Genomic DNA, 72,089 nt, shown 5'->3' with positions numbered 1-72,089 from the left:
CGAGGGGTGAAAAATGGGAGAAAAGGTCGGAGTGAGGAAAAGGCACGAAGATCGAGGTATAACTTGAGGGAAGCAAACCCCAAGTGGTGGAAACCAAGAAAGGGACACTGAAAACGATTTTCGATCGGTTCAAAGTGTGCGAAACGGGAAGGGTTTCGTGAATCGAACGATGGAAAAGGCTCGAAAACAAGAGAAAAACACGAGTCGAAGCAAAGAAAATCACCTAGAGAGAAAGAGGAAGGATTTTCGAGCTTGGTGAAGTGAGGATATAAGGTTTGGAACCCCATATTTAAAGACCCGTGGCTAAAAGACAAAATTGCCTCGAAATTGCCATTTTTTGGCCGATCGGCCAAATTGTTAGCTGATCGGCTAAATGTTTGGCCGATGAGCTTATTTTGTGGTCGATGGATGGCCGATGGACTCTCCTTGTGGTCGATGCATCTCCAGCACCCTTGTTTGGGTCAGTTATGTTGTTTGGAACCTTCATCTCTCAAGAAAGTCTAAGAAAACACACTTTTGAAGCTCAACCGGCCTTCGTGTTGACCTCGAATCATGCCTTCCGAGTGCGACACTTGATACGTACGAGGTGTATCCTTTTTCGTATCCTTTTGTCTCTTGCAAGTTTCGTAAATTTCTTTAAATACGTTGCATTACAACGTTTTGTCGTGTTTATAATGAGCGCGCGTTGGTTATGCGTCATTTCGCTGTTGCATTGTTATGCACATCTCTTATGCGTTGTAGCGCACATCGCTCTTACATTGTTATGCACATCTCTTATGTGTTGTAGCGCACATCACGCTTACATTGTTATGCACATCCCTTATGCGTTGTAGCGCACACCACGCTTGCATTGTTATGCACATCTCTTATGCGTTGTCGCGCACGCCATGCTTGCATTGTCATGCACATTCCTTAGGTCGCATTGTCTTGCGCCCCTCCATCTGCGTTGTTTCGCATATCTCATTTGCACCATCATACATCTTATTATGTTACATGCATTATCATGCATTTCAGTACATGCATTGTCATGCACGCGTCATTTGCGTTGTCATGCATTCCATTACATGCATTGCCATGCACGTTTCATTTGCATTGTCATGCATTTTCCTACTTTGCATTGTCATGCACGTTTGATTTGCATTGTCATGCATTTTCTCACCTTGCATTGTCATGCACATCATTTGCATTGTCATGCACATCATTTGCATTGTCATGCATTACCTTACATGCTTGCATTGTCATGCATTCCTAACATGCGTAGTCTTGCGCGTCATGTGCATTGTCATGCATTACCTTACATACTTGCATTGTCATGCATACTTTATTTGCATTGTCATGCACGTTTCATTTTCATTGTCATGCATTTCGATATTTGCATTGTCATGCACGTTTCATTTGCATTGTCATGCATTTTCCTACTTTGCATTATCTTGCACGTTTCATTTGCATTGTCATGCATTTCCATACTTGCATTGTCATGCATGTCATTTGCATTGTCATGCCTTCCTCACCTTGTGTCGTCTCGCATATTTCATTTGCATTGTCATGCATTTTCTAACTTTTGCATTGTCTTGCACCCCTACTAATTTGTGCATTGTCTTGCACCCCTACTAACTTTTGCATTGTCTTGCACCCCTACTAATTCGTGCATTGTCTTGCACCCCTACTAATTCGTGGATTGTCTTGCACCCCTACTAAATTGTGCATTGTCTTGCACCCCTACTAACTTGTGCATTGTTTTGCACCCCCTATAACTGGCATTGTCTTGCTCGTTATGTGCATTGTTTTGCACCCCCTATAACTGGCATTGTCTTGTTCGTTATGTGCATTGTTTTGCACCCCCTATAACTGACATTGTCTTGCTCGTTATGTGCATTGTCTTGCACTCCCACTAACATGTGCATTGTCTTGCACCCCCTCTAACTTGCATTGTTTTGCAACTTATCTAACTTGTGCATTGTCTTGCACACTTATCTAGCTTGCATTGTTTTGCAACCTATCTGACATGCATTGTTTCGCACATAGCTATAACATGCATTGTTTTGCACGTTCTACTTGCATTGTTATGCATACTTCACTTGCGTTGTTTTGCACTTCTCTTACTTACATTGTTATGTACATCTTTAACTTGCGTTGTCTCGCACGTTACTTGCATTGTTATGCACACTTCACTCGCGTTGTCACGCACTTTTAAATTGCATTGTTATGCATGTTTCTAACGATATTGTACCTGTTAAGTTTCTTTCTTTTGTAGGCACGATATTGTATGTATGGTTCATTTGAAGCTGGCGTGACCAGACGAACCGGACGGTATTGTATTCTCCGTGTGAGGCATAACGAGAATTGTATAACTCTCTTACATACTTTTTGCATGTAATGTAGTTTGATTTGTATTCACTTGCTTAAAACTGTCGCATGTTATGCTTCGTTATAACTTTCTTTGCATGATCATAAGTTATGCTCGGCGTCGTGCATGTCCTTTGCATCTTGCCCCTGCCTACGGGCACATATCTTCGTTGTTTTGTATGCTTGTCTAAGTCTTCAGCCTTGTTAAAAATGGGTCATCTCTGGGCTTTGACACTCACTCTCGTCATTTTTATGACTTTCGAGTTCTGTCAAAGAGGGGCAACTGTAGACACCCCATTTTTGACCGTCCTCAAGACCTAGACGTCATCGTTTGAACACTCGATGATCATCCATGTTCGTGTTCGTTTTGAGTTCCCGGAGGTTTCGGCCGCGCGCCTTGCCTCAAGATATCTCAACTTGTCTGTTTTGTGCTTGGTTGTGGACCAAGGACTTGTGTTTTTGCTTTTGAGGGAAGAGGGTGGCTTGTAAGCCACCCCCTCAACCCATCGGCCTAGGCTTGAAGCCATCAGCCTTGTTTTCTTGCCATCGACCTAAAGTGTTGGCCGATCGACACTCTTTTTAGTCAATCGACCCTTGTGTTGGTCGATCTGCCATATTTTCTGGCCAAACCCTGTTCATCTGCTTCATGCAGATATTTTATACAAGCTGGCATAGTTGGCATCCACAATTCACACCTTCCATACACGTGTATGGAGGGATTTGCACCTTGTTCTAAGCTTCTCCAAGAAGCTTTGGAATTGGAATTCTATAAGAAGGGAGTTCTGAAAATCTGAGATATAAGATATCTCTCTCTATATATATATATATTTGACCTCTCTCACTTGTTTAGTGCTTGTTCTTGCTCTAAAGTGTAATATTGTCTTACTATTGCACACAAACACCTACTAAAACACCATCCTTGGTTGCTGAGGTGCTAGGGAGTTGGTGTTAGAGTTCTTGAGGTGGTTTTGATTAGATAAAGGTGCCAGAGCCTTGTTCTTGAAGGTGTTCTTCAAGGGTGAGCATTCTTGCTTTGGATACCCCATTTTGGCTTAAGCTTTTAGCCCTTCTTGCTTATTGTTTTAAGATTAACTATAAACTACATTAAGTTCCGTTTTTGCATGCTTTAGATCTTTGATTAAGGTCATTTTTGTGTTTGGGTTTGTTTACTCCCTCTTAGGCCTTGTTTGGCCTTGTTCTTGTGCTCTTTTTTTAAGCTTTGAGATCACCTTGTTTTGGCCTTCTCAAGGTATTTCAGTGGTGGGGATGGTGTTTTAAGGTCTCAAAAAGGAGAGGGTCATCCCCTCTCCTTGTTATCATGAATGCTAGTATAAAGGGCTAATATTGGTAACATGTTTGCTTAGCTTGTTTTAGCTCCATTTCAGCAAGTATTTGGTGTTATTTTTCCATGATATACCTCTGTTTCAAGTTGGTTTAATGGCCTCTTACATGCTTCATGTACTTGCCTTGCAGTCCTTTCATTAGCCTTAACATGCATCATGCTTTAAGCCATGTTTCTAGCATGGTTTTGGCTCGACTCCATGAAGCTTTTAGCCTTGTTGTAACATGCTTAAGCTCTGATTTGAGTTGTTTTGACCATATATGCCATGCTTTGTATAGCCATAAGGCATTCTAGCTAGTTAGCTTTGAGTGTTCAAGTCACTAGCATGCATTACGTGGGCCATTTCAGTGATTTGGCATCACTTGTTATGTTATTTCAGTCCATATAGTATGCTCATATACTTGCACTTATCATTCCTTTAGTGTTTTAAAGAGTTGATGTTTTATGCCTCTTGAATGGATCATTGTGTATGCTTCCATGCTTAGGTCATTTGGATTTCATCTAAGTGGGTTTTTGGTTTTGTTTTACAATACCATAACTCTGTTTTTATTGGTTTATGTCATGCCATGTTTGGTTTTGATAGGTGTAGTGTAACACCCCTTTTATAGCCTTGCATGCCTCATGCTTTTGGCCCTTCATTCTAGCTTATTTTGGCTTTGGTCCTTGCATGTTTTAGGTTCATTTTGACATGACCTAGGACTATTTTGGATTATACTTGCCATTTGCTTCATGTTTTGCATGGCTATGGTTTGAGCTCCTTGGCTAGCCTTAAGCTTTGGGCTTTCTTGCATGCTATACTTGTGTAGTTTGGTTGGTTTGGCACCTTTCCATGCATATTTTCAGAGCTTGTAGTATTGTCATACTTGCATGCTTTGTCCCCTTTTAAGTGTTCTTGAAAGTTGTCCTCCCATGCCTAGGTGATAGGCCATTATATATGCATGTTTGTATGTACTTTTGTCCATCATTTCTTAGCATTTGGCCACTGATTTGGGCATGTTTAAGAATTGCCCATTTTGGTTTAAGTTCATCTTTGCATGTTGTTGCATGCTTGTCTTGCATGTTGTTGCATGGTTGCTTCATTTTGCATGATTGTTGCATGCTATGCATGTGTGCATATCTAGGTTGTATGCCTATTGCATGTTAGTTGCATTGCATAATCTTGTTACATGCTTGAGTGGCTTGCATGCTTAGGTTACATAGCATTGTGTGTGCATTCCCTTGCCTCTTGATTAAGCATGATAGAGGTTGGGGCCTCTTATGTGTTTTATGCATTTCATTTGATATTGAATTGCACACTTGGCTCATTTGGCCATCATGCATTGAAATGCGCGATTGGTGGTCCGAGGGTCGAGAACTACACACCTTTGAGTCTTAAACATGATAAGGGGTGTAGTTGTGCAGACATTGTCTTGTAAATGTATTGCCATGCTCTGTTTGTCCTCTGCTACAGCAACAGGAGCTTTTCACAAGAAGAGATGGTCAATCGACCATTTTCAGTGCCGATCGGCAACAAATATTTGGCCGATAGCCCTATTTTTGGGTGATGACCAGTTTACCTTGGTCGATGGCCTCACAACATGCCTACAAGGTGGTTCAGAAGTGCCACAGAAGTTGGCACAAATTTCAGAGGTACAGAGCAGTACAAACAGAGGCAACATAAAGCATGGTGATGGATTTCCGAGCGAAGCCGTCTGAGCATGCATTCACCACTCGTCTCGAGGTCATTTCAGTGTTTTAATAACTTATAATAGTTATTTATTTCGATTTGGTTGTGTAATTAATTAATTAGCTTGTTAGTTAGTTAATTAGTTGATTTGTATTATTTTTTCGGTCCCTCCGTCGAGAGGGCACAATTTTGTAATAAGCGTGTGTGTGTGTGATGCATGTCTTCCAACCCCCATTTTTTTCTCCCTTTTACTTAACCGTTTACGATGGTTAGTTTTAGGTCATTTTCAATTGGCATCCTTATGCTATGCATGTTTGCATCATTCATTTGTATTGCATGGACTGGGCTTGGCGCATCATACTAACTGCATCGTATTTCAATTCCAACTTGAATACATGTATCGAATTGTCACATCTCATATGCCATCTTAGAATAGCCGAGCCTATTTCCAGTTGCATCTTCGCATGTGTTGCATTAGCCATCTTAACATGAACTAGGATCACGCATGATTTCTAACTAGTTCTTTGTTTTGACTCGGAGTACACTGCGAGTGTTTGTGCTTTAGCATCTTGCATATGTGCGAATGTTAACATGACAACATGCTTGGCATGAGGCTAATTGCTTATATGATATAACTGCCTGAATGCCTATGGGTGAAGGTTGGATTGCCTGAATTGGAACGATTCATTGAAATTTGTGTATTAGCCTATTTGCGAGTAGCAAACTTCAAACCATTTCCGAAACAAACAGATATGCAATGCTTTGTTCTAAATTAGGCTGTCTAGTGTATACTTGTGTGTTGTGCACATCACATAGTAATTCTAGCTAATTAACCGAAATAAGAACACATGTGTGTTCAAAAACAAAATATCATGCTTAGTACAGGCCAATATTTGATCGGGAGAGCGGGGGTGCTCATAGATGACCTTCCTCAATCGTACCCAAGTTCCCGAGCTGAGACAACTTTGGTGATGACGGACACGTGGCCTTAGGCATGAGTCAGGGTTTCCTAAATTCCCCCAAAATAAAATATTTAGGTGGCGACTCTGTATCTGCAAAGCAGTCCATGTTTGACACTTCTTTACAAAAATCAGTTTTCCAAAACGATTTGCCAGATTTGGATTCTTTGGTGATTTATCAATCTCACATTGCACATTGTTAGATCAGATTAAGAACTATGACATTTGAGTCCGAACTGTAGCACTGAAGCCCTCGGGGCGCGTCTACAGCTAGCCCATTGGTTGCTTTTTCTCTCTAAATTTGATCTAAAATATGTGACTCGCAAGTCTATCAAGGGGAGAGCAGTAGCAGAGTTTTTGGCAGATCAACCAGTGGAAGGGGACGAAGCAGTAGAATACCTATTCCCAGATGAAGCTATTCTGCAAGTCGAAGAAGAGATTTGGACAATGTACTTTGACGGAGCGTCTAACTAGTACGGTTATGGGATAAGGGTGTTGCTGATAGCACTCGACAATTCCCATATACCTTTAGTGTTCAAACGCCGGTTCAAAGTATCTAACAACGAAGCAGAATACGAAGTGTGTATCGTTGGATTGGAAGCCACCCTGGAACTAGGTGTAAAAAGAGTAGACGTCATCGGGGACTCGAACCTGGTTGTGTCTCAAGCAAAGGAAACTGGAAGGTTAAGGAAGAAAGGATGAAAATCTATCACCAAACCCTGGATGTTCTGATTCCTAGGTTTGAGAAGCTAACCTTCACGCATCTATTAAGAGTGAACAACAGGTTCGCTGACGCCTTATCAACTCTATCTTCTATGATAGACATCCCTTTGGGAGTCCGGATGCGTCCGATCATCATTGAACAGAGATATTCACCGGCCTATGAGTTGATCGCCGCAATAGATAAAGTACAAGATCAGAACCCTTGGTATTATGATATTTTGAACTTCTTGGAAAAGGAGGTTTATCCACTATGGGTAAATGCCAAAGATAAAAGGGTAATATGGCGAATGGCTGCTCAGTTTATCATCTGCAGGGATAAGTTGTACAAACGGAGTCATCTGGGAATGCACAAGCTGTGTGTTAATATAGAATAATCGAAGTGCCTAATGGAGGCCATCCATGGAGGGGAGTGCGGATCGCACATGAGCGGAGTAATGCTAGCCCAGAAGATTCTCAGGCAGGGCTATTACTGGTCAACCATGGAGGAGGATTGTATCGGTTTTGTTCGGCAATGCCACAAATGTCAAATTCATGCAAATCGCATGAATATTCCGCCGTTGAAGCTGTACAACATGACTTCACCATGGCCTTTTTCAGTCTAGGGAATTGATGTTATTGGGGAAGTTACGCTGAAAGGCTCGAATGGGCATGAGTATATCTTGGTGGCGATAGACTATTTTACAAAGTGGATTGAAGCCCAATCCTATGCAGTGCTGAAAGCGTCGCATGTAGCCAAGTTCATCAGGAATAACATTATTTGTCGTTATGGGGTCTCGAATGAGATCATTTCAGACAATGGCTCCTATTTTAAGAAAGAAGTGATCGACTTGTTAGAGAAATACAACGTGGCTTTTCATAAGTCATCCATATATCAACCGCAAACCAACGGAGCTGTTGAGGCCGCCAACAAGAACATCAAACACATTTTGCGGAAAATGGTTGAGACTTACAGGGACTGGCCAGACAAATTGCCATTTGCACTCTAGGGCTACAGGACTTCAATTCGAATAGCTACTGGGGCAACTCCGTATTCTCTGGTTTATGGGATAGAAGTTGTTCTGCTGATTGAAATAGAGGTTCTGTCGCTGTGGGTTATGGCTGAGTGCCAGATAGCAGAAGTGGATTGGCAGTAGAGCAGGTTCGAGGAACTAATGCTGTTTGATCAACGGAGGCTGGAAGCACTGTACCATGTTCAAGGATATCAACAAAGGATTACCAGGGCTTTAACAAGAAAGTTAAGTCTCAGAATCTCAAGAAGGGGGATTTGGTGCTGAAAGACAACCGAGCTCCCATCTATGACCCTAGGGGCAAGTTTAGATCCAATTGGACTGGCCCTTATATCATCAAAACCATTTGGTCTGGTGGAGCCGTTATTCTTATGGACCTATGTGACACCCCGATTCTACACTTGGTTGCAGTCAAGGGAGAGTCACTAATGAGCCCTATGGTCAATAATCAAGTAAGATCCCAGATCGCTGGAGGAGTCAAAATAGCCTCCCTTCTAAGTCCAGCTTTCTTAGGCAACGCACTACCCTTTTGACAGATCTTAAAAGGTATTGACAAAAGGTCTCATAAGTAACGGTAAGGTTCATACATATATGTAGAATACAAATACATAACAACCATAATATACTTAATTCAAAAAAAACTTGTTACATTACATTACATCCCAAAAGAAAGCTTAAATCTTCACATGAGCCTTACAAAATATCCAAAAAGAAACTTCTAATTTTTTTTCTAAGATAGCCAAAAGTCTTTGAAGGTTTCAGGCTCGTCATCTCCAGCTATGAGTTCCTCTTCGTCACCTGGCATGATACGCCGTGAGCTTTGAATGCCCAGTAAACACACACACACCCCATCCCTTTTTCCCAGTCTAATACACAATCACAATTATAACATCAAGTAGTAAAGCATGATACTCAAATAAATAAATAAGGGGTTAAGTTAGATATTAGTAAACTAGAAATCCCCCAAAGAGATTTCGTCCTCCCAATCACAAGAATCGGACGCAGATTATTTGGTATGCCCCATCTTTTGTTGCTTTGTTGCAGAACTAACCTCGGATGCCTACCAATGGTTATGTACCATGTAGCGCCAACCGTAGGGCCTCAAAAGAGACGGTAAAATAGGGCCATGCCCGAATCCCTCCTTACACCAAACCACCTAGGGTCCGAATACAACTGCTCCGTTCAAGGGTTCCGAAAACCACTTGCGCAAGACTTTAACTTCCAAATAGGGAACGCATCCCAACAAACTGTATATCACATAATCTCATCTTTTCATTACTCAAGTGCTCGAGAACCCAATATCCTCCCAATTTGGTTTCCCGTTGTGTTAAATATTTTACATCAAGGTTAGACAACTTAACAAGATAAAAATATCCACACAAGCATGCATCAATAAGGTGAAGAAGATGAAGAACATAACATAACACATACAATACCATGCCAAGATATGATCATAAGCTAATAAACATCTTCATGAATACAAGGGCATAAAACATCCATACATAATAAAATTTCCAGATTTAACATCACATAAAGATTAAAATGAAAGGACTATTTTAGATCCTTCACTAGACTTGGCCTTTCTATGGTTCATAGAGAATTTTATCTAATTTCTAGAACATTTTTTGGAAATGGGATTGCTTTTCCAGATTCTAAGTTATTTAGTAAATATTCCAGCGCTGTCCAGACTCTGTCCAGATCCGTCGACCGTTACGAAAATTTGATTTTCTTGCAAAGCGCTTAATGTTTTTCGATGAAACCAATTTTAGTTGAAATATAACACCTTAAGGAAGGTTTTGACATAAAATAGTGGTCCAGAATAATTTTGTACATTTTTCTAGAATTTCTGGAAGTGGGCTGCAAAAACAAATTTTAAGGTGCTATGCCCCAAACAAGAAGATTTATGAGAAAAGGGTTCCACCAAGGGAAAGTTTTCGTTTCTTTTGTGAAGCAAACATGCTAACTAAAATATATTTAACTCAGAAAATTTGTTTGAAAGTGTGCCCTTGGAAAGTTGAGAGATTGGTATAAAAAAAGATGGTTTTGTGCCAAAATGGGAAAAATACAAGAGAGATGGAATCAAAACTCAACCCTTAGCATTTTTAACATAAGAACTTATTACTAACAGATCTGAAAACATCATTTAGAACCCTTAGAAACATGTATTTGAAAAAGGAAAACGAAAGAAAAGGTTGTGTTGTAGCTTACCTACTAAGCTTTGCACAAGAAGGCTCTCTTCTTCCTCCCTCTTCTTCTCTAGACTTCTCTCTCTTGCTCTCCTCCCTCTCTCTATCCAAAAGTGTGTGTGCGGGTGTGGTGTTTGTGCTTGCCAAGCTAGGGGAGGTTGGCATTTATAGACAATTTGATGTAAAAAGTCCTAAAAGCCCTTTAGTGGGGGTGGGTGGGGGGGCTTACTTAAGGATTAGGCAACACTTAGTTAAAATGGAACTAGCATTGAGATTAGCATCCTAGGTCTAGGGTACTAGGTTTGTGAGTTTCTAGATTTTCATGATGATAGACTTAGAAAATTGTATCCTCACTTCCTCCTAGAAAGGCCGGCCATAGGGAAGGGTGAAGGGGCCATTTTTTTATTAATTTAGGTCCTAGGGCACACTCCTCAAGGTGTATATATATATATATATATATATATATATATATCTTACATGATTGATGGTACTCATGGTACAAAGGTACAAGTACTAGTTTTTGGGATAAGTTTTGAATTTAAATAAAGAGTGAGGGATTGGAGTAAAATACATGTATTGGGACCTTACTCTTGTAGAATTAAATTAAATTAGGTTAGGGAACCTAATCTGGCTAGAAAAATTCTAGTTTTGATGAAAATAAAATAAAATGCTAGCCGACAAGATCTGAAATAATCAAGTAGCCGAGGGGCGTTAAGAAAATAATTCAAACATTAGGGTCCTTAAAGCGAATACATATTTCAGGGGCTTCACAACATAGATGGCCTCGAATTCTCTCAACCAATCAACATGGACAAGTTGAAGAAATACTATCTCTAAGTGGCTCGCTAGGTTGAAAACCAAGAAGGGAGACCTAGGCAAAAGTTAGAGCACAAAAAATTAGAAAAAAAAAATTGAGCTTGCAAGGTTGAAAACCCAGAAAGGGCCTTGGAAAAAGTTAGAGTGCAAAAGGAGAGCGTTAATACCCGAGCGAACCCAAACCGAAATACGTAAGGCCTGATTCCCATCTTCGAAATACGTAGGTGTAGCTCGACTTTTTCGCTCCCCCTTTCGGAGAGCTCGAATTGGTCCTATAGTTCAGACTCCTGTCACGGTTCTGAATCAAATCTCACAAAGTGCAATGTGAAACTGATAAACACCAAAGCGTCCAATCTGACAAATCATTTTGAAAAATTGATTTTAGATCAAATAATGCCAAAACTAGACTGTTTTTCCAGATTACAGAGTCGCCACCTAAATATTTTGTTTTTGGAAAATTTAGGAAACCCTGACTCTGCCAAAGGCCACGCGTCCGTCATCACCAAAGTTGCCTCGACTCAGGAACTTGGGTACGAGAGGAGAAGGTCTTGAAATGAGTACCCCCACTCGCTCGATCAAAGATCAACCTCTACTAAGCATGATATGATGTTTTATAAACCTCATGTGTTCTTATTTCAGTTATTAGCTAACTTTACTATGTGACGCAAAAGCAAGTATAGACTAAGTCACAAGAATTGAAACGAATTCAACTCATGTTTGTTTTTGAAAATTGTTTGAATTTGCCACCCTCAGGTGGGCTAAAGCGTGGATTTTCCATCAAACATGATGGGCATAAAAAAACATGATTTGCCACTTCGCAAAGTGGGCTTAAAATTCACACTCGTTGAATTGTTCCAATTCAAACAATCAAGCCTTCATCCACAGGCATTCATGCAGTTTAGCATTTAAGCACATAGCCTCATGGCAAGCATGTAAAACATGGCAACATGGCATTTACACTCATGCAATATGCTAAAGCGTAAAAGTTTACCGAGTACTCCAAGCCAAAACAAAAGCTAGTTAGAAACAATGCCTGATCCTAACTATACACGATGCCTAAGCCAACACATGTAATAATGCAATTAATAGGCTTGGCCACTAATATGGCATTTGATACAATTTGATAACATGCTTTGAAACACGTATTCAAGTAAGTATTGAATTTGCAATGCAGTTTGAATGATGCACCAAGCCTCGGTGCATGCAAGACAAATGAATAATGCAAACATGCAAGCATATGGTATGCTAATCGAAACATGATCCCTAATCTAACCATCAAAAGCAGATAAATAAAAGGGGAAAAGATGTGGGGTTGGAAGATATGCACACACGCACGCACACTTATTACAACATTACGCCCTCTTGAAGGAGGGTCTGAATGAATAAGCTAACCGGCTACGCTAATTAAGCTAACTATTACAACACAATTGAAACTAAATAACTATTCTAGTTAACTAATTATTACAAACCGAAATTGAGTAACTAGCTACACTAAGCTAATTAAGTACAACACTTGAATGGAATAATTAGCTACGCTAACTAATTAAAGCAATTAAATGGACTCTAGGGCGAGGGATGCATGAGTGCTCGGTTGATCCCCCTGAAAATGCCATTGCCTTGCCATTGGATGCCTATGTTTGCACTTGTTTTGATCACTGAAAATTGTACCAGTGCCTAGAATGCATCTGCTCCAACTCATGAGCACATTTGTGTAAAAATTGACTGGTGGCCGGTCGGCTACAAAAAGTGGCCGTCGGCCACTCCAACTGGCCGGTCGGCCACCACTTCCTGGACTTCTCCTTTTACTGCAACAGAGAGCAAACAGAGGCAAAACAATGTATTTTCAAGGAATGTATGTACTACTACCCTCCTTATCATCTCTCAAGCCCAAGGAACTGTAGCCCTTGACTCTCAAGCCACCAACCAAGCATTTTCAATGCATGATGGCTAGAGAACCAAGCTTGTACAAGGCCAATGAATACACAAACAAGACCGAAATAACCACCACCCTATCATGCGTGATCAAGGATGACGGTGACCAAGAAAGTGGCACGTTTCATCACTTTGAGTATGAAACGTCCCATTTTTCATGTGTTTGGATTAACGTCCGATCCGAACACATACAATGCAACACAAAGATGCTTAATCTTACCTCTTTTACTTTGTTCATTTTGTTTACACATTTTTACATTACTAATTAGTCCTTTAATCGATTAAGTCCAAGGTGATTGTCCTCTACTGGAAATAGGGCTTAAACCATAAGTACCTTGAGCATGAAAGAGGCCTCATGCTGTTGGTAATGAACTCCCGAAGGAATTAAACCATTAGGCATGAGGGTCTCGATTCCACACTCAAGCCAACAAGAGGTTCAAAGTCACTTTCAAAACAAATGAAAGAGTCAAGAATGGAGAGAGGTTGCAGAGATTTCGGTGCTGAAATGGAGTGCAAAAAGACACTAAAACATGCAAGCAACTCATGCAATTCATGTTTAAAAGCCTAACTCACTAAGCTAGTTAAATAGATTGCACTACAACCACCCAATACAAGCCTCAAAGGGCCAAACCAACTCAAAACAGAGTTAAAAATAGTCAAAGCAGTGACTAAATTATGCTGAGATTGAGGTACAAAATGCTAGAAAAACATGCTCACATGCTAGCTTGCAAACAAGACTCAAGACACAACCCTCAAAAGCAATGAAAGAGCTATATACACTGAAATTACATGTAAAAAAAACACTACAACATGCAATCATTCCAAGCAAAACATGTTTAGAGGCCTAAAATGCCAAGCTAGTGAAGCCATTTGAACTACAACTATGCAAAACAAAGCCCACATGACCAAAGCAGCCCAAAACAGAGTTAAACCATGCCAAATCAGAGGCAAACACATGCTGGAAATATGCTAAGTTAAGCCACAAAAACATGCTACAATGTGATGCTAACTGGGCATGGAAGTGAGACACAAGGAGGGGGGGCTACCCCTCAATTTTTGGACTTCAAAACATTCTTTCCACCACTGAAATAACTCTAAATTTTAGTGGTTTAAAGGCCCAAAAAGTTTGACTTTAATATGCTAAAAGATGGTGCAAAGGCTCACACAAATAAGCAACAAGAAGGGTAGACAACCCCTTAGCACAAAATGGCTTCAAACCAACATGTTAAAGCCCAAAAATTAGAGCTTTTTGTAGTTGAAAACTAGGCCCAAAACAGTATAAAAAGATGGCCAAGCAAGTGATTAAAAACTAAGCCTACAAGGTAAGTAATGTACCTCTTGAAGCTCAGCACAAAATAGGCCCTCGTCTGAGCTTAAACAGCCTTCCAACAACCCAAAATAGGTTCCAAGGGACCTCAGCTCCAAGGTGGTCCAATTTGGTTAAGGGCTAGTGTGCAAAGGTGTAGAAAAATCAACTATCAAGCACAAAACAAGAAGAGAGAGAGAGAGAGAGAGAGAGAGAGAGAGAGAGAGAGAATTCTAGAGAGAGAGAGAGAATTCTAGAGAGAGGGTGAATTTTGATCCAAAGTTTTTTTAACCCTCAAAAATGGGGGAGAGCATCCCCTATATATAGAAAATCAAGCTAAAGGCTTGTATTCATCCCTCCATACACGTGTATGGAGATGGCCTTTAGTGAACAACAGCTGGCACAACTGGCAAACAAATATCTGAAAAAAGGAGAAAAATGGACGGCGACCATCATCATTAGATGATCGGCCATCAATGTAGCCGACCGGCCACCACTGGTGGCCGACAGGAACAAGTCATGGCTGGCAGGCTAGGGGGATGGCCGACAGGCCACCCTCTTCTCCAGAATTGAAGCAATAAGCTCTTGGTCCACAACCAAGCACAAAACAAACAATATTGGAGGTTGCATGGCAAGGCGCTCAGCCAAGACCTTCAGGGACTCAAAATGAACACGAGCAAGTACAATCATTGGGTGTTCAAGCGATGGCGTCCAAGTCTTGAGGATGGTCAAAAATGGGGTGTCTACAGTTGCCCCTCTTTGACAGAACTCGGAAGTCATGAAATGACGAGAGTAAATGTCAAAGCCAGAGACGACCCATTTTTGACAAAGCTGAAGACACAGACAAACAACCAAATAAAACAAAGAACGGTTGCGCCCGCAGGCTGTCTACGTATCCCTTTGTAAGGATTCAAACCAGCGTAGTTCAGGGGCAAGATGCAAATGACATGCACGATACAAGAACATAACTTATGATCATGCAATGAGGGCTGTAACGAAACATCTAGATACAAATGTTATGCAAAGAAACACTACAACAAACTCATATATAAGCAAGTAAACATGATCCAAACCAAATTTCATGCAGAAAGGATGTAAGTGTAACAACCCTCATTTTGACTTAGTCATACTTGCATACATTTATGTATGACCTTGTTTTGTTATGTGCATTTGCATATCTTGTCTTGTTTTGCTCGAGTGTTACTTGCAAGCTTTGTTCTTGCCTGGTGTGTTGCCGAGGTCGTCTTAAGCCTAGGCACCTTCGAGACCTTCGTCACTTAGAACTATCTTAGAACCCCGTTGGTTGACCTCCATCTTCGCTCCGGCATATTGGCCGAGATGTCACCATCTAGGCCGAGGTGCGCGTTGCCTAGGCCGAGATGTGAACCATCTGGGCCGAGATGTTCATATCTAGGCGTTCTAGATCCTTGATCTTTGCTTGAGTGATTTTGTTCCTGGGAGGTTATGACCTAGATCGAGGTGTGGCACACCTAGGCTAGGGTGTGGCACAGTTTAGTCAAGTGTTGTCCTCCCAAGCCAATGTCCTTGCCTCTTGATTGCCAGAGTCTTGCTGTTAGCTGATGTCGTTACTTGCCGGTGTGTTCGTGCCGCCTAGCTTGCTGAGTACGCTTTGTCTTGGTCTTGTCTTGTCTAGTTAGTCACCTTTTTGAGTTGAGCGAATCAGCCGATGCCACGTGTCCCGACAGAGGGATTAAGTCAGTGTTTGTCGTGTGAGGCATTGGATTTGGTATCAATCTTGCCTTTTTAGAGAGAGAAGCTCAAGTTAGAAGGAGGAGGAGTTTGAGCTAGAGAAGGAGGCTTCCAAGCTTGATCGTTGAAACTTGAACCGTTAGATTCGAGTTCTAAGGACTTGGACTTGCCTTGACCCCGATGTTTGAAGAACTAGGTGAGTGGTATTTCTAATAAAGCTATGTTATAACGTTTTGTTAAAGCTTCGCTTTGCTTGTTTTGAAAAGTATTTGTTAAGCATGAATGATATCCCTATTTTATGTATCAAGTATAAGCTTCATTTTGAATGGCAATGTATCAAGTAAGCTTTGTTTTGACGACATTCACCAAGTACCCAAGTGTTAAAGGGCTATGGGCCCTTGTAACATAGGTCCCTTGTGCTGGAGGACTCTAAAGTTGAGCAGCACCCAAGTGTTAAAGGGCTACGGGCTCTTGTAACATAGGTCCCTTGTGCTGGAGGACTCTAAACTTGAGCAGCACCCAAGTGTTAAAGGGCTACGAGCTCTTGTAACATAGGTCCCTTGTGCTGGAGGACTCTAAACTTGAGCAGCACCCAAGTGATAAAGGGCTACGGGCCTTTGTAACATAGGTCCCTCGTGCTGGAGGACCCTAAACTTTCGCAGCACATCTTTTCTTGAAAGTCCCTTGTGCTAGAGGACTCTAAACTTTCGTAGCACCCTTGTTTGAGATGTCTATCTTGCTTTGTCTTGTTTTGCCACGGACGGTCTACCGCGTGGATATGTTTGCCGAAATGTTATTATTTGTAATATGTGATGCTAGTACGTATCCCTCGAAATTGTGAAGATTTGTTAAATGGACGAGGTCCATTCCTTGTTATATATATGTGGAGTTTTGTCTTGTATTGTTTTGAAAGGATTCCGGCTATTATTCATGCAAACCACTTTATTATTTATGCCATTCACTGAGTATCCAAGCTCACCTTCTCTATATATATATGTAGGTGATGAACAAGAAGGCGGTGATGCCTAGATGTGATTTCTGGAGCTTGTTTTTGGGTCTTATTTATGTTGGCTTAACCTGAAGCTATGCTAGCAGTCTTGAAAATCATGCTTCTCGACTTGTAATATTTGTATTTTGAACACGTCGGCTAAGAAGCCTTTTGATCAAGATGTATGTTTTTGCGTGATTGTTATGTCGGCAAAGAAGATGTCGGCAACCTGGCAAACTGTGTACTTAAATCTGTAATTTGTACAATTTGTTTATGTCGGCTTGTGGAGCCCTTTGCTAAATACGAAAAATGTAACTTGCACTTTGCTTGTTTGTTATTAAGTTATAACCCATTTGTGAATGGTTACTATCTCATGTGACTTAGCACTGCTCTTGTGGACCACTTGTATTTTAGATTATTGCTTCCGCACTTGTGAGCCCCATATATTTATACTCTGATTGTGGGTGACTTTTGAAAGTTGGCCTTCGGTAATCTTAGATTACTGGCCATCACGGCACCAAACTACTAGGGGCAGTTTGGGGTCGTGACAGAATGGTATCAGAGCACAAGTTCCTTAGAATACGTTCTTCACACACTTTGAGTCCTAAAGAGCATAGGATTTTCCCTTAGAAGGAAGTTAGAATTGTATCATATTGCTTGCTATGTGAACAAGGTGTACATTGTCTCGGCATGCTTAACTGTTATTTGCCTATGTGGTTACTTGCTCATTTTGTTTTAAAGCCACATTTTGCATACTCATAGTATCATGAGGAGAGGAAGACCTCCAGTTGGCCGAGATCAGTCGGAGGATAGAATAGACAGGCTAGAAAGGCTGGTTGAAGGTTTGGCCCGCGAATTAAGGCAGACAAGACATCAGTACGCTAGTGCTACATCGACTCAGGTCGAGCAGACGAACGGCCGGAATGCAGTTCCACCTCCACCCCCTTCAGTACTGCAAGTGCCCCCACAGCTAGCTTTATATGGGGACAGCACGATAGCTTTGATTAGAGAGTTTAAGGAAATGAAACCGCCGAGATTTCAAGGAGGCATAGAGCCGACGAAAGCCGAAGCCTGGGTCATGGAAATGGACAAGCTATTCGAGATCTTTCCCAGCACCGACACCCAGAATGTGACATTAGCAGCTTTTACATTAGATGATGACGCCTGCAAATGGTGGATGATGGTTCGAGACAGCAATCCAGACTTGACCTGGACCCGATTTTTAGAGTTGTTCTACACCAAGCATTTTCCTTTAAGTGTTCGGAATCACAAGGCTACCGAGTTTCAGACTTTGACGCAAGGCAGTAGAACCGTGGCTGAATATGACCGTGCCTTTACCGAATTGGCAAGGTACGCACCCCACATTGTTAATGATGAATATATGAAGGCCAGGAAGTTCGAAAGTGGACTCCGTTGACCGATACAAGACCGGGTTAACATGCTCAACATGCCAACTTATGCTGAAGTGCTGGACAAAGCTATTCTGGCCGAAGCTAACTTGAACAGATACCAGGGTTCAGGAGAAAGCCAGAGGAAGAGGCAGAGTTATGACAACCGCCGAGCATAGTTTGGTACCAAGAAGAAAGCGAACGTCGACAGTTCAAGCGACCCAAGGCAGGAGAGTGGTAGGAGGCTGATATGTTCTAGTTGCGGGAAGCCACATTTCGGGGTCTGTCGTCGAGCGTCTGGGGCTTGTTACGAATGTGGTGAAGTAGGCCGTTTTGTGAGGGACTGTCCAAAAATGAAGGCTGGGGAAGGTAAGAAAGATGAGAATACTTCAGGCTCTGTGCAGAAAGGTAACGCTGGAAAGGGACCGATGAGACAGGGCAGAGTTTTTGTGCTGGTACCAGGGGACACGCAAAACGCCGAGACAGTGGTGTCAGGTATGCTTTCAATTTGCTCTCAAAGTGCATATGTATTGATTGATTCGGGTTCTACGCATTCATTCATTTCTGCTAAGTTTGCCGAGAAGATTAATAGGAAACTATAACCCCTTGATTACGTATTATCTGTATCCACTCCTTCTGGGAGATCTATGAATGTTGCATCCATCTATCGAGCATGTGTTGTTGTGATTGGGAATGTTGAACTGTTAGCCGACTTAATGCTGTTGGACATAATCCATTTTGATGTTATTTTGGGAATGGATTGGTTAGTGACGAATCGCGCGTCCATAAATTGTGTTTCAAAGAGTGTCACGTTACAACCCTCGAACCTAGCCGAGGTCACGTTTCAAGGAAAAGGGGTAGTGTCCCCACCATACTTAATTTCATCCATGAAAGCCTATAGATTGATCCAAAAGGGGTGTCGGGGTTATTTGTGTAGCATAATAAGTAATTTGAATGGAAGTGTTGAGATAGCCGACGTCCCAGTAGTTAATGAATTCCCCGACGTCTTTCCAAATGATTTTCCTGGTCACCTAGTTGATAGAGAGGTAGAGTTTACGGTTGACATCATGCCGGGGACCCAGCCCATCTCTAAAACACCCTATAGGATGGCCCCCGCCGAGCTTAAGGAATTGAAACTTCAACTATAGGAGTTGCTAGATAAAGGTTTTATTAGGCCGAGCACTTCACCCTGGGGAGCACCCGTCTTGTTTGTAAAGAAGAAGGATGGCACACTTCGTCTTTGTATTGATTACCGGGAACTGAATAAGGTAACCATTAAGAATAAGTACCCGTTGCCGAGGATAGACGATTTGTTCGACCAGTTGCAAGGAGCACGAGTCTTTTCCAAAATTGACCTTAGGTCAGGTTATCATCAGCTTAAGGTCAAAGCCGAGGATGCTGAGAAGACCGCTTTTCGGACAAGGTATGGCCACTACGAGTTTTTAGTAATGCCTTTTGGAGTGACCAATGCCCCTGCAGCATTTATGGATTTGATGAATAGAGTCTTTAAGCTATATCTAGATGAGTTTGTGGTTGTCTTCATCGATGACATATTGATCTACTCTAAGAGTAAAGCCGAACACGAGGAGCATTTGAGACTTACCTTGCAGAACTTGAGGGATCGGAAACTGTATGCTAAATTTAACAAGTGTGAGTTTTGGCTTTCCACTGTTTCATTTTTAGGTCATGTAATTGATGAAGAGGGTATTTCGGTCGATCCTAGTAAAATTGAAGCCATGGTGAATTGGCCGAGGCCGACTAATGTGTCCGAGGTTCGTAGTTTTCTGGGATTGGCCGGTTATTACAGAAAATTCATAAAAGATTGCTCAAGGATTGCAATTCCGTTAACACAACTGATCAAGAAGGGAGTGGCTTACGATTGGACTAAGGATAGAGAAGCAGCCTTCCAGGAGTTGAAGACGAGGTTAATCGCAGCACCAATCCTTGTACTACCATCAGGTAATGAAGAGTTCCATGTCTACAGTGATGCCTCGCATAAAGGTCTGGGTTGTGTATTAATGCAAAAAGATAGGGTTATAGCATACGCCTCTCGCCAATTGAAGCCACATGAAAAGAATTATCCCACCCATGATTTGGAATTAGCAGCCGTAGTGTTTGCTTTGAAGATTTGGCGCCATTATTTGTATGGGGCTTCTTGTCAGGTTTTCACAGATCATAAAAGCTTGAAGTATTTGTTCACTCAGAAGGAATTGAATATGAGGCAGAGAAGATGGCTTGAGTTGTTGAAAGATTACGATATGCAGATTCAATATCATCCAGGTAAAGCTAGCACCGTGGCCGACGCTTTGAGTAGAAAGATGGTTGGAAATTTGGCATGTCTAACCGCAGTCTTAGTGGAGCCGACTATTGTTGAGGAAGTAAAGACAAGACAGATGGAGGATGAATTCTTGAAGAAGGTAGCCGATGAGATTATCACAAAGCCGAGATCAGGGTACACCATAGAAAATCGAGTGCTCAAGTTTGAAGGAAGATTGTGTGTAGCTGACATCCCAGATTTAAAAAGGAAAATTTTGCAGGGAGCTCATGGTTCTAAGTTTGCTGTTCACCCCGGAAACACCAAGATGTATCAGGATGTGAAGCAGACGTTTTGGTGGCCGAACATGAAAGGAGAGATAGCCGAGTTCGTGTCGCAGTGCCTGTATTGTCAACAAGTGAAAGCAGAACATCAAAGGCCAGCAGGACTTTTTCAACCTTTGTCAATTCCTGAGTGGAAATGGGAGCACATCTCCATGGACTTTGTGGTTGGTTTGCCAAAGACACAAAAGGGTATGGATTCGATTTGGGTTATCGTGGATAGACTAACTAAGTCAGCGCACTTCTTGCCGGTTAAGACCACTGTAGACACCCCATTTTTGACCGTCCTCAAGACTGGGACGTCACCGTTTGAACACTCGGTGATCATCCATGTTTGTGTTCATTTGGAGTTCCCGGAGGTCTCGGCTATGCGCCTTGCCTCAGGATCTCTAAACTCGACTGTTTAGTGTCTGGTTTTGCACCAAACACCTGTGTTTTGCCTTGGAGGGGTAGGGAATGCCTTGTGAGGCATCCCCACACATCACTGGCCATGGCCAGAGGCCACCGGCTGGTGTTTTGTTGCCATCGGCAATGTATATTGCCGGTCGGCATTCTTTGTTGCCGGTCGGCAGTACATTTTGTCAAAATGGCAATTTTGAGCAGCCGACTACTGTTCATTTACTTTTGCAGATATTTTAATACAGCTGTATGGCATTTTGTTCCCCTCCATACACGTGTATGGAGGGATGGCCTTCTTGTTAGCTTACCTTGTAAGCTTTACAAGATTGGCTCCTCTATAAGAGGAGCCCTCCCCTCTTGGCTTTAGGGTTAGACATTTTAGAGAGTTAGACATTTTAGACAGCCATTTTAGGGTTTTGAGTTCTAGGGTTAGGGTTTCATACATATCCTATCTCTATATCTCTCTCTTGTGTGTGTATAAGTGTGTTTGTGTCTTACTATTGCACACAAACACATAGTGTTACACCTTTTCTTGGTTCTTGAAGGGCCAGAGGTTTGTTCTTGAAGCTTGGGAGCTGTTTTGAGCTCAAAGAAGCTGCTGGAGCTTCATTTGTGAAAGAGGTCTTCAAGGGTAACAATCTTCCCCTTTTATTCCCCATTCTTGCATACTATTTTTGCCTATTTTAGAACTATTTTTGAGCTTAGTGTATAATATAAAAAAATTCTGTTTTTGGGCCCTCTAAATAGTTTGTTTAGAGTGTTTTGTGGTTTGGGGGTGTTTGACCCCTCTTAAGCCTTGAGAGGCTCCATTTTGTGCCATTTTGAGTGAGCTCCGGGACTTTGGTGTTTGGGCCTCCTCACCACTGAAATCTTGAGGGATTTTAGTGGTAAGGATGGTGCCTTGAAGTCTCAAGAAGGAGAGGGTCACCCCCTCTCCTTGTTGTCCTTGAAAAGGGCCATTTTTGCCTCTTTAATGAGCACCTAGCTAAGCCTCATGTTGACCATGCCTCGGCTGTCATTTATGCTTATTTTGCCATGAAATAGCATTATTGTATGTTGGTTTTGGTACACCATGCATGCTTAGCATACCTACCTTGTAATGCCATGTTTAGGCCTTAACATGCCTTAGGTTGTAAACCATTGTTCAAGCATGTTTTAGGTCAATCTTTGTGAAGCTTTTGTGCTTATTTTGCCATGCTAAAGGTCTGTCCTTAGTCATTTTGGTCGGCCATGATGTGTTTGGCATAGCCCCTTTGCATTCCGTCTTGTTGGCCTTAAGCATGCGAGTGTGTAGCATGCATTACTTGCTTTGTTTTAATGATTTGGCACCATTTATAGCATCATTTCAGTCCCCTTAGCATGCTTGTATGCTTTCCTTGGATGCCTCTTTAATGACTTATGAGCTTGTGTGGTATGCTCCTTGAAAGTGCATTTGTGCATACTTTTGAATTCAAGCCATTTAGATGCCATCTAAGTGGTCTTTTAGGCTTTGTTTTATGTGCTAAAACTCTGTTTTTGGTCATTAAATTCATGCCATGTTTGGTCTTGCTAAGTGTAGTTCAATACTTCATTAGCTTGCCTTGAATGCTTGGGCCATTTGTTGCATGTTTGGCCTATCTTGTTTGCTTGGTTTGACACCATGTTCTTGCATGATTTTCAATGCTTACCTTGCATGCCACTAGTCCATGTTATGCCTCTTTCAAGTGTGCTTGAGAGTTGCCCTTTTGTGCTTGAGTGTTAGCCCTTTAACATGTGCATGTGTGTATGTGTGTTTAGTCCTCATTTCATAGCACTCATGGCCACTATTTTGGGCCTAATTAGAGCTGCCTAAATCATGCATAAGTCCATCCTTTGCTTGCTTGCATGCTTACCTTGCATGTTTGTTTGCATGCTTGCATGTACATCTTGCATTTCCATGTTGCATCCTTAGCTTGCATGCCTAAGTTGCATTGCATCTAGCATGCACGTCTTGTTCCTTGATCTAGTGATAGGAATTGGGCTTTGGTTTGTTGGTTTGCATTGCATTTGACATCAAAATGTGCACACTTGGTCCCTTGGGCCATCACGCATGGAAATGCGCGATTGATGGTCTGAGAACCAAGGAGCATGTCCCTTTGACTCACTCACATGATAAGGGACATGATTGGTGCATATATGGCTTGAATTGCATTGCCATGCAAAGTTCTGTCCTTTGCTGCTGTCAAACAGGTTCTGCAGGAACTTTTTGCCGATCGACTGCATAGAATGCCGACCGGAAATAAATCGGTGGCCGATGGATTCATTGTGTGCCGATGGACACCAAATCACAGCCGGTGATGATTCCCTCCAGTCGGTGGCACTCCTCAATATCCAGTAAGCACATCCTGAGACTTTGGCAGTCTTCAGAGGAGTATAGCAAGGAAAACAGAGGCAGCTTGCGCATGGCAGTGTACTTCCGAGCTGGACCGAGCATGCATTGCATTGGGCTCTCTTCCCGAGGCGGTTTATCTGTTTTCCCTAGATTAGTTAATTTGCTTAGCAAATTAGATGGCCTGTAATATTTACTTAGCTTGTAGGTTAATTATCTATAATATTTATTTGGTCCCTCCGGGCGAGGGCAAATCTGTAATAAGTGTGGGTGCATGTGTGTGCAGGTCTTCCAATCCCCACTTCTTTCTTCTCTTTTATTTACCTGCTTATGAAGGTAGATTAGGGCATGTTTAAATTAGCATACCCTATGTTATGCATGCGTGCATCCATACATTTGTCTTGCATGCACCGGGCTCGGTACATCATGCTAACTGCATTTGTACTTCAATTCCAAATTGAATACGTGCATCAATTGATTGCATTTCACATGCCATGTTTAGGTTAGCCGAGCCTACTCTAATTGCATCCTGTATGTGTTGCATTAGTCAATTTGACATAAACTAGGACCATGCATGTTGGCTAACTAGTTTATTGTTTTGGCACGGAGTACGGTGTAAGTATTTTCATGCTTTAGCATCCTCGCATGCGTGTGAATGCTATCATGACAGCATGTTTACCATGTGGCTAGATGCTTATGTGATAAACTGTTTGGATGCCTGTGGGTGAAGGTTGGATTGTCTGAGTTGGAAAAACTCGTTGAAATCCGTATTTTAGCCTACTTGCGAGTAGAAAATTCCAAAGTGTTTTTCAAGACAAACGGATATGCAATGCTTATTTCCAAATTAGGCAATCTAGTCTATACTTGTGTACTGTGCGCATAACATAGTAATTCTAGGCTAATAAATGGAATAAGAACACAGAACGTTCTCAAAAACGGATATCATGGTTAGTAGAGGTCGATCTTCGGGTCAGGCGAGAGGGGGTGCTCATAGCTGACCTTCCCCAATCGTACCCAAGTTCCCGAGCCGAGGCAACTTTGGTGATAACGGACACGTGGCCTTTGGCACCGAGTCAGGGTTTCCTAAATTCTCCCATTTTAAAATATTTAGGTGGCGACTCTGTATCTGGCAAAGCAGTCCATGTTTGGCACTTCTTTTCAAAAAATCTGTTTTCTCAAAACGATTTGCCAGATTTGGATTCTTTGGTTCAGATTTAGGACCACAAACAAAATCGAGTCCGAACTGTAGCGTGTAGCGAGGGCCCCCCACGCGGGCGCGTCTACAGTTTCTGGCGACTCTGCTGGGGATTTTAGAGAGCTTGACTCGAACTCGTGATATCCTGTTTTGATTTCATTTATGTGTCTCTTTGCATTGCATGTGCATTGGTGCGCCTAGGACACCGTGTTTGCCATCTGCCATTCCTGAACGGTTTGCCGGAGGCTTGTCTTGTCAAGGCATGACCATAAGGCTGACCGGTTATGGGCTCTGACAGTATGGGAGCACAAACCCCGGTTTTACCGGGGCACCCTTTCCAACCATTCGACCTAGTGCATATTCGGATCTATAGTGACCATTCCAAGTTAGGACAGGTTGCTTACCCGATTTTAGGTTGTTTGAAACTGCTGCGTGCATAGTGGAACCCTAGCTCCTGACAAAATAGGACAGGGAAACCCTACCCCAACATAGGGGTGTTTTGGTTCTCTTTACTTGCTATGTGCTTTTAGAGTGTATCTCTACAGGAACGTACACGACAGTTTGCAAGATTGAGTATTAGACCTGAGGGCATCAGTATCAGTTTATGAGAATCAGTTATCTGCGGGTATCAGATTCAGTTTTGGGAACAGTGATTATGGGAAACAGGGATCAGCAATAGAGTGCAGTTGTTCGGTTACACCTGTGGTTGATCTGTTTGGGCTGAAATGCTGTTTGTTTTTCCTTTCAGTTCAGAGTATCCGGAGGATTGGTACAAAATAGCTAGTGTTCCCCTTTGATTGAGGCAGGACTTATGATGACGTAGAATTCAGAAGAGACTGCGGTTATGACAGCCGCATTAGATCAAGGGATCACTCTGCAAAGTGAGACCAACATTGATATGTCACATCCACCCAGGTCGCCTATTGCGCACCCGGTCTGGGCCCCCCAACTATACCAGGCTCGTGAGCCCACCACCTTTGAATTGATGGGGATGATTGGTGACCTCCAGAGATCCGTGGCCGATCTGGCCTATGGAATGTCGATTTCGCCGCCAGTGGCACCATATGCCGGGAGTTTTGTACCCCAGGAGCCCTCGCTGTTGGGGGGAATTGTGATTGAACTTAGCCAACCGGAGATGGCCTCCAGCTATGGTAATGACATATCAACATCAACCCAGACCCTCGATCAGGCTGAGGCTAGAGGAAAAGACAAAGTGAAGGCAAATGCCGATCCTATTGAACAACTATTGCGAGCAGTCGAGGCTTTGAAAGCCGGGGGGATGAATAAGCAACAGATATCCGCAGTTGTGGCAAAAACTGTAGAGGATGCCTTCCCCACTCCACCTGAGGGTAGCTCAAGCCAGTCAGAAAATCGGGAAAGATCAGAAAGCCAAGGTGGCGCCTGCCGACCCTTTCGCTTGCGCGTCTAGTAAGAACGCTCAGACTTCAAAATACCTGCCCCGAGGGCGCAGGGTCTTTCCTCCTCTATACATGCCTCTGTCTAAGGCACTTCAGATCCTTACTGAGAGGGGGCACCTTAAACCCTTGGAGCCTCGGCCTCTCCCAAAGAATCTCCCTGCCACGCATGATGCTGTCCAGTACTGCGCGTACCACCAGCAAACAGGCCATGCAACCGACAATTGTTTCCGCCTCCATCATGAGGTGCAAGATTTGATTGATAATGAGGTTATCCTCCCGCCCACCTCAGCCAAGTCCGTTACCACCTAGTTATTGGATTTTGAGGACACATATACTGTAAGTATGTAATCAGAAAGTGAACTACCTGCGGGCGACACTCGGTATATTTTGGATGTGGCGTCTGGCACGCATTTTTGAGCATCTATGAATGCTAGTTTTGTAAATTCTGGCTTAGGTATCGAGTTAGTCTTTTGTTTTGAGTCTGTCTCTTTGTCTTGAGTCAGTCTTTTTGCTTAAGGGTCTGTCTTGTTGTAGCGAGTCAGTCCCCTTTGTATAGAATACCAGGTGATTCCGAGGTTGTTGCCTCGAACACCGTTTTGTCTTGTAATTACCCGTTGTTGTTTTTGAGTCTGTTTCTACTGAGGGGCCAGTTATACCAACAAATCTGAATGAAACAGCGGTGGCTATCTCATTTTCATGCTTGCTTCCAGTGTAAGTTAGTTGTGCCAGAGGATTTGAATGGACTGACAGTACATCTCACCTACTCTCCTGCGTGCCAAACTCATTGCATTAGCCTAAGTTTTTCAAAAACCCCTTTTAAACACTGCGGTGATAAAAACGAAGAGGAAGGAATTCCTCGGGTTTTGCAAAATTTTGATCATTTTGAGAGAAAGAGAAGCATGCTAAGCCCTTAATGAATGAAATCATGCTTGTCAGCGTGAGTACTGGGAAAGACCCTGGCTTGATTCAAATTGGTTTCACACTATCTTCGGCACGAGTGATTCGTCGCTTTCTTAAAAACTTTCAAAAACAAATGTTTTACACGGCCCTGTGAAGACCTGTGTGGAACCGCTCTTGAGATTGTGCAGCCTAGGATCGCTCTCAGCCTCAAGATTCGACCTATTTGTTTTGAACCACGAACTCATCCGGAACATTCAACGGTCAACTGTCGGAGGAGGCCCGCGTAGCCAGTTTTGAAGCAGCCCTCGAGCAAGAGGCACCGAAGCCGAATCAAAAAGATTAGATCTCACTAGAAGAAGCTCGTGGAGCAGCCATGATGGATTCTCCTACAAATCACTGCAACAGCCGTTCTCCTAGATACAGAGAGGCTTCAACTTCAAAAATCATTTGGTATGGACTTGTTACACTTCTACCCTTGGAGAGGCTCGCTGGGCCGAAAACCCGGAAGAGCGACCCAGACAAAAGTTAGAGCAAGAGAAAAATACAAAAAAGCAAAAAATACAAAAAAGAAAAGAAAAGAAAAAAAATGCGAAAAAGAAAAGAAAAAGAAATGAACAGAAAAAGGAAAATAAAAAGAAGCTTGCAAGGTCGAAAACCCGCATCGGGCACCTTGGCAAAAGTTAGAGCCTGAGAAAGTGAAGGTTAAAATACCCGAGTGTACCTTAACCGGAACTACGTAAGGCTTGATTCCCATGTTTGGGATACGTAGGCAACTTCATTCTGAAGTCCAGCCCCCAACGCTTTCATAGCGTCTCGGTCCATACAATGGTTTCGAATTTATCCCAAAGTCTAGTCGCCAACACCTTCCAAGGTGATTGTGTCCATATATTTGTTATAACCGTCTTCGTCATCTCTGTGTCCAAGAGTTCGACCATCACCAATGAAAACTGTTTGCGAACTGCTGCGGCACCATCCAAACAAGGGGCAACTTTCCGTTGCCACGAGTCGTCGTGAGCCGCCATTCAAACCAGGGGCAACTTTCCGTTGCCATCCACCCCTTTAAGCCAGGGGCAATTTTCCATTGCCTCCGATCCGAGGATGCGCATCTCAAAGAGTAAGTTCCATGCTCGGTGAGCATTGACTGTTTGCAAAATAGTTTTTGAAAATTTTTACTGAGGTTGACTATTTTCTCGAAAACTATTCCATTTTCCAAAACTAGACCATTTTTTTGGACCCAAAAAGGAAAATTTTCAGTGCTTACAGCCTGACTTGCATGGCTTTCAAATCAAAAATCGAACAAGTACGTTAATCCGACTCTCATCTTGATCAAAATTGTTTTAGTAGAAAACCAAAACGAAAAATGGTCAAACTAATGAACTAGGGGCACAGTTGAGTCAGGTGTTCTGTCTTTCCCCGGTCGTCAACATACTTGCCAGGAGAGCACTCTACCCACCAGAAGAAATAGCTGTGAGCTAACGGCATCGGGCATGAACCCGTAACTTCCTATTCATTCATTAATCACCTTGGGGAGGGACGAAAAATGAGAGAATAAAAAATAGAGAGGTGTAAGTTGAGAGAAAAAGCGAGCCAAAGGGTTTTTAGAGAAAAACCGAGCTTGAGTGCCAGAGTGATGTGAGAATCACAAATGAGAAAAGGGTGGGAAACAATACCCAGAGAAACTGGCTCCTCGTGATCTGAGGTACCCCGTCGTCATTAACGCGTCTGTATGTCTTGTCTTTTGTTTTGTTTACCTCAACCTTTGTTTTAGATCTCTTCCGAGCGTGTCTCGTTGTGTTTAGGTCGTGTACCCTTTTTTTTGAGTCCTCCTCGCTGTGTTCAGTTGTAGGCTCGATACCCCGGTTGAAAACCCTTATTTAATTTCGAAAATTAGTCGTTTATGCTCAGAGTGCTGTGCCATTCTCTACATCTGTGCGAAGCCAAAGAAATTTTTTTTTCGGGGCATCTGAGTGTGCTTCAACTTCAACTAGTTCCATCTTTGTGTTCCGTCTCGTCAGATTGGGCCGTTTGTTCAGGATTTGTTGTGTGCAGAATGAACCAAGTGTGGTGTTAGGGGCTGTATGCAGACTAATCCCCAACAGAGTATGGGTTGTACGTTCAGTTTGAGCAGTGTGTTGCCTGGGCTGTTTTGCTGTGAGGCCGTTTGGTTATCCGATTATTACAATGCAAGTGTTCAATTTTTCAGACAACAGGTCAATTCCATTTGCATTGAGGTGTAACATGATGTGATGCGATACAATACATGAGATATGTAAATGTAACACTTTTTAAGCAAAAAGTTTGTTCATTTCATTATCTTTTTCAAGTACATAGCTTTGAAAACAAAAATCTGCCTGCGGCAGTACAAGGTAATCTAACTACCAGCAAAAAAAAAACAAAAAACAAAACAAAAAAAAGAAAAGAAGAAAAGCAGCAATCTGGTTCATCATCAGTAGTCTCAGGCCCGGGGATCTGCCCTCGCCCTCTTCCTGGACGAAGGTCCAGGGGCATCGTCATCAGCATCACCGTCTGAGCCTGAGTCTGAGTCATCTCCAGCCTCCTCAGATGACCCGGCCTCTGCCTCTGCCTCGGACTCATCATCGTCATCATCATCATCATCAGGGGTCGGCGCTTGAGAACTACTCCCGACATGAGTACGGCCTCCCCTGGTACGGGGACGTGTAGTGTCTCCACGCCCTCCTTGAGCAGGAATAGAAGGCCCAACTGGAGCACCACCCACCGGAGGGATCTAGAAGGGAGGCTGAAAATCACAAAGGGCAAATACATCAGAATAATGTGAGCAGTGTATCAGTGCAGAATGCAGTGTATAGGTACAGTGTGAATGCCGTGAGCAGTTTATCAGTGCAGAATGCAGTGTATGAGTGCGGTGTGTGAACGCCGTGAGCAGTTTATCAGTGCAGAATGCAGTATATGGGTATGGTGTGTGGACGCTGTAAGCAGTTTATCAAGTGCAGAATGCAGTGTATAAATATAGTGTATGCAGTGTATCAGATGCTGTGAGATCAGTGTGTCAGGTGTTGTGTCATGAATCAGATTACGCGAATCAGCTTATGAATGGTTTGAGACTATCGTCAGAAGGGCATACCGGAATGCTATAGAGAGCCAGGAGGTCAAAGGTCCGCTGTAGCATCCCCATCATGGAGGCATTCAACTCCACGGACTGCCGGGTGTACTCGGAGGACGCCTGCAAAAGTATAAGATACATCAGTGTTCTGCGGAATATCAAATAAACTGAAATGAAATGCCAATGCAAGATGCAAAATGAAGTAATACATACCGGAGGCAAGTCGGGGATACCAGCTAACTCATGATCAGCCGGGGGAGGAGCAAAGGGGATCTGGTAGGTCACCCCATCCTGCCCTCTATATGACAGTACAGTGGGCAGGGCGGGCCAGCCAGTCCCCCGTCCTCCCCGAGCTCCGCTCTTGCCATGCACTCGAGCCCTCCTCGATGTGCCTGCTCCAGCCCCAGCTCCCGCTCCAACTACTGGCGTCGCTGGCCTCTCCTCCTCAGCTCGGCGACCACCGCTCAAGGGTCGCATAATGTAGGTCCGGACGTACTCTGCGTAGTCGCCCTCGCCTCTGTGATACTCTGCTCTCCAGCCGACGGTGTAGTCCCTCATCTCCTGGGCGGCGAACCTCTCGGTATCTCTCATATGGGCAGGAGGTGGACCCGGCACTATCTGCTCCGGTAAACCTAGGGTCTGACGCAAGAAATGCTCGCCCAGGTACCAAGCCCGACAGACCGGGCCCTCCAACAGAATCCGACAACGGGCAGTCTCCCCTGCGCCCTCATAGTGATCCCTCACCACGGCCGGCAACGGAGCCCAGGGCTGCCAGGTGATCTAAAAATAATATGCAGTTTGTTATCTATCTGTTATTGAAAACATACGGTGCGAAGCAAAGCCAAAAAATAAACTCTAAAGTTGAACATACCTCCGCGGCGGTGATGGTGTCGAAGTATCGACGAAAGAAAATAAGAGACTCCCGTGGTCTCCGCACGCATCGCACATCGAAGTGATGAGAGAAGGGGACGCCGAGTGGGATCTCCTCATCGGGTACTGGAGCAAGCCTAGGAAAGTAGGCATACACCCACAACTGCAGAACAGATATCAGTATGACTATCAGATAAGGCAGAATACAGAATAAAGCAGAAATAGCAGAACCGTGTGTTGTGCAGTGTATTGTGCAGAGTGTACAGTGTGCGCAGTATACAGTCAGTGTAAAGCAGAGTATATGTGTGCCGGGTGTGCAGTGTACAGTCAGTGTGGGGCAGTGTACAGTATATGTGCAGTGTACAGAATACAGAAAGCAGAAGGCAGGAATGTAAAATGGGAAGAAGACGTACCTCCCAAGCTCGCCAGTAGCCACCGAGGAGCTGTCCGCTGAGGCGGGAAGAAGAGCTCATATAACCATACAATGTGGCCAAGCCTACGCCACCCCAGTCATAATGGCAGATCCGCCTAACATCCACCAGTGCGCTCAACAAGCATAAAGGCACGGTGTTCGCCCGATCAACGAAAAGGGTCGTCCCAAAAAAGAACATGATGAAGCCCTGCGCGTACTGGTCCACCTCTTCCGGGGACATTTGCGCCTCCTCTGCCAAGGCCGGCTGGACCCGAAAATGGCTCTCGAACCAGGAATACCTGACGAACCCCGCTCTAGCGAGGGGAGGCTGAGTGCCGAGTAGGTACAGCTGGGCAGCGTCCCACTCGTCCATATCCGTGTCGAAGGGGATTGGATCACCCCCTACCCCAATGCTAGTAAGCATCGAGAAGTCGTAAGGGGTCATCGTCATGTCCCCTGCGATGGAGAAATGGAAGGAGTTGGTGGTATCCCACCACCTCTCCACTAGAGCAGCAAGCAAGGGCCTGCAGGTAGTCAGTCGAGAGAGCCCCCTGCAGAAGATGCCGAAGCCAGCCTCGTCGACGATGTCGCGAACCGCGTCTGGCAGCTCTAGGTACCATTCCCGCGCAACGGTGTTCCCATACCCGCGGATGGTATGGGAATCCCCCTGTAATAAAAAAACAACAATTGCAAGGCAATATTCAAAATGCAGTTCTAAGAAGCATATAGGTATACAGCATGTGTGCATGTTTTCAGATTCCAACAGATACCGGGTGCCGGTGTGCTCGCCAGTGAACTACAACGTGTGATGCGTCAGCGTGTTTGAGTGGTTCAGGGCAAATACAGCATGCGTGCATATTTTCAGACTCAAGCCAATATCGGGTACCAGAGTGTACGCAGTGAAATACAGTGTGCACCGTGTGTTTGGGTGATTCAAAGCCAGTGCAGTGTGTGTGCATGTGTCAGTCTCAAACAGATATCAGTTGCACGTATGTTTACAATCAACTACAATATATAGTATATCAGAATTAAGCAGTTAAAGAGCATAACCAGCTACGGCAGTTTTGCATCCTACATTGCAGAAAGTAAAGCAGAGAAGGAAAGTTACCTCGGAAGCGCCGAAAGACAGGTGGGAGGTAGGCTCACACAGTAGTAGCTCGGGTGGCACGTGCCTATCAAAGCTCCTGAACTGGCGTAGTCCGTCAGGAAGCATCACGTGAACTGCAGGCCTGTAGGTCTCAGGATCGAACGACCGGATATGAAGTGGCAAGGGCTCGGCCTCGGGATCTATCTCGAACTCTGGAGGGATCCCGCCCTGTGGAAGGTCGTCCGCCATCTCGAAGAAAATGTGAAAATGGCTGGAAGACGGAAAACCGGGCAAGAATGCGAAAAGTCAACAAAAAGTCAAACCCCGAGAGGGTCGAAAAGGGCCGGAAAAGCCGGAGTGTGGAAAAGGTATAGAGATCGAGAGGAACTCGAGGGAAACAAGCCCCGAGTGGAAAAAATCAAAAAACAAACACCGAAATGAAGTTTCGTTCGGTTGAAAATGTCCGAAACGCGAAGGAGATCGCGAATCAAACAACGAAATGGGAGCTAGAACGCAAGAAAACGAGGAGATCGAAGGATGAAAACACTCTAGAGAGAGAGAAAGGCAATTTTCGAGCAAGGGGATGTGAGAAATATAGGGCTAGAGGCCCTATATTTAAAGATCCACGACCGAAATGTCAAAACTGCCCCGAACAGGGAGTTTTTGCCGGTCGGCCACACTCTTTGCCAGTCGGCAATATACTGTGCCGATGGAATTTTATGATGGCCAATGGACGGCCGGTGATACATTCTGATGGCCGGTGGGCATCCGATGGCCTCCTACAATGGTTTTTGATCCTTCTACATCCTTGTTTGGGTTATATCTGTGGTTCAGGGCCTTCATTGCTCAAAACAGTGCAAAACAGTGCATCTCCGACGCTTAGCCGGCCTCCGTTGTGACCTCGGATCGTGTCTTCTGTGCGTAGCACTCGAATTCATGCAAGGTGTATCCTTTTCGTATCCTTTTGGCTTTTACAAAGCTCAAAAGTTGCCCCATGCGTATCGCATATCAATCGCACTATCTTGCGCGCTCGCGTTGTCTGAAACGCATCGCGTGGCTTCGCGCGTCTCATTGCATTTTACATGCATTCAATCAATTTCTTTGCTTGCGTTGACCGCATGTTCGTAATCATTTCATTACTTGCGTAGACCGCATGTTTTGCTTGCGTAGACCGCATGTTCGTAATCATTTCATTACTTGCGTAGACCGCATGTTTTGCTTGCGTAGACTGCATGTTCGTAATCATTTCATTACCTGCGTAGACCGCATATTTTACTTGCGTAGACCGCATGTTTGTTCAATTTCATTACCTGCGTAGACCGCATGTTTTGCTTGCGTAGACCGCATGATTGTTCAATTTCATTACTTGCGTAGATCGCATGTTTTGCTTGCGTAGACCGCATGTTTGTTCAAATTCATTACTTGCGTAGACCGCATGTTTTGCTTGCGTAGACCGCATTTTGTTTAAATTCATTACTTGCGTAGACCGCATGTTTTGCTTGCGTAGACCGCATGTTTGTTCAAATTCGTTACTTGCGTAGACCACATGTTTTGCTTGCGTAGACCGCATGTTTGTTCAAATTCGTTACTTGCGTAGACCGCGTGTTTATAATTAATCACGTTACTTGCGTAGACCTCATGTTTGCATTCAATTTCATTACTTGCGTAGACCGCATGTTTTACTTGCGTAGACCGCATATTTGTAATTAATTCCATTACTTGCGTAGACCGCATGTTCTGCTTGCGTAGACCATGCTTATGTTCGATCTCATCCCTTGCGTAGACCGCATGTTTATGATCAATTTCGTTGCCTGCATAGACCGCATGCTCCACTTACATGTCTGTGCTTTCACAGCATTGTTATGCTTCCCACTTGCTTTGCGTTGTCATGCATTTTCAAATACAATAATGTGCATATTGTTAATAACATCGTACCTGTTAAGTTTGTTTTCTTTGCAGGCACGATATTGTATGTACGGTTTATTTAAGGCTGGTGCAACCAGATGAACCGCACAGGTATATACGGTCTAGGAGACCTTAAATCCTTAGAAGGTGCAAGACCTTTGGCGCATTGATGTGCACAGTTCGCTTGCATTGTCATGCATATCCTAAGCCGCACGTTGTTGCGCACTTCAAGATCACTTGCATTGTTATGCATTTCTTGTGCGATATATACGGTCTAGGAGACCTTAAATCCTTGGAAGGTGCAAGACCTTTGGTGCATTGATGTGCACAGTTCGTTTGCATTGTCGTGCATCTTAAAAGCCGCGTGTTGTCGCGCATTCCATGCAACATGCATTTCATACATCATTTGCATTTCAAAAAAAAAAAACAATCAAAAAAAATATAAAACATGCATTGTCATGCATCATCGTAAATAGTTGCATTGTCATGGATCATTAGAACATAGTGCATATTGCATTGTTATTTGCATGCATTCATTGCATCATCTCCATCTATGGCTTGCGCCTTTCCCTGTTAAGCTTGGTTTGATATGTGCCCATACTTCTCGTGTCAAAGCATAGTTCAGTGGACCGTTCTATGTTAGCCGCGGCTTGTTTGTGTACGTGCCTTTCCTAGGTAAGATTTGGTTTGGCCCGCGTGCCATATCCATTGCATTGTAGATCGCATGCATTCACTGCATCACTCTCCATCTATGGCTTGCGCCTTTCCATGTTGAGCTTGGTCTGGTATGTGCCCATACTTCTCATGTCGGAGCATAGTTCAGTAGACCGTTCTATGTTAAACATGGCTTGTATGCGTACATGCCTTGCCTAGGCAAGATTTGGTTTGGCCCGCGTGCCATGTCCATTGCCGTCTCCCCAGCATATCCATATATATATATTGCATTGTAGTGTGATTGTTGCATCCGGCATTAGGATCGTAGCCCTTTGCCCAGCGGGTCGTTTCCCCACCTTTGTCATCCCCCCCAATGCTTGTTCTTGTGTCCGTCTACATTACTCATAGTTCAGTTGACCGTTCTATGGTAGACAGACTTGTTACCTCCATCAATCTATTTGACATAGGTGTGGTTTCGAACCGCTCATGATTGGATCATGATTCAATTGCTTTGCATATAGTTTGCATTGTTTCAATTACATTGCATCTTTATTTGCATTGTTTATACATTGTTTTGTATATATTGTATATCAATTTGCATCCATTTTTGCGTTGTCATGCATGTTGCTAATAACATCGTACCTGTTGAGTTGTTTTCTTTACAGGCACGATATTGTATGTACGGTTCATTTGAGGCTGGTGCAACCAGACGAGCCGCACAGGTATTGTATCCTCCGAGTGAGACGTATCAAGAATTGCACAATTCTCTTACATCCTTTCTACATTTGTAATGTAGTTGCATCGGTGTATGCTAGCTTAAAATTGTCGCATGTATGCTTCATTACAGCTTTCTTTGCATGATCATAAGTTATGTCCGGCTCTGTGCATTGTCTTGCATTTTGCCCCTGCCTTCGGGCGCATATCTTGATTGTCTTGCATGTTTGTCTGAGTCTTCGGCCTTGTCAAAAATGGGTCGTCTCTGGGCTTTGACATTCACTCCCGTCATTGTTATGACTTTCGAGTTCTGTCAAAGAGGGGCAACTGTAGACACCCCATTTTTGACCGTCCTCAAGACTGGGACGTCACCGTTTGAACACTCGGTGATCATCCATGTTTGTGTTCATTTGGAGTTCCCGGAGGTCTCGGCTACGTGCCTTGCCTCAGGATCTCCGAACTTGACTGTTTAGTGTCTGGTTTTGCACCAAACACCTGTGTTTTTCCTTGGAGGGGCAGGGAATGCCTTGTGAGGCATCTCCACACATCACCGGCCATGGCTAGAGGCCACCGGCTGGTGTTTTGTTGCCATCGGCAATGTATATTGCCGGTCGGCAGTACATTTTGTCAAAATGGCAATTTTGAGCAGGCAACTACTGTTCATCTGCTTTTGCAGATATTTTAATACAGCTGTATGGCATGTTGTTCCCCTCCATACACGTGTATGGAGGGATGGCCTTCTTGTTAGCTTACCTTGTAAGCTTTACAAGATTGGCTCCTCTATAAGAGGAGCCCTCCCCTCTTGGCTTTAGGGTTAGACATTTTAGAGAGTTAGACATTTTAGACAGCCATTTTAGGGTTTTGAGTTCTAGGGTTAGGGTTTCATACATATCCTATCTCTATATCTCTCTCTTGTGTGTGTATAAGTGTGGTTGTGTCTTACTATTGCACACAAACACATAGTATTACATCTTTTCTTGGTTCTTGAAGGGCCAGAGGTTCGTTCTTGAAGCTTGGGAGCTATTTTGAGCTCAAAGAAGCTGCTGGAGCTTCATTTGTGAAAGAGGTCTTCAAGGGTAACAATCTTCTCCTTTTATTCTCTATTCTTGCATACTATTTTTTCCTATTTTAGATCTATTTTTGAGCTTAGTGTATAATATAAAAAAGTTCTGTTTTTGGGCCCTCTAAATAGTTTGTTTAGAGTGTTTTGTGGTTTGGGGGTGTTTGACCCCTCTTAAGCCTTGAGAGGCTCCATTTTGTGCCATTTTTAGTGAGCTCCGGGACTTTGGTGTTTGGGCCTCCTTACCACTGAAATCTTGAAGGATTTCAGGGGTAAGGATGGTGCCTTGAAGTCTCAAGAAGAAGAGGGTCACCCCCTATCCTTGTTGTCCTTGAAAAGGGCCATTTTTGCCTCTTTAATGAGCACCTAGCTAAGCCTCACGTTGACCATGCCTCGGCTGTCATTTATGCTTATTTTGCCATGAAATAGCATTGTTGTATGTTGGTTTTGGTACACCATGCATGCTTAGCATACCTACCTTGTAATGCCATGTTTAGGCCTTAATATGCCTTAGGTTGTAAACCATTGTTCAAGCATGTTTTAGGTCGAGCTTTGTGAAGCTTTTGTGGTTATTTTGCCATGCTAAAGGTCTGTCCTTAGTCATTTCAGTCGGCCATGATGTGTTTGGCATAGCCCCTTTGCATTCTGGCTTGTTGGCCTTAAGCATGCGAGTGTGTAGCATGCATTACTTGCTTTGTTTTAATGATTTAGCACCATTTATAGCATCATTTCAGTCCCCTTAGCATGCTTGTATGCTTGCCTTGGATGCCTCTTTAATGATTTATGAGCTTATGTGGTATGCTCCTTGAAAGTGCATTTGTGCATACTTTTGAATTCAAGCCATTTAGATGCCATCTAAGTGGTCTTTTAGGCTTTGTTTTATGTGCTAAAACTATGTTTTTGGTCATTAAATTCATGCCATGTTTGGTCTTGCTAAATGTAGTTCAATACTTCATTAGCTTGCCTTGAATGCTTGGGCCATTTGTTGCATGTTTGGCCTATCTTGTTTGCTTGGTTTGACACCATGTTCTTGCATGATTTTCAATCCTTACCTTGCATGCCATTAGTCCATGTTATGCCTCTTTCAAGTGTGCTTGAGAGTTGCCCTTTTGTGCTTGAGTGTTAGCCCTTTAACATGTGCATGTGTGTATGTGTGTTTAGTCCTCATTTCATAGCACTCATGGCCACTGTTTTGGGCCTAATTAGAGCTGCCTAAATCATGCTTAAGTCCATCCTTTGCTTGCTTGCATGCTTACCTTGCATGTTTGTTTGCATGCTTACATGTACATCTTGCATTTCCATGTTGCATCCTTAGCTTGCATGCCTAAGTTGCATTTGCATCTAGCATGCACGTCTTGTTCCTTGATCTAGTGATAGGAATTGGGCTTTGGTTTGTTGGTTTGCATTGCATTTGACATCAAAATGTGCACACTTGGTCCCTTGGGCCATCACGCATGGAAATGCACGATTGATGGTCCGAGAACCAAGGAGCATGTCCCTTTGACTCACTCACATGATAAGGGACATGATTGGTGCATATATGGCTTGAATTGCATTGCCATGCAAAGTTCTGTCCTCTGCTGCTGTCAAACAAGTTCTGCAGGAACTTTTTGCCGATCGACTGCATAGAATGCCGATCGGCAATAAATCGGTGGCCGATGGATTCATTGTGTGCCGATGGACACCAAATCATAGCCGGTGATGATTCCCTCCAGCCGGTGGCACTCCTCCACATCCAGTAAGCACATCTTGAGACTTTGGCAGTCTTCAGAGGAGTATAGTAGGGAAAACAGAGGCAGCTTGCGCATGGCAGTGTACTTCCGAGCAGGACAGAGCATGCATTGCATTGGGCTCTCTTCCCGAGGCGGTTTATCTGTTTTCCTTAGATTAGTTCATTTGCTTAGCTAATTAGATGGCCTGTAATATTTAATTAGCTTGTAGGTTAATTATCTGTAATATTTATTTGGTCCCTTCGGGCGAGGGCAAATCTGTAATAAGTGTGGGTGCGTGTGTGTGCGTGTGTGTGCATGTCTTCCAATCCCCACTTCTTTCTTCCCTTTTATTTACCTGCTTATGAAGGTAGATTAGGGCATGTTTAAATTAGCATACCCTATGCTATGCATGCGTGCATCCATACATTTGTCTTGCATGCACCGGGTTCGATACATCATGCTAACTGCATTTGTACTTCAATTCCAAATTGAATACGTGCATCAATTGATTGCATTTCACATGCCATGTTTAGGTTAGCCGAGCCTACTCTAATTGCATCCTGTATGTGTTGCATTAGTCAATTTGACATAAACTAGGACCATGCATGTTGGCTAACTAGTTTATTGTTTTGGCACGGAGTACGATGTAAGTATTTTCATGCTTTAGAATCCTCGCATGCGTGTGAATGCTATCATGACAGTATGCTTGCCATGTGGCTAGATGCTTATGTGATAAACTGTTTGGATGCCTATGGGTGAAGGTTGGATTGTCTGAGTTGGAAAAACTCGTTGAAATCCGTATTTTAGCCTACTTGCGAGTAGCAAATTCCAAAGTGTTTTTCAAGACAAACGGATATGCAATGCTTATTTCCAAATTAGGCAATCTAGTCTATACTTGTGTGCTGTGCGTATAACATAGTAATTCTAGGCTAATAAATGGAATAAGAACACATAACGTTCTCAAAAACAGATATCATGGTTAGTAGAGGCCGATCTTCGGGTCGGGCAAGAGGGGGTGCTCATAGCTGACCTTCCCCAATCGTACCCAAGTTCCCGAGCCGAGGCAACTTTGGTGATGACGGACACGTGGCCTTTGGCACCGAGTCAAGGTTTCCTAAATTCTCCCATTTTAAAATATTTAGGTGGCGACTCTGTATCTGGCAAAGCAGTCCATGTTTGGCACTTCTTTTCAAAAAATCTGTTTTCTCAAAACGATTTGCCGGATTTGGACTCTTTGGTTCAGATTTAGGACCACAAACAAAATCGAGTCCAAACTGTAGCGTGTAGCGAGGGCCGCCACGCGGGCATGTCTACAACCACCTTCAACGCCGATAAGTTTGCTCTGTTGTATGTGAATGAGATTGTTAAACTTCATGGAGTGCCGATGTCAATTGTGTCAGACCGAGATCCGAAGTTGGTTTCCAGATTTTGGCAGAGCCTACAAAGAGCTTTCGGAGCCGAGTTGCGGTTTAGCACAACTTTCCATCCCCAGACTGATGGACAAACAGAGAGGACGATTCAGACACTTGAAGATATGCTTAGACTATGTGTATTGGACCTCCAAGGAAGTTGGGGAGCACATTTGCCTTTGGTGGAATTTACCTACAACAACAACTATCAAGCTAGCATTGGCATGGCACCATATGAGGCACTGTACGGCAGAAAGTGAAGGTCACCGATATGTTGGACCGAGACGAGAGACAAAGCTCTGCTTGGTCCCGAGTTAATTTAAGCAACAACCGAGAAGATTAAGCTCATTCAGCAAAGGATCAAAACCGCTCAGAGTCGACAGAAGAGTTATGCCGACCAAAGAAGAAGGGAGTTAGAATTTGAAGTCGGGGACCACGCGTTCCTAAAGATTTCGCCGATAAAAGGGGTTAATAGATTTGGGAAGAAAGGTAAATTAGCACCCCGTTACATCGGACGTTTTGAAATCCTTGGAAAGATTAACCTCGCAGCCTACAGACTTGCTTTGCCGCCAGGATTGAGCCAAGTCCATAATGTATTTCATGTTTCGATGCTGAGGAAATATATTCGAGATCCGCTACTTGTGAATGACTATTTCAGAATTGTAATTAATGAAGATTTAGGCTGCGAAGAGAAGCCGATACGGATTGTCGATAGGAAGGTGAGGTAGTTGAGAAACAAGTCGATACCAATGGTGAAAATTGAATGGAAGGAGCATTACGGGGAGGATGCTACATGGGAAATGGAAGAGGAAATGAAAGTCCGACATCCAGAATTGTTCATGGATCAAGGTAACTTAAGTTTGGGGACCAAACTTCTTTAAGGGGGGTAGAATGTAACAACCCTCATTTTGACTTAGTCATACTTGCATACATTTATGTATGACCTTGTTTTGTTATGTGCATTTGCATATCTTGTCTTGTTTTGCTCGAGTGTTACTTGCATGCTTTGTTCTTGCCTGGTGTGTTGCCGAGGTCATCTTAAGCCTAGGCACCTTCGAGACCTTCGTCACTTAGAACTATCTTAGAACCCCGTTGGTTGACCTCCATCTTCGCTCTGGCATATTGGCCGAGATGTCACCATCTAGGCCAAGGTGCGCGTTGCCTAGGCCGAGATGTGAACCATCTGGGCCGAGATGTTCATATCTAGGCGTTCTAGATCCTTGATCTTTGCTTGAGTGATTTTGTTCCTGGGAGGTTATGACCTAGACCGAGGTGTGGCACACCTAGGCCAGGGTGTGTCACAGTTTAGTCAAGTGTTGTCCTCCCAAGCCGATGTCCTTGCCTCTTGATTGCCGGAGTCTTGCTGTTAGCCGATGTCGTTACTTGCCGGTGTGTTCGTGCCACCTAGCTTGCTGAGTATGCTTTGTCTTGGTCTTGTCTTGTCTAGTCAGTCACCTTTTTGAGTTGAGCGAATCAGCCGATGCCACGTGTCCCGACAGAGGGATTAAGTTAGTGTTTGTCGTGTGAGGCATTGGATTTGGTATCAATCTTGCCTTTTTAGAGAGAGAAGCTCTAGTTAGAAGGACGAGGAGTTTGAGCTAGAGAAGGAGGCTTCCAAGCTTGATCGTTGAAGCTTGAACCGTTAGATTCGTGTTCCAAGGACTTGGACTTGCCTTGACCCCGACGTTTGAAGAACTAGGTGAGTGGTATTTCTAATAAAGCTATATTATAACGTTTTGTTAAAGCTTCGCTTTGCTTGTTTTGAAAAGTATTTGTTAAGCATGAATGATATCCCTATTTTATGTATCAAGTATAAGCTTCATTTTGAATGGCAATGTGTCAAGTAAGCTTTGTTTTAACGACATTCACCAAGTACCCAAGTGTTAAAGGGCTACGGGCCCTTGTAACATAGGTCCCTTGTGCTGGAGGACTCTAAACTTGGGCAGCACCCAAGTGTTAAAGGGCTATGGGCTCTTGTAACATAGGTCCCTTGTGCTGGAGGACTCTAAACTTGAGCAGCACCCAAGTGTTAAAGGGCTACGGGCCTTTGTAACATAGGTCCCTCGTGCTGGAGGACCCTAAACTTTCGCAGCACATTTTTTCTTGAAAGTCCCTTGTGCTAGAGGACTCTAAACTTTCGTAGCACCCTTGTTTGAGATGTCTATCTTGCTTTGTCTTGTTTTGCCACAGACGGTCTACCGCGTGGATATGTTTGCCGAAATGTTATTATTTGTAAAATGTGATGCTAGTACGTATCCCTCGAAACTATGAAGATTTGTTAAATGGACGAGGTCCATTCCTTGTTATATATGTATGGAGTTTTGTCTTGTATTGTTTTGAAAGGATTCCGGCTATTATTCATGCAAACCCCTTTATTATTTATGCCATTCACTATGTATCGAAGCTCACCTTCTCTATATATATATGTAGGTGATGAACAAGAAGGCAGTGAGGCCTAGATGTGATTTCTGGAGCTTGTTTTTGGGTCTTATTTATGTTGGCTTAACCTACACCTATGCTAGCAGTCTTGAAAATCATGCTTCTCGACTTGTAATATTTGTATTTTGAACACGTCGGCTGAGAAGCCTTTTGATCAAGATGTATGTTTTTGCGTGATTGTTATGTCGGCAAAGAAGATGTCGGCAACCTGGCAAACTGTGTACTTAAATCTGTAATTTGTACAATTTGTTTATGTCGGCTTGTGGAGCCCTTTGCTAAATACGAAAAATGTAACTTGCACTTTGCTTGTTTGTTATTAAGTTATAACCCATTTGTGAATGGTTACTATCTCATGTGACTTATGCACTGCTCTTGTGGACCACTTGTATTTTAGATTATTGCTTCCACACTTGTGAGCCCCATATATTTATGCTCTGATTGTGTGTGACTTTTGAAAGTTGGCCTTCGATAATCTCGGATTACTGGCCATCACGGCACCAAACTACTAGGGGCGGTTTGGGGTCGTGACAGTAAGAAAATTATGCAGGCTTCACGTAGGAAAGGTAAAGAACCACAAACGTCGGGCGCATCCGAGGAGAGAAATGGTGTGAACTTAGGGACACACCCTAAGGTTACGAACTACAGAAAAGGGTGATAACAAGTGAAACACATCCAACTAATATGCAACCAAAACAAAGACCGGTATAAGCATTGGAGTCCGTCCAAATGCTTTTTAACCGAAGAGTCCTATTGCGTCACGCGTGAGAAGGAAAAAAGAGCGGTGCAAACACCAGAGGGTGATATAAACATCGAAGCATGTCCCAATGTTTCTAACCAAAACAGAGTGGTATAAGCATCGAAACACGTTCTAAATGCTTCTAATCGGAAGGGCGGTATAAACATCGGGCACACGTCCCAATGTTTCTAACCAAAACAAGGCATAAGCATCGGAACACGTTCCAAACGCTTCTAACTGGGAGGATGGTATAAACATCGGGCACACGTCCCAATGTTTATAACCAAAGCAAGGTATAAGTGTCGGAACATGTTCCAAACGCTTCTAACTGGGAGGGTGGTATAAACATCGGGCACACGTTCTAATGTTTCTAACCAAAGCAAGGTATAAGTGTCGGAACACGTTCCAAATGCTTCTAACTAGGAGGGTGGTATAAACATCGGGTACACGCCCCAATGTTTCTAACCAAAGCATGGTATATGCGTCGGAACACGTTCCAAACGCTTCTAACGAGGGGGTGGTATAAACATCGGGTATACGTCCCAATGTTTCTAACCAAAGCACAGTATAAGCATCGGAACATGTTCCAAACGCTTCTAACCAGGGGGTGGTATAAACATCGGGCATACGTCCCAATGTTTCTAAGAAAAGCAAAGTATAAGTGTCGGAGCACGTTGCAAACGCTTCGAACTAGGGAGTGGTATAAACATCAAGCACACATCCAAATGTTTCTAACCAAAACAAGGTATAAGCATTGGAACACATTCCAAACGCTTCTAACTAGGAGGGTGGTATAAACATTGGGCATATGTCCCAATGTTTCTAACCAAAGAAAGGTATAAGCGTCGGAACACGTTCCAAATGCTTCTAACCAGGAGGGTGGTATAAACATCGGGCACACGTCCCAATGTTTCTAACCAAAGCAAGGTATACAAGGGACAAGAATGATCTTACCTGGAGTTCCTCTGAATAAACCATACATACAATATCATCCGGTTGCACCAGCTTTGATTGAACTGTACATACAATATCGTCTGGTTGTACCAGTTTTGAATGAACCCTACATACAATATTGTTTGGTTACACCAGCTTTGAATGAACTGTATATACAATATTGTCTGGTTGCACCAGCTTTGAATGAACCGTACATACAATATCATCTGGTTGCACTAGCTTTGAATGGACCGTACATACAATATCGTTTACATAAGAAAGAGACTTAACAGATACAACAAGATAAGAATGCATGCTCCATGCAAGATTAACAGTATGTTCTATGCTAAATACCAAATGCATGTTCTATGCGAATGTGAGAACTGCATATTCTATGCAACCGTGAAAAGTGCATATTCTATGCAAACGTGGCAAATGCATGCACCATGCTCGACTAACAGATGCATGTTTCATGCAAGTGAGAAGTGCATATTCATGCAAGTGTGAGAAATGCAAATTCCATGCAAACGTACATATTCTATGCAAACATACAAAATGCGCAACTCATGCTCAAATAACAAATGCATGTTCTAGGCAAGTGAGAAGTGCATATTCTATGCAACGAAAATTGTGGCATGCTCCATGCAACACCAAAATGCATATTTCATGCCGTACTAGCAAACTCATGCTCTATACAACAGAGACAAACACTTTCATGTAAATGTGAGAGCATATACAATGTAATGCCATGCGAGCACTTTCCATGCGAGATGAAGAGCATATACAATGCAATGCCAAGAGGGCATCTTCCATGCGAGATAACAACAATACATATCTTATGCCAAGCATGTTACACACTAAAGTTTAAAACGTGTGTTTAATGCCCAAGTAGAAGCACGCTCTATGCTAAAGTACAAGATGCATGCTCTATGCGAGAGTACCAGTTCATGCTCTTATGTGAAAGAGACTATGCAAGACCTCATGTGAGAGGCACGTTCCAAAGAGGTGCACATTCTATGCAATAACAAAAGTGGTGCACGGTAAAAATGGCTCGATCGCAACCCCCAGCTTACCTCTCGGAGGAGTTGCAACAAGTTAAAAAAAGGATACACCTCGCACGTGTTGAGTATCACACAATGAAAACACGGTCCAGAGCTTCTGCAGAGGCCATTTGAGCTTAAAAGAGTACTTTACTTGCACTTTTTTGAGGGATTAGGGCATAAAACAACAGAACAACATCCAAGGAGAGCACTAGAGGCCTGTCGGCCACTTTGGGAAGCCATCGGCCACCCATCGGCCACAAAAGAATGTCATCGGCCACCGATGGCAGACTCGGGGCAAATTGACAATTCACCTCAAGTCTTTAAGTATGGGGTTCCAAACCCTTTTTCCACGCTACATCAAGCCCGAAAATCCTTCTCCTCTCACTCTAGACCATTTTCCTCCTTAGATTCGAGCATCACGCGCATTTTTCAACACCCCGTAAATATTTCCTTCGCTAAACCCTCCTAGTATACACCACTTTGAATCGATTGAAAGTTGCTTTCGGTGTTTCTTTTTTCATTTCCACCACTTGAGGTTTGTTTCCCTCGAGTTACCCTTGAGTTCGGTGCCCTTTTCCGAGCTTTTACCTTTTCTTCCATTTTTTCTCTCTTAGAGTTGACTTTTGTTGACTTTCAGCATTCTCCGTCCATTTTTCCCATTTTCGACCATTTTCTCATCTTCCCTTGAGATGGCGGACGACATCCCACACGACAGAGCTCCTCCGGAGATGGAGATGGGTGATCCAGAGTTCAAGCCATTGTTGTTCAACGTTCAGCCGTTCGACCTAGCGACGTATCATCTCGAGATACACGTGCTATCACCCGATAGCATCCGCCAGTTCAGGGGATTTGCACGGGGCGCAGCAGAGAACCTCTTACTGCACGAGCCAGAGTCACATCTATCTCATGGCGCCTCCGAGGTATACACTTTTTGTTCATTTTCCGCAATGTAGGTTGTATTTCTTATATAGTTCACACTGTCTTTCATCTGTTCATCCCAAACAGATTTATACACTGTGTTTCTTACACTGCCTTGCATCTGCTTGTTCTGAGAATACTCTTGCACTATATTTCCTTACAATACTTTTCATCTACTTGTCCAGTTTGCAAGAGGATTCTCACGCCATCCGAGGATATGGGACCACCTCCGCGAGGGAGTGGTACATAGAGCTTCCTGACGCAGTCCGTCATATCATCGACGAGGCCGGCTTCGACACATTCTACATGGGGATCTCATGCCTGATAGCGAGCCGGCCTCTACTAGGCGCTTTGGTAGAGAGGTGGTAGGATACCACCGATTCCTTTCACTTCTCTACCGCAGGGGAGATGACGATGACTCCCTTTGACTTCTCTATGCTCACCGGCATAGAGGTAGGGGTCATCCGATTCCTTACGACACAGACATGGGCGAGTGGGAGGCCGCTTAGATTTACCCGCTGGGGATCCGCCCACCCATCTCTCGATCAGGGATGGTTCGATATACATGGTTCACTGTTCACTTCAAAGGGACGGCGCCGACGACCTGTGAGGAGACCGAGCACTATGCCCCGAGGTTTCCTGATGTTCGTGCTTGGTACTACCTTGTTTGTCGATCGAGCGAACACTGTCGGGCTCTACCTCATGAGTGCCTTGGTGGACCTATCTCGCGTCTGATTCTACGACTGGGGCGGCGCATGCTTGGCCACACTATACGGGTATATGAGCTCCACCTCCCGCCGGAGCGGGCATCTTGTTGGAGGCTATTGGAGGGCCTGGAAGGTATGTCTTACCCTTCTATTTTACATTTCCCGTTATGCCTTCTTCTTCACATTTTCTGTACACTACACACACCGTATACTGCACTACACATAATCTGCTTTCTGCTTTACATTATCGGCACACTACACACACTATACACTGCACTACACACAATCTGCTTTCTGTTTTACATTATCGGCACACGGCACACACTATACACTACACTACACACAATCTGCTTTCTGCTTTACATTATCGGTACACGGCACACATTGTACACTACACTACACACAATTTGCTTTCTGCTTTACATTATCGGCACACTGCACACACTATACATTGCATTACATACAATCTGCTTTCTGCATCATCTGTATTCATATGTGGTATACTCACTATTGCCCTTCCGCACTGTACAACTATGGATGTACGCCTATTTTCCGACCCTTGCCCCAGAGCCAGAGGCGGAGATGCCTCCCATAGTACCATACTCGCATCGATATGACGATCGGTGCCAGTGGAGGCCTTGAGAGTCCTTCTCATTTTTTCGTCGATTCTTCGACACTATGACCACAACAGAGGTAACTCAAACCTTACAATTATTTCAGCTCTACTTCATATTGCATATCTAATGGCAGCTGTGGACACCCCATTTTTGACTGACCTTAAGACTCAGACATCACCAACTGAGCGCTCGGTGTTGTTGCATATTGTGCTCATTCTGAGGTTGCAAAGTCTCGGCTGAGAGCCTTGCCTCCAGGCTTCGGAACCTTTTCGTGCCTTGCCTCGGTTTGCGAACCAGGTCCTATTTTCCCTATTTTCTGTTCCTAAAGGGAGGAAGAGGACTTGTGGACCATCTCTCAGTGGCCGTAGGCTACGTTTCGTGGTTATAGGCCCTTTTTCCCGTTTGGAGACCAGTTTCTAGTTTTCGGAGCCGTCGGCCGTGTGCCTCAGTTCGGGACCGCTTAACTACCTCTGTTTGCTCCGGTTTTTGGCACACACCTTGTTTCCTCTGTCTAGAGGGACACTGTCACCCGGGAGACCACCTTTGTGGTCGCACGCCATCTTTGATGCTTAACAGTCAGTTGTCGGGGCCTTCAGCTGCGCGTTTTGGCCCCCGAACCTTCGTTTTGCATTGGTGTGGGTTCATTTTTGGCATGGACCCTAGTTTCATTGTTTGGGAGGTGGTACAAGGGTGGGAGACCACCTTTTCTCCTTGGAGACCACTTTTCTCCCCGCTTGTCAGTTTTCTGGTTTTCTTGTCGGGAAGTTGGTTTTCTTAGTTTTTGGGCCACAATTTCTGGTCTCCCATACCACCATTGAGTTGCATTCACCTGGGAGACCACCAATATGGGTAGGCCGACCACCTTTTCAACTTGAACCTTTTGACCCCTGGTCGGCCGACCAGGGCAAGTGGTCGGCCGACCACTTGAACTGGTCGGCCAGCCTTTTTCTTTTTGGTCTCCCTAAATGCAATCTAGCTGTGCCAGCTGGGAGGCATTTGCTCCATCCTCCGAGGTTTGACCCTTTTGTTTTGGCTTCTTAAAGAAGCTTGGTCCTTTACTCTTAACTTCTAAGAGAAGCTTGACCATTTGTTTAGCTTCTTGAGGAAGCTTGACCCTTTTGGTCTAGCTTTCTCAAGAAGCTTGACCTTTTTGTTTAGCTTCCTTTAGAAGCTCGGTCCCTTTGCTCCAAGCTTCTAAAAGAAGCCTTGGACCTCTTCTTCTATAAGAGAGACCCTCTTCTCCACTTGCAAGGGTTGAGATTTTTGTGTCTAAAGCTTATACACTTCCCTCCATATCTCTCTACTTCAAGCTTCAAAAGTCCATAGTTCTTGGACCCTTTGCACTACACCTCCAAGCACAACACCTCCACTATCAACCCAAACACCTCGGAGCTCATTTTTAGAGGTTAAAGAGTTCCTACTTTGGTCCAGAAGCTGCTGGCCTTCTTCTCTACAAGGGTAAAGCCCTGTTTGGTAGAGCTGTGGGAAAGTGCTTATAGCTTATGCCTTAACAGCGTATAACTTATTACTATGAACATAAGCTAATTTCTGTCTTATAAATTAAGCTTCTCCTACTCCACTCAAAAAATAAGCTGATTTCTGACTTACAAAAAGCTATAAGTTGCATTGTTAAGCTAAACCACACACATCAAAATAGCTTAAATTAAGCTGAAAGCTGAAATAAGCTGAAAAAAAGCTGTACCAAGCAGGGCCTAAGTCTCTATTTCCCTCTTTGTAGCCTTATTTTGCTTCATAGTTTAGATCTATTTGCAAGAATATTTAGGCCTTTCCATAAACTGAAAAAAGTCTTGTTTTGATCTTCTAAACATGTTTGTTTAAGGCCACTTTTCTGTTAGGGGTCATCTACCCCCTTGCATGCTTCATTTCCTCTTGTTTTGAGCTATGCATTAGATCATTTGTGTTGGCCTTGGTTTGGCCTTTTAGCCACTGAAATCCAGCTGATTTTCAGTGGCTAACATGTGTTTTTGAGCCTCAAAATCAGAGAGGGGTGACCCTCTCACCCCTTGTTTTGTTTACTAGCTTTGTTGGTCTTACAAAGGAGCCCCTATTTGCATGCTTTGAAGCCATGTTTCAGGCCACTTTTTGTGAGTTTTGTGACCTGCATAGGCTCTATCCAGAGCCCTTTTTTCCATGTTGAATGTCTATTATGCATGTGTAGAGTAATCCTCTTCAAGGCCTTCCAAAGGGGCCTTTACTTGCATGGTTCCTAGACTCATTCCAGGCCCTTTTCAGTGAGTTTTAGGGCCTTCATAACCTCTGTCCAGAGGTAGTTTTTCCATTTTGTGTGTCCATCATACATGTGTAGAACAATCCTCTCATTGGCCTTTCAAAGGAACACTTCATTCTAACATGTGTTGACTGAGTTTCAGTGGGTTTTTGGTCATATTTTGGCATGCCATGTTTCTGTTTTTGGCTGGTTTGGTGGCCCCTCATGTGCTTCATATACATGTAGTGTAAACCATGTTTACTAGCCTATGTTGCATGTTGTTTTGGCCCTTCATGTTAGCACTTTTTGGCCATGCCTTAAACTGAGTTTGTGCATGTTTTGAACTGCCTTAGCTCTATTTTTGGATCTCATGGTCGAATGATGCTTGTTTTGCATGCTTGTAGTTCAATATCCATGCCTAGCTTTGAGATTTGAGGTCTATTGCATGCATATACTGAGGTGTTTTCATGATTTGGGGTCATTATACATCATATTTCAGAGCTTATATGAATGCCATATTCCCATGATTTCCACTCTTTAAATGTGTTTGAGAGTTGTGCATAAATTCCTCGTTTTCGGATCATTGCATGAGCTTCGTTTCTTTGCATGTTGAGTCATCATTTTGGGCCATTTTTCCACTATTTTAGACCTGCCGAGGGTCTGTTTGGGGCTGGTCTTACCATTTGTGCATTGCTTTGTGTACCTCTAGTGTAACGCACTTCACTAGTTTCGGTATTCGGGCCATTTAGCATGCATTGTGTGACATATTTGCATGATTTGGGACCATTGTACATTATGTTTCAAAGCTGGAAAATGTGTGTTTGCATGCCATACTTCATCCTTTTCCATGTTTAGTTAGAGTTGCATGTTGTGCCTTAGGATCGGTCCTTTGCATCCGTGTATGTTTGCATGTATTTCGATTGTCTCATTTCCATCATATGGCCACTGATGTGAGTGTGACTGAGGTCCACTCATATTGGTTTAAGTCCATCTTGCATTGTGTATGCCATTTAGTTCACGTTGTTGCATGATTTGATCATTGCATTGTGTATGCCTTGTTCGTTTTCATTGTGTTTGTTAGTCTTCATGTGCATTGCGTATGCCATATAGAATCATCTTGCATTGAGTATGCCATTGATTATTTCATAGCATTGTGTATGCTAGTAGCATGTTTGCATGTCATCCCTTGCATGTTTGCGTCATTCAGTTGCATTGCATTTAGGGTTGCATGTTAGCCGCATTGTGTATGCCATCTCATTGCATTGTGTTTGGAGTAGGGTTAGTCCAAACACGGGAAATGAGGGACATTTTGTACTCGAAGTGATGAAACGTGTTTCAATTCCCGGTCGCCGACACTTTGGATTACCCATGATGGAGTTTAGGCATTGTTGTGTTTATATGTGCATTCATTTCATATTGAGTAGTGCAATTCAACTCCTCAGCCATTATGCATCGAGATGCGTGATTGATGGCATGAGGATCGAGGACTACACTCCCTAGAGCTTGTGCAATGATAGGGAGAGTGGTCATGCACACATTTGTTAAAAATACATTGTCTTTTCTCTCTCTTGCCTTTGTTGCAGAAAAACCAGAAACCAGAGGTGAAAACTGGTCGGCCAACCAGATTTTCTGGCAGGCCGACCACCCTCTTTGGTCTCCACCACAAAGGGTGGTCGGCAGGTGGTCTCCCATGCTAATAACTGGTCGGTGGCCTTCCCAAGATGGAGTTTCAGCCTTCTGGAGCTTTGTGCAAGTTTCTGAGATCAATTGCAAACAAAGGCGAGGCGAGGCGTCGCGAAGGAATTTCCCGACAAGGTGACCTGAGTATGCATGCATCCTTCATCATTCGGAACAGAGCTAAGGCAGTCCATTGCACGTAGCATAGCATGCTAGTTTACTTTGCTTACCCAATTCATTTGTTAAGTAATTAATGTTGTGTAATAATTCGTTATTTATTTTAGTTGTGTAATATTCTTTTAGACCCTCCGAGAGAGGGCCAATTGTTGTAATAAGTGTGCGTGTGTGTGATGTATGTCTTCCAACCCCACATCTTTCTCCCTTTTATTTATCAGCTTCTGATGGTTAGTTTAGGGCATGTTTCAATTAGCATACTTATGATAGCATGTTTGCATTCATTCATCTGTATTGCATGCACCGGGCTCGGCGCATCATACTAACTGCATTGTATTTCAATTCCGAGTTGAATACTTGTTAGTTGTAGCATTTCACATGCCATCTTTAGAATAGCCGAGCCTATTGTAGTTGCATTGCTGCATGTGTTGCATTAGGCATTTCAGCATAGTTAGGATCATGCATGGATTTCTAACATAGATTCTGTTTTGGCTTGGTGTACTCAGTAAGTGTTTATGCTTTAGCATCCTTGCATGTGTGTGAGTGACTGCTATGATAGCATGCTTACCACGAGGCTATGTGCTTATGTGATATACCTGCCTAAATGCCTGTGGGTGAAGGTTGGATTATCTGAATTGGAATAATGCATTGACTGTGAGTTTTAAGCCCACTTGAGAGTGGCAAACCATCACGTTTTCTAAGCCCACCCGAGGGTGGCAAATCCACGTCTTAGCCTACTTGCGGGTAGCACCATCAAACCATTTTCAAAATAAACAAATATGAGATGTGTTATTCCAATTCAGGCGATCCAATCTATACTTGTATGCTGAGCACATCGAGTAGTAAATCTAGGCTAATAATCGGAATAAGAGTACATAATGTTTTCAAAACTCGATATCATGGTTAGTAGAGGTCGATCTTTGATTGGGCGAGCGGGGGTGCTTACGAAGTGACCTTTCCCAATCGTACCCAAGTTCCTGAGCTGAGGCAACTTTGGTGATGACGGGCACGTGGCCTTAGGCACGAGTCAGGGTTTCCTAAATTTCCCCAAAATAAAATATTTAGGTGGCGACTCTGTATTTGGCAAAGCAGTCCATGTTTGGCACTTCTTTCTAAAAATCAGTTTTTCAAAACGATTTGCCGGATTTGGACTCTTTGGTGATTTATCAATCTTGCATTGCACTTTGCGAGATCAGATTAAGAACCGTGACATTTGAGTCCGAACTGTAGTGAGCCCCCAACAAACAAAACGGGATTCCCTCCCAAGACGTTCGGGGACGTCTACAGCAGCTGACAATCTGTATATTCACTATTTGTAGATCACCTGGCAGCCTTGGGCGGTGATGCTTGACGGGGTTAGAGATCAGTTTGCTGGCGCTCGGGAGGCTTCCCGATTTTGACTTCTTCTTGATGGCCCAGTTTGTCGGGCATGGTTCTTAGGAGAGCGATTCTTATGTCAGACCATCGGTTCGCCCGAGCCGGTAGTTCCGATGCCACCCTTGACATACATGAGGGTCACAGAGAGGTACACTTCCCAGGAGATGATTGATTTCACCCGAGGCTAGGATGCTGACTTCTTCTGAGTCAAGGGTGTCTACACAGTCTTTATCCAGACATACCTTATGCCCCCTCTGACCTGCGCCTGTGGGGGTGAGAGAGCTAGAGCTCCAGCTGCGAGAGGGAGAATCGGAGGATCCAGGGCGACTAGGGCCCATAACAGGAGAGGTTTTCAGATGAGGCAGAGGGCGGGATGGCTAGAGATGCCTACTACACTGACTTGCTGGCGACCCACAGGGGAGGCCTACCAGATTCCCATTGAGCCTGCACCAACTGGCCCCGAGCTTGTCAGAGTTCGAGGCCTGACCCCTATATGTACCATACTTTGCATTTTGCACATTCAATTCATTTCAGTTATGCTTTATAGACCGCTGATCATCTCAACACATTTACAGGCATCTATAGAGTACACCAGGCAGGCTCTCGAGCTAGTAGCTTCTCTGATGGGGATGGTTTTGACGACCATGAACCTGCTCAGCATCTACGACATTCCGGTAAGTTTCTTCAGCTTACATTTCCTGCCATCAAACCTTATGCTGGCACATTAGCATTTCAACTGCAATCTACTCCATACTGTACTGAGACGATACATTACATCCATTCAATGCATGCTGCATTCCATCTCTGCATCTAATACATACCGCAATTAATGTATTTGACAAACTATTCTTTTTAGATCCTAGCCACACTGGGCGTTCTAGCAGGACCAGCAGTGCCTCCTCCGACAGCAGGGAGAGAGAGACGAGGGGTTCCGACGCACAGCCGAGCCAAAGCTAGACCTACTCATGACGAGAGTAGCCCATCAGAGCCTATCCCGGATGGTGATGAGACAGATGAGGACGAGGAGCCAACGAGTCCCCAGTCAGAGTCATCTGAGGGTGGAGACGACGACATTTGCTCAGGTTGTGAGGGCGGTAGCGATACTGAGTAGGGCTCCGAGGAGGGGAGCGGAGGCAGCTCTGGTTCTGGCTCCGGCTCAGATTCAGACAGCGGCGCCGATGGCGATAGCTCTGAGTCCATGCCCAGGAAGAGGACGAAAAGGGCCTCTCGATCCTTAGGTGGATGGCACTGATGTTTCGCTTAGCCTCTTTTAGCCTTTTTCTTTTAGCTAGCAGTGTTAGCACATTGTACAGCTTAGACAATTTTATTTTCTTAAAAACTTGTACTCTTTTGTAAAAGGAAACCATGATTGGAATGAAAACTCAAATTTTTGATGAAAATATGTTGCCTTTTATATTCTGAGCATCACATTGCACCATTTTACATGAAAACAGGATTTAATGGAAAAATTGAACATTGTATTGGCAATTCCTTATTCAGGTAGTGAACAAACCAACACATAACAAACTGAGTAAAACAACTCAATGAACAACTAATGCAACAACTCGATAATCAAAACAACAACTCAATAAGAAAATCAACAACTCGATAAGCAATTCGACAAAATTCTTAAAGAGAGACGGCAAAATGCACCACGAACAGAACAAGGCACAGGTTCTTAGTACTTTCAACAAATGGATGGACCAGAGGGCAAAATAGAAAGCCATCGGCCATAAACAGATGCTGTCGGCCACCAAAAATGACTATTGGCCATTAGTAGTGGCCGGTCGGCTACAAAAGTGGCCGGTCGGCCACTAATGTAGGGAACCGCCAAATTGCTGCCAGTTGTCTTCCACTCAGCACCTTATCTTCTACAAAAGCTCTAGCTTTGTGGTTTCTTCATTCCAGCTTTGTTTTTGCTTCAAATGGAGCCATTATTCACCGAAAAACTCTCAAATTGGATTGCAACTCTGGATGGTTCGGAAAAAGTGAATTTCTGGGGTTTCGGGATAAATGCACTATTCCTGCAAAGTTGTACCCCACTGTGTTTTCCGTTCCTTCACGCCGCGGCTAGATGTTGGAATCTGATTACACATGTTTTTAGCTTTGGAGGACAAGAGATATGCCCCATAATCAAAGAATTCTGAGCTTTAATGGAATCCCAGCATGACGAGGAAATCCTGCCCCAGTCCCGTTTTAGTTACATCCAAACTTTAGGAAGGATGTGTGGGCTCACTTTACACAATCACCGATCTTTGGTTCATTACGGAGAGTTGGATATTCCCAGCCTCATTCACCGATTTTCTGACGCCGACGACCGTTGCAATCATATCTGGTAGAGTTTTCGACAGCATGCCCTTTGTTTGTGCAAGTTGGCTCATTTTCTTCTTGCCCCTGGTTTCAGAGGTTCTAGAAATTCACTTTATCGAAGTTGCTCAAGGCTTGAAAGAGGGCTAGAGCTGCATTGGCTTGACACTAGCCGAGACTTTGATGGGCTTGGATGCTGTTCATCGCCAGGAGATAACCAAGTTCGCAGGAAGTCCACTACTTTTATAGGTAATGTTTCCCACCCTATCCCACATGTGTTCGTCACATCACTCGGTACTCGGGCTCTGTTTTCCTCTCAAAACCCTTTCTCACTTTTTCTCTCCACATACACCTCTATATTCTTTAATCTCTCTTATTTTTCATCCCTTCCCAGACATGGCTCATGGACACGTTGAAAGTAGTGGACTTTTGTCCTACATATTCAGCACGGGGCTATTTCTTTCACCAACGGCTAGTTGCTTTCCCAAATAAGGGGTGGTGGTGTCACTGGATGTGCAACAGGTCTGTTGTTGACATTGCTTGGCATTGCCCCTGGTTTGATCTGCCCGAGATGAGCTACAGCATGTCTCGACAGCTTGGCATTCAGTTGGTTGGTTTGACACACTGTGTCTTCTACTTTCCATTCCGATTCAAGCGTCAGTTAGGACATGACCAGACTTGCCTAGAAGAGGGGGTAGAGTACCTGGCTCCATTTCCAATCCGAGGCTCACAACTAGCTCGATATCCCATTGCATGGAGGACAAGAGATCTTCTGGCTCCCGCTCCCAATTTCAGTTATGCCCTTTCTAGCGAATGCATAGCTTGGCTTGAAGATGAGGTGCAAACTGGGCCTACTTTAGCATCTGAAGCTTCCATAAGCCTTGGGAGGGGGCGCAGGAACACCTGACTCATCGATACCCCAAGTTTATTGCTTTGATCTGACTTTCAAGTTTTCTTTTTGAATGTAATAAAAAACAACTTCGATTTGTATTAAGAGGTAGAGAACTCTGTATTGAATTCAATGAAATTAAAGGTTGTGGATACTGAAAATTTTTCTTTTGGTCCAAAAAATGGTCTAAGTTGTAAAAAGATTAATTTGAACAAAATCAACTTTTATCAAAACGTTTCAAAGCCATTTTCGATAAGGATCACAACTGGACACACCCGGAATCTATCCTTGAGATGTACAACCCCGAATCCAATAACTGGAAAGTTGTAGACACCCCATTTTTGACCGTCCTCAAGATTTGGATGTTCTTGTAGTTACATCCAGTGACGAGTTTGATTGCTCGTTGAGCGCTCGAAATCTGTGGTGGAACGCCATAGGTGTGAGCTTTCCAAACCCAGCATCAATTCTATCTCTTTTTTGGACTATGTTTTGGTCCTTCCAGCATGTTATTTTTGGTGCACTGCCGGCCATGTTGAGGCACTGCCAGCCATAGATTTTGGCCTGCCGATCATTAATGTGCCCTGCGGCCATCAATGAGCCCCTGCTGGCCATCACTGATGGCCGGCCGGCCACCAGTGTATCAGTAGATATTTTCTGATATTTTGTGCCAGTTGTTTGGAAAGGTTAAGCCATCTTCTTGCACGTGTATAGCCGGATCTCTTTGAGGGAATTTTGTATCTTCGATATATAGAAGTCTTCCCCTTGTATGTGGAGGGTTGGAAATTTTGAAAGCAAACAAATTTCTCTCTCTCTCTCTAGAATTCTCTCTCTCTTGATATTTTATACCTTAAAGCCTAAATTCTCTACACTCTTGCATGGGTGCCCTTGATCAATCTTGATCATCATTGAGTTGAGGTTGTTTGAGGTCCTATTTGAGCTCTAGAAGAGGATATTGGCTTGGTTGGACTTGCCTTTGTTACCTAAATAGCATCTTGTCTTCAAGATGTAGAACACTTGTATTTTAAGCCTAATTTAAATACTTGTTTGGCCATCTTTGCATGCTACTTTCCGTGGCTACACCAAGTGAAAGCTGTCTCTCCCACTCTGCATCAGATGCTAAAGTAGCCCTATGGGAAGGGGGTAGCTATTGTTTTTGAAAATTCTTCCATACATCCTCCGCTGAAGGTCACTACGCTAGCACTAGAAATTGTGCACGGCAAGGAGGACGTCTTTTTGTCTGGGTTCACCTTGGCTGAGGCCCGGGTAGTGGAAGATATTCTAGCTGTTGATGAGGGATTGTACGTCAGTGCTCAATCTGTCTATCTCATGAATAAGTTGCAAGATGTACTCAGAATGGGATTGGAAAGGAGCGGCCGGAAGGGCGTCGCTGCGTTGGCCGAAGTGCCACACAACCCTTATACCTTTGGTCTAGGTTACATGCCTACCAAAGAGGATTGGGTAAGAAAGGGAAAGTAAATGGCAAGAAGGGCCAAGGCTAAACAAACTGGGAAGACCCATTCAAGGAACCCTGAACGGCCGTTTTGTCCGGGAGGGGGAAGATTTTCCATTATGCGGCTTTCCTGAGCCATGGCTGAACTCTGAAAAGCAACATTTGCCTAGCTTTGAGATCTTTTTCGACCTACAGTTGCAAGGGGATGAAGTTGCAGAAGAATAGATTGACCTGCCAGCTGAGGCTAAACAGTGTACTGAGGATGAATCCAATGGCAGTGAACTCGAGATAGGAGCAGCGCTGGCTTGTCTCCTTTTAGATCCTTAGATCACACTAGAGAGCTTGGGGGATGACTTCTCTAGTTCCATGATTGGAGATCAAACGCCTGTGGGCCCTTCTTCCGACATTCTGGTTGCATCTATTGCACCCTCCCTTGTTTGGCAGTTTGAGGAGGGCTTTTTGTCCAGCAGTTCTGAATCAGGTAGTGAACCAAAATCTGATTCCACAAAGTCTGTGGAGTCAGAATCAGATTATAGTTCTTCTAAGTCAGAGTCCGGTATTCTTGGGGTTGTTAACCCGGATGACGTTGTTTTGTCCAGGTCGTCTTTTTCCTTTTCTTTTGAGTTGGTTGTAACCGAGGAATTGGACGAACTGGAAGTTGTGAATGAGAATGGTGCCACTACTGTTTCTGAGTACTTTTATGTGCCACTTGTGTATTGTATGAATTGTGACTTTCAAAATTTTGATAAAAACGATGAGGAAGGAATTCCTCTGGTTTTAAAACATTTGATTGATCGAGAGGAGGAAAGGTTTGTAAAACCCCTGGTTGATGAAATCATTTCAATTAATGTGGGTACTAAGAATGATCTGCGTCTGGTCTAGATCGGGTCCATGTTGTCTTCAGAGGAACGCGAGTGCTTAGTCGCTTTATTAAAAGATTTCAAAGATGTTTTCGCGTGGTCCTACGAAGACATGCCTGGAATCGATCCTGAGATTGTACAGCACCGGATCCATATTGACCCTGAGGCCTGACCCGTCAAGCGGAAGCTTCGGAGAATACGCTTGAATTGGGCTCTGAAAATCAAGGAAGTGGTCACCAAGCAGATAGATGCAGGGTTCTTGCTAGTATCTGAGAATCCTACTTGGTTGGCCAAAATTGTTCCGGTGCCGAAGAAAGATGGCAGAATTCGGGTATGTGTGGATTTCAGAGATCTGAACAAAACTAGTCCGGTGCCGAAGAAAGATGGCAGAATTTGGGTATTCTACTTGGTTGAGCAACATTATTTTTGTGCTGAAGAAAGATGGCAGAATTCGGGTATGTGTGGATTTCAGAGATCTGAACAAAGCTAGTCCGAAGAACGACTTTCCTCTACCGCACATCGACGAATTAGTAGACTTCACCGCAGGCCATGCGTTGCTCTCCTTTATGGATGGATTTTCAAGGTACAACCAGATCTTGATGGCCCCCGAAGATAGAGAGAAGACTGCCTTCACCACGCAGTGGGGAACCAAATGTTACAAGGTGATGTTGTTCGATCAGAAAAATGCTAGGGCTACTTATCAACGGGTTGAAACCACGATCTTGCACGATATGATCCACAAAGAGGTTGAGGTGTATGTGGATGACATGATTGTTAAGTCCAAGGAAAGAGAGGACTACTACACCGCCTTGAAATTTTTTTTCCAACGAATCAGAGAATATCGGTTGCGACTGAAACCTTAGAAATGCACTTTTGGTGTCACAATAGGGAAAATGTTGGGATTCTTGATTACGCAAAGGGGTATTGAGGTTGATCCTTCCAAGATTAAGGCCATCCTAGAAATGCCATCACCAAGGACTGAAAAGAAGGTGCGCGGCTTTCTGGGAAAAGTGCAATTCATAAGACGATTTATTACAAAATTAACCTTGACTTGTGAACCACTATTTGGCCTCCTGAAGAAAGGAAAGAAATTCCAATGGGATGATCGATGCTAGGTTGCTTTTGAGCAGATCAAGCAGCATCTACAGAACCCACCCGTGTTGTCATCGCTAGAACCAGGAAGTTGTTGATTTTGTATCTGTCAGTAATCGAGACGACAATGGGCTGCATGCTTGCGCAAGAATCTGAGGATAGAGTGGAGAAGGCCATCTATTACCTGAGTAAGAAGATGTTGGAATATGAGACCCGTTACACTCCGCTCGAGAAGGCTTGTTGAGCTTTGATATGGGCCACCAAGAAGTTGAGGCACTACCTGCTAGCTCACTCAATAATTCTGGTTTCGAGATTAGATCCTATCAAATATCTCTTCGAGAAACCAAAACTTACGGGTAGGCTAGCCCGTTGGTTGCTTCTTCTCTCCGAATTTGATTTGAAGTATATGACTCGCAAGTTTATGAAAGAGAGAGCGGTAGTGCAGTTCCTAGCTGATCACCCAGTGAAGGGAGACGAAGCAGTAGAGTATCTATTCCCATATGAGGCCATTCTGCAGGTCGAAGAAGAGATTTGGACTATGTACTTTGACGGAGCATCTAACCAGTACGGTTATGGGATAGGGGTGTTACTGATAGCACTCGATAATTCCCACATACCTTTAGCTTTCAAACTTCGGTTTAAAGTATCAAACAACGAAACAGAATACGAGGCATGTATCGCGGGCTTGGAAGCTGCCCTGGAACTAGGAGCAAAATGGTTGGATGTCATTGGGGACTCGAACATGGTTGTGCCTCAAGCGAAAGGAGATTGGAAGGTTAAAGAAGAAAGGATGAAAATCTATCACCAAATCCTGGATGTTCTGATTCCTAGGTTTGAGAAACCAACCTTCACGCATCTGTTAAGAGAAAACAACAGGTTCGCTAATGCTTTATCAACTCTATCTTCCATGAGAGACATCCCTTTGGGGGTCTGGATGTGTCCAATCATTATTGAGCAGAGATATGTGCCGGCTTATGAGTTAATCGCCACAATAGATGAAGTACAAGATCAGAACCCCTGGTTTCATGACATCTGGAACTTCTTAGAAAAAGAGGCTTATCCACTAGGGGCAAATGCCAAAGATAAAAGGGAAATACGTTGAATGGCTGCTCAGTTTATCATCTGCAGGGGTAAAGTTTACAAATGGGGCCATCTGGGAATGCACAAGTGTAGACGTGCCCGAACGTCCCGGCTCCGCGAGCGAAATGGCGCGAAATCCATTTTGTTCATTAGCTCACTATAGTTCAGACTCAATGTCACGATTTTGAATCCAATCTCACAAAGTGCAATGCAAGACTGATAAATCACCAAAGAGTCCAAATCCGGCAAATCGTTTTGGAAAACTGATTTTAATAAAGAAGTGTCAAACATGGCTGCTTTTCCTGATACAGAGTCGCCACCTAAATGTTTTATTTTTGGGAAATTTAGGAAACCCTGACTCGTGCCTAAGGCCGCGTGTCCATCATCACCAAATTTGCCTCGGCTCGGGAACTTGGGTACGAGAGGGGAAGGTCATGCAATGAGCACCCCCACTGGCCCGATCTAAAGATCGGCCCTTACTAAGCATGATATTTTGTTTTTGAAAACACATGTGTTCTTATTCTGGTTTATTAGCTAGCTTTACTACGTGATGCACACAACACACAAGTATAGACTAGATCGCCTTAGTTGGAACAAAACATCTCATATTTGTTTGAAAATGGTTTGAAAGTGCTACTCGCAAGTAGGCTAAGACGTGGATTTTGCCACCCTCAAGTGGGCTTAAAACTCGTATTTCGATGAATTGTTCCAATTCAAGTAATCCAACCTTCATCCACAGGCATTCGGGTAATTATATCACATAAGCAAATAGCCTCATGGCAAGCATGTTATCATGGCAGTCACTTACATACATGCAAGATGCTAAAGCATAAAAGCTTACCCAGTACTCCTAGCCAAAACAATAGCTAGTTAGTAATCAATGCAATATGCTAGCTATATTAACAATGCCTAATGCAACACATGCAAAAATGCAACTAAGATAGGCTCGGCTATTCTAAGATGGCATATGGATGCAACACTCGATACATGTATTCAAATTGGAATTGAAATACAATACAGTTGGTATGATGCACCGAGCTCGGTGCATGCAATACGAACGAATGGATGTAAACATGCGAAGCATAAGTATGCTAATTGAAACATGCCCTAAAACTAACCATCAAAAGCTGATAAATAAAAGGGAGAAGGACGTGGGGTTGGAAGACATTCACATACTCACGCACACTTATTACAAAACTCGCCCTCTCAACAGAGGGTCCAAATGAATAATACAAACCATCTAATTAACTAACTAACAAGCTAATTAATTATTACACAACCCTTAACTAATTAAACAAATTAATTAAGTTACAAAACAGTTAAAGCAGCCTCGAGGAGAAGGACACATGCATGCTTGACTTTGCTCGAAAATCCGTTGCCATGCCTCATGTTGCCTCTGTTTGCACTGCTCTGCACCTCTAAAAACTGTACAAACTTCTGTGATGCTTCTGAACCACCTCATGGACACTCTGAGAGTCATCGGCCAAGAGGGGTGGCCATCGGCCAATGGAAAATGGTCATCGACCAAATATGAGGCTATCGGCCAAACATTTGTAGCCGATCGGTACTCTGGATAGCCGATCAGCCATCTCTTCCTGGAAAATGGTCCTTTTGCTGTAGCAGAGGACAAACAGAGGCATGGCAATGCATTTGCAAGAAAATGTGTGCAACTACACCCCTTATCATGTTTGAGGCTCAAAGGAGTGTAGTGCTCGGCCCTTGAGCCACCAATCACGCATCTCGATGCATGATGGCCAAAGGAGCCAAGTGTGCAATTCAATGTAAAATGAATGCACAAAAACACATGAATGCATAAAACTCTATCATGCATAATCAAAAGCGTCGGCGACCGAGAATTGAGGCACATTTCATCACTCCAAGTATGAAACATCTCTCATTCCTCGTGTTTGGCTTAACACCCAAACCAAAGACAATGTAATGCAAGTATGCCAAATAAAATGCAATGCATGTAAACAATGTAATGCAACAATGATTGACTCACCAAAGCCAAAGGCATACCAACTCAATGCAATGCAACCTAAGCATGCCGACTAAGCTAATGCAACAAGCATGCAAAATGCAATGCAAACTAAACATGCAGACATGCAATACAATAAGCATGCAACAACACACAAACCACATATTCAATGGACTTAAACCGAGAATGGATAGACCTCAGCCATGCCAAAAATAGTGGCCAAAATGATAAATTGATGACATGAAATGCAAGGCAAACATGCATGCCAATTGGCCCAAGAATTAAGGCATAAAGAGGACAACTCTCAAGAACACTTAAGGAGTGAAAAGCGTGCAAGTGTGACAACACTACATGCTCTGAAATGATGTTAGGAATGATGCCAAATCACACACATAATCATAAGCATAGCATGCATGAGGCTCAAAGCCTAAGACTAGCAAGGGGACTTGCACGAAGGCTATGCAAAACATGAAGCAAATGGCCTAAGCAAACCAAAATAGTCCTAAAGCATACCAAAGTGAGTCTAAAACATGCATGGATCAAAGCCAAAACAAGTCAACATGAAAGACCTAAAGCATGATGCAAGTAAGGCCAACAAAGGGGATTGCACTACACCTATTACAACCACGCATGGCATGAATCAACCAATAAAAATCAAAGTTATGGCATGTCAAAATAAGCCCAAAAACCCACTAAGATGGCATCCTAAAGGCCTACGTATGATGGCATGCACAATGACCTACTCTTGAGGCATAAAACACCAACTCTTCAAAGCGTTGAAAGGATGACAAAGGCAAGTGTTTGACCATGAAACATGCACTAAAATGTCATTTCAAATAATGCCAAATCATGAGAATAGTCTAAGCAATGCATGCTAGCGACTTGGATGCCCAAAGCTAACAAGCTAGATTGAACCATGGCTATACAAAGCATGGCATATATGATCAAGACAACACAAATCAGAGCTCAAGCATGGTAAAACAAGGCTAAAAGCTCCTTTGAGTTGAGCCAAAACATGCAAGAATGATGGTCTAAACACAAGATGCATGTTATGCTAGCATGCATGATTGCTCTACAAGTGCATGGTACATGCAAGATGCTGTTAAACCAACCTTAGACAGACGTATAGCATGTCAAAATAACACCAAATACTTGCTGAAAGGGAGCCAAAACAAGCTTAACAAACATGCCACTATTATGAGCCATTTATGCAAGCATATGAGACACGAGGAGAGAGGGGTGTCCCTCTCCTATTCAAGACTCCAAAACCACCTCTCCACCACTAAAAATCCTCTGGATTTCAATGGTGAGAAGGTCAAAACAAGATGGTTCCAAAGCTCAAAAAGGAAGGCACAAAACAAGGCCAAACAAGGCCTAAGAAGGGGTAAACAACCCCTAACACAAAAGTGACCTTAAACAAACATCACAAGCATGAAAAATTAGAACTTTTTACAGTAGAAATTTAATCTTAAATCATCATGCAAATAGGTCTAAAAGCTTAAGCCAAAACAAGGGATTAAAAGGTAGTTGACTCACCCTTGAAGAACACTTTCAAGAACACAACTCCAGCAGCCTTCTCTGACCAAAACCAGTCCAAAAACTCTAAAATCAACCTCAAGATGCCTCAGCAACAAAAGGATGGTGTTTCACTAGGTGTTTGTGTGCAATAGTGTGAAGAATTTACACTTTAAGGCACAAACACACACACACATAGAGAGAGAGAGAGAGAGGGATATATATAGAGAGATATATAACTTTTTGTATCAACTTTCAGAACCTCTAGAAAGGGAAAGGGAGCTCCCTTCTTCTAGAATTTCAATTCTCAAGCTTGTTGAACAAGCTTGAGTCTTGAGGCAAATCCCTCCATACACGTGTATAAAGGATAAGAATTGTGCATACCAGCTGTCACAGCTGGCACAAAAATATCTGCAAAAGCAGGTGGAAAGATCCCGACAAGAAAATATGGTCGATCGACCAAAAGAAGTGCCGATCGACCAAAAAGAGTGCCGATCGGCCAACACCTTTGGCCGATAGCAAGAACACAAGGCCGATGGCACAAGGCCTTAGCCGATGGGTTGTAGAGATGGCCAACAAGCCACCCCCTTCCCTCAGAAGCAAAACCACAAGTCCTTGGTCCACAATCAAGCACAAAATAGTCAAGTTGAGAGATCCTAAGGCAAGGCATGCAGCCAAGACCTTCGGAAACTCAAAACGAACACGAGCATGGATGATCATCGAGTGTTCAAACGATGACGTCCAAGTCTTGAGGACGGCCAAAAATGGGGTGTCTACAACAAGCTGTGTATTGATGAAGAAGAGTCGAAGCGCCTAATAGAGGCCATCTACGGAGTAGAGTGTGGATCACACATGAGTGGAGTGATGCTAGCTCAGAAAATTCTCAGACAGGGTTATTACTGGTCAACCACGGAGGAGGACTGTATTGGTTTTGTTTGGCGATGCCACAAATGTCAAATTCATGCAAATCGTATGAATATCCCACCGTCGAAGCTATACAACATGACTGCACCATGGCCTTTTTCAGTATGGGGAATTGATGTTATTGGGGCAGTTACTCCGAAGGGGTCAAATGGGCATGAGTACATCCTGGTGGCAATAGACTATTTTACAAAGTGGGTCAAGGCCCAATCCTACGCAGTGCTGAAAGCGTCGCACGTAGCCAAGTTCATCAGGAATAATATCATCTGTCATTATGGGGTCCCGAATGAGATTATTTCGGACAATGGTTCCTACTTCAAGAAAGAAGTGATCGACTTGTTGGAGAAATACAACATGGCTTTTCATAAGTCATCTGCATATCGGCCGCAAACCAACGGAGCTGTTGAGGCCACCAACAAGAACATCAAGCACATTCTACAGAAGATGGTGGAAACCTACATGGACTAGCCAGATAAGCTGCCATTTGCTCTTTGGGGGCTACAAAACATCAATTTGAATATCTACTAGGGCAACTTCATATTCTCTGGTTTATGGGATGAAGGCTGTTCTGCCGATTAAAGTTGAAGTTCCGTCGCTGTGGGTTATGGCTGAGTGTCAGATAGCAGAAACGGATTGGCACCAGAGCAGGTTTGAGGAACTAATGTTGTTCGATGGGAGGAGGCTGAAAGCACTGTACCACGTCCAAAGTTATTAACGCAGAATCGCCAGGGCTTTCAACAAGAAAGTTAAGTCCAAGAATCTGAAAGAAGGGGATTTGGTGCTCAAAGACAACCGAGCTCCCATCCATGACCCTAGGGATAAGTTCTGACCGAATTGGACTGGTCCTTACATCATCAAATCCATTTGGTCGGGTGGAGCCGTCATTCTTATGGACTTAGATGGCCTCAAATTTTCCCAACCAATCAATATGGACAAGTTGAAGAAATACTATCCTTGAGAGGCTCGCTAGGCTGAAAACCCGAAAGGGCAACCTAGGCAAAAGTTAAAGCACAAAAAATTAGAAAAAAGAAAAACTAAGCTCGCAAGGGCGGCCTTGGCAAAAGTTAGAGCGCAAAAGGAGAGCGTTAATATCTGAGTGAACCGGAACCGAACTACGTAAGGCTTGATTCCCATCTTTGGGATCCGTAGGCAACTTCATTATGAAGTCCAGCCACAAACACTTCCAAATCAACCCTGTCCATGAGATTGTTCTGGTCATCTTTGTCTTTTCTGAATCCAAGAGTTTGGTTGTGATCTCTAGTGCAGTGCAGTGCTATTTAGACAAGGGGCAACTTTCCAGTTATTGGATTCGAGGTTGTACATCTCAAGGATAGATTCTGGGAGTGTCCAGTTGTGATCCTTATCGAAAATGGTTTTGAAAAGTTTTAATAAAAGTTGATTTAGTTCAAATTAATCTTTTTACAACTTAGACCATTTTTGGACCAAAAGGAAAATTTTCAGTATCCACAACTCTAATTTCATTGATTTCAATACAAAGTTCTCCAATTCATGATACAAATCAAAGTTGCTTTTTATTACATTCAAAAAGTAAACTTGAAAGTACAGATCAAAGCAATAAACTTGGGGTATAGTTGAGTCAAGTGTTCCTACATCCCCTCCCAGAGCTTGTGGAAGCTTCAGATGCTAAAGTAGGCCCAGTTTGTGCCTCATCTTCAAGTCGAGCTATACATTCGCCAGAAAGGGCACAACTAAAATTGGGAGCGAGAGCTAGAAGATCTCTTGTCCTCCATGCAGTAGGATAGCGAGCTAGCTGTGGGCCTTGGATTGGAAATGAAGCTGGGTATTCTACCCCCTCTCCTGGGCAAGTCTGGTCGTGTCCAAACTGATGACTGACCGAAAAGGAAAATAGAAGACACAGTGTATCAAGCCAAGCAACTGAATACCAGTTTTTGAGACATGTTGTGGCTCATCTCGGGCAGATCAAACCAGGGGCAACCCCAAGTAATGTCGACAGTAGACCTGTTGCACATCCAATGGCATTAACTAGCCGTTGGTGAAAGAAATAGCTGCATGCTGAATATGCAGGGCAAGAGTCCACTACTTTCAACCTATCCATGAGCCATATCTGGGGAGGGATGAAAAATAAGAGAGATTAAAGAATAGAGAGCTGTACGTGGAGAGAAAAAGTGAGAAAAGGGTTTTGAGAGAAAAATAGAGCCTGAGGGCTGAGTGATGTGAGAAACACATGTGAGAAGGGTGGTAAATATTACCAGGAAGAGTAGTGGAATTCCTCCGAACTTGGTTGTCTCTAAGCGATGGAAAGCATCCAAACCTATTAAAGTTTTAGCTAGTGTCAAGTTGATGCAGCTCTTGCCCTCTTTCAAGCCTTGGGCAACTTCGACCAAGCGAATGCTAGACCCTCTGAAGCTAGAGGCAAGCAGGAAATGAGCCAACATACAAAAGCAGAGGGTATGTTGTCGAAAACTTTGCCAAAGACAGTCATTGCGGTCACCGGCATCAGAAAATTGGTGAATGAGATCGGGAATGTCTAGTGTTCTATTGTGAACTAATGATCAATCATTGTGTAAAGTGAGCCCGCACATTCTTCCTAGGGTCGGGATGTGGCCGAAACGGGACTGGGGCAAGATTTCCTCATCATGTCTGGATTCCATCAAGACTTGGAACTCTTCAATTGTCGGACATATCTCTTGTCCCCCAAAGCTAAAAACATGTGTGACCAGGTTCCAACATCTAGCCGCGACATGACGGAATAGTACGTTTATCCCGAAACCCTAAAAATTCAGCTTTTCTCGGCCATCTAAAGCTGCAATCAAATCTGAGAGCTTTTCGGCAAAGAATGGCTCCATTTGTGGCAAAAACAAAGCTGGAATGAAGAAACCACGAAGCTAGAGCTTTTGTAGAAGATAAGATAGTGAGTAGAGGCCAGGTGTCAACGTTTCAAAGGTTCTTTACATTGATGGCCGACAGAGGCTCATCAATGGCCGACAGAGGCACATTGTTGGCCGGCAGAGGATATAGGTGGTCGACAGAGGATATAGATAGCCTGTAGGCCATCCTTCACAGCCGGCAGCCTTCATTTTCTGCCCACTGTCCTCCTTTGTGAAGATCCGGGTGCATGCAGCAGTTGTATTCTGCTATTTGCATCTCTTGAAGTCTTCTTTTGAGTCTCTTTGAGCTTAAGCATGCTTATTTGAGTTGTATCCATTTGGTTTTGTTCATCGAGTTGTAGTTTGTTGTTTATCTAGTCCTTGTTTTGCTTATCGAGTTGTATTTATATTGATTGTCGAGTTGCGGTTTTGTTTACCGAGTTGTTTTACTCTGTTTGTTATTTTAGTTGTTGGTCAATTCATTAACTGATTAGGACAATGCTAATGGAATGTGCGGTTTTCAGTCAAGGCCAATCTCATTTCTTTTTATGCTATGTGATGGTATGCGATAATGCTCAGAATGCAAAATATAAAGACTTTTTAATCAAAAGCTGTTTTCATTCCGATCATGGTCACTTTTTTCACAAGAGTACAAGTTTTTAAAGAAATAAAACTTGTCTAAACTGTACAAAGTGCCAATATTACTAGCAAAAAGAAACTAAGTCAAAACATAGATAGATCAGTGCCAGCTATCTCAGGCTCGAGAGGCCCTTTTCGTCCTCTTCCTCGGCAGAGCGGACTCTAAAGCACTATCTCTGTCGCTGCCACTGTCTGAATCTGAATCAGAGCCTGAATCAGAACCATCGTTAGCGTCCGTAGCCTCACCACTAGCAGAATCTGAGCTGGCCTCGTCGTCTCCGTCCTCAGATGACTCTGACTGTAGACTCGCAGCCTTCTCACCCTCGTTCATCTCATCATCATCGTCACCTAAGAAGGGCTCTGAAGGGCCGCTCCCATTGCCGCCACCCCTAGCTCTACCTCGGCTACGTACCGGAGCCTGTCTCCCTCTCCTCCCTACTGCTAGAGGAGGTGCTGAAGGTCCTGCTGCGGCTGCTGTTGCTGTCGGTAAAGGTGGGACCTAAAAAAGCAGTTCGTATACATCAGCCATAGTATGTGTATTAGATGCAAGAGTGATGTGTAGAATTGATACATGCGGAGTATGAAAGCAATGTGAGAATGCATCGTGTCAGATGTGATCAATAGATTCAGTGTATTAGTGCAGGGTGAAGAGGTATTCAGTTGAGATGTCAGTTTCAGTATATCAGCAGAAATATGATGACCGAAATGCAAGAAAATTGAATAGTTTTAGCTCAATGCCATGGAAGCCGAGTATCGAGTCCCTCCTCAAGATCATGCCCTCGAATGAGGCCAACATCTCGAGTAACCCATCAGCATACTCTGTGGGGGGCTACAAATGCAAGTTGGAATGATCAGTATCTGGTGTCTGAGTATCTGAGCAAGAATGTAAAATGAGATGAAGACTGAAGTGCATACCAGAGGCGCGTCAGGTGCCCTGACATTTCTATGACCAGGCAATGGAGGCTCGATCAAAATCTGATAGGTCGCTCCAGAGTACCACCAACCTGTTAGCTCAGTCGGAAGCTCCGGCCAACCAGCCCTCCACCCTGCCTGAGGAGTCCCTCTGCCATGGGCTGTGCTCGCCCAACTCGCTCTGCGTGTCACCCTCATGGTAGGAGCTCTTACTCCCTTGCCCGCGTGAACGTCGGTCAGAGGCGGCATCAGGTGTGTCTGGATGAAGGTCGCATAATCACCCTTTACACAGAAGTAATCCGCCTCCAGCCCTACCATAAACTGGATCACCACTTTGGCAGACAGTCTGTGTGTCGCTCTCATGGATACTGGAGGTGCCATCGGTATGAATGGGCCAGGCAAGCCCAAAGTCTGGTGCGTGAAGCGCTTGCCCAAGAACCAAGTGCGGCAAATTGGGCCCTTGAGAAGAATGTGATAGCAGGTGACGACCCGAGCTGTATCATACTGGGCTCGAAGCCCTGACGATATCACGGCCCTGGGCTTCCATGTGATCTGAAATGAAAGCGAACAGATGATTAGTTGTTGTTAATCGTTAATGTGTGGATTTAAATGGATTGAAAATTAAGACAGCTTTGTCATTGGGTTACCTCGTGCGCCGCAACCACATCAAAATACTGGCAGAAAAACATGAAGTTTTCCCAGGTCCTTTGGCGGAGCAGGCCGTCGTATACCCAAAAAAATAGGACTGTCGTTGGAACCTCCTCTATAGGCTCTGGATCAAGAGTCGGGAAGTATGCGTACACCCATAGCTGCAGGGAAAATGCAATGGAATGCGATCAATACAGCATGAATAGATGCAGAAAATGCGAAGCAGAAAGCATACAGCGTATGAGTAGATGCAGAGAATGCAGAATAGAAAGTACATGTGTTGAACAAATGTAAAGCAAGAAATGCCAAGTAGAAAATGTAAAGCGAAAAGGGGGAACTAAGTTGTGTACCTCCCAAGCCCGCCAGTAGCCTCCAATCAAGCTCCCATTCATGCGAGAAGTCGAGCTCATATATCCGTATAAAGTGGTGACACCAACTCCCCCCCAATCATAGAACTGAACTCGATGGAGCACTACCAAGGCACTCAGTAGATACAGGCCCATGGTATTCCACTTGTTCAAAAATAAGATGGTACCAAAAAGGAACATGAGAAAGCCTCTGGCGTACTGCTTTGTCACCTCGATTGTCTCTGGCTCTGTCCCTCTGAACTGCTCCTCAAACCAGCTATACTGGACCATGCCTGACCGAAGTGTCGATGGATGTGCCCCTAGCAGCGCGACCCATGCTACCTACCACTCCCCCATGTTAGGGTCGAGAGGGATCGGATCACCCCCTATGCCCAAGCCAGTGATCATGGCAAAGTTGATAGGGGTCATCGTCATCTCCCCCGTGGTGGAGAAATGGAAGGGGTTGGTGGTGTCCCACCACCTCTCCCCTAGAGCCCCTAATAGAGGACGGCTCGCTATAACCTGAGTCAGGCTAGAGCAGAAGATACCGAAGCCTGTCTCATCAATAATGTCACGAACTCCAGCGGGAGCTCGCCGTACCAGTCTCAAGCGGTCGTCGTGCCATAACCTCTATGAGAGCGGGACTCGTCTTGTGATAATGCATGAGATGCAAACAGTTCAGGCGATGAAAAGTACATTCAAACAAGTCAAGCAATGATAGTACGGTCGAATCAAGGCAGTGCATTAGATGCAATCAGATCAAAACAATGCAAGAAATGTAAATAGATAAAGGTAATATTGCAGAAAAGACAGTTTTTGTACCTCTACGGCGATGGCCGACAAATGAGACGCTAGCTCTCTCAGTAGGAGGTCGTCTGGCGCATCCTCAGCAAAGTCAGTAAAGGATTTGATGCCTCCTACGGTAGGCACTATGTGTGTCTGAGGATGATACCTCGCTGGATTGAAGGGGCGTATACGCAGCGGTAATAGCTCCGACTCAGCCTCAAAGTCTGCCTCGAAGTCTACTGGAGGAAGCTCGGGGAGAGCCCCGTCGTGAGGAACATCATCCACCATCTGAAATAGGTGCAAAAATGAGCCGAAATGAGGGAAAATGTAGAAAAATGATGAAACTTTGAAAAATCAACCCTAGAAGAGAGGAAAAGTCAAAGAAAGTCAAAGCCAAGAAAAGTGTACTAACCTTGAGAGAAACTCGAGGGGAATGAGCCTAGAATGGTGGAAATGAGGAAAGAAGCGTTGAAATCAAATTATGATCGGTTCAAAGTGAAGAGAACTAGAGGGTTTTAGTGAAGAAAATGTTTTTAGGGTGTTGGAAAACGTGTGGAATGCGTGGATCTAGAGAGAATGAGTACCTAGAGAGCAAAAGGAATGATTTTCATGCAAGGGTTTGTGGGGAAATGAAGTTTAGAGTTGTGTACTTAAAGACCTAAGTGTGAAAAGTAAAATTTGCCCGAATCTGCCATTGATGGCCGGCAATGGCACATCGATGACCGGCAGTGGTGCACTGGTGGCCGGCAGGGCACACCAATGGTTGGCAGGGTTCCACAAGCTTTCCCTGCATCTTTGGCTCTGTTTTGTGTCCTTGGATTCCAAGAAGTGCAAGGGGTG

This window comes from Camellia sinensis, chromosome 2 (genome assembly GCF_055761805.1).
Source record: "Camellia sinensis isolate YWXY chromosome 2, ASM5576180v1, whole genome shotgun sequence".
Classification (NCBI taxonomy): Eukaryota; Viridiplantae; Streptophyta; class Magnoliopsida; order Ericales; family Theaceae; genus Camellia; species Camellia sinensis.
This window is presented reverse-complemented; position numbering follows the sequence as displayed.